General features: G+C 37.1%; 4 protein-coding genes across 4 annotated transcripts; all 4 read left to right on the top strand.

Moving 5' to 3' along the window:
* The first annotated feature begins 13,123 nt into the window (after positions 1–13,123).
* Positions 13,124–13,767, top strand: LOC141667183 (uncharacterized). Its single transcript, XM_074473577.1, is given in 1 exon segment — positions 13,124–13,767. A coding segment is annotated over 1 exon segment (204 nt). The 5' UTR covers positions 13,124–13,366; the 3' UTR covers positions 13,571–13,767.
* Positions 13,768–37,573: 23,806 nt separating this feature from the next.
* LOC141665631 (putative mitochondrial protein AtMg00860) lies at positions 37,574–38,131 on the top strand. The gene has a single exon (XM_074471615.1). The coding sequence runs from the start codon at positions 37,574–37,576 to the stop codon at positions 38,129–38,131; it is 558 nt and encodes a 185-aa protein (XP_074327716.1).
* A 413-nt stretch (positions 38,132–38,544) lies between these two features.
* LOC141665630 (uncharacterized) lies at positions 38,545–47,623 on the top strand. The gene is made up of 2 exons (XM_074471614.1): positions 38,545–38,658; positions 47,216–47,623. The coding sequence occupies exons 1-2, from the start codon at positions 38,545–38,547 to the stop codon at positions 47,621–47,623; spliced, it is 522 nt and encodes a 173-aa protein (XP_074327715.1).
* A 5,650-nt stretch (positions 47,624–53,273) lies between these two features.
* On the top strand, positions 53,274–53,669 carry LOC141665628 (uncharacterized). The gene has a single exon (XM_074471613.1). It carries the CDS (start codon positions 53,274–53,276, stop codon positions 53,667–53,669), a length of 396 nt encoding a protein of 131 aa, XP_074327714.1.
* Positions 53,670–72,089: the final 18,420 nt, after the last annotated feature.

Genomic DNA, 72,089 nt, shown 5'->3' with positions numbered 1-72,089 from the left:
AGGAAATATAGGAATTATTTGAGATTCTAAATGATTGACGAATCACAAAAGACTATTTTTATCACTTACCCTCCTAAGAGAGAGACCACCCGCTGGTGAAAGACCAAGGAAGGCACGGAGCAAGAGATTATAATAAACTGATTTAAGTTCAGTCAATTGTTTTCAGGAAAGTACTTCCCAAGGTTATAGAGATAGAGTAAAAGCTTTAGAGCCAGAACAAAGGCAGACGAGTATGATGAATTGTGAATTTAAGTTGTAAAAGTTGTCAAGATTCGTTCTGAAGACACGAATCCAGAATGACGGAATGTTTGGAATCAATGCTTATGTTGTGTTGGTTCATGAAATAATGATAAGAGAAAGGAATATAACGGCAATAGAGTTTGAGGAATGATAAGGGAGTTGGGTATGAGGAAACCCTAAAGACTCGTAGAAATAGAAATAGAAGAGTATGTAATCGTCAGGATGAGGGTGATTCACCATGAGTTAAAATTGATGGTTGAGGGCATAAGAGATACATATATTTTATCCCCCGTAAGTTGGGAAGATTCGAGGAAACCTTGAGATAATTCGAAGGATAAATAAGGAGACGCGGATAGACTGAGGAGACAAGAAAGTAAGAAATTAAGAAAATTGGATGAAGGAAGTGACCTTCAAGAAGGTGAAGTGTAAGACCGGTGGCATGATACCCAGAAAGGGAGACGCCAGATATGAAAGATATCCCAACATTGAGGTGACTGTTGAGATAAACAACAAAAGTAAATAAGGAATTATTAAGAAGAAGTTCACGTTGAACACGACCAATATCTTCCAGAACATCCATGTTATCGTTACCAGATTAGGCAAGAAAAGCGGATAACCGTTGTTATCTTTTGGAGGCCATTTTGATTAACCTCATTTTGTATACAGATGTTATTGTGAAATTAGGTATCGACTATCGAGGTGGGAATGATGAATAAGATAATCTGTCAAGGATATATGACTTGATTTATCCATGGATGGATGCAGGTACCTTTTAAAGGTGGAATTAAGGCTATAACATCGGTAACTTAAAACGAATCCTAGGGGAATGCATAAAGGTTGGCATTTCACCCTTGATAGGGATAGTATGAGTTTTGACAGTATGAATTGGAAAGCATTAAGGTAATAACAACCTTTAAGAATCAGTGGAGAAATTTTTCAGAAGTATATAGACAATGGTTCTAGTATTAGTAAATGGTATTTTGATATGCCCTGTATCTAGGGAATACAGGAGGAACGATTGAAGGATAACCTTAGAGGTTTTACAAGGAGAAAGGTAATATTCAAAATTCTCAAGAATAGAAATGTTGATAAAGGAAATATGACGTAATTATAATGATGCCAAGTGGGGCACGTGTTAAACCACGAGAAAGTATGGATCGAACCAGTAAAGGTCGAAATTGTTCCAGGCAATTAGGACTTAAGATAAAATATGTTCTAAGTATAATTGAGAGTCAGCCGTGATAGTGATTAACCTCTAAAGACTGAGGCAATAACTTATGGAAAAATGGTGGTTTTTTTTTACTCATCAGATTTTAAGGAAAACATCTTCACATAAGCTGTGATTGAAATGAGGTAGAAAATTTATTTGGAGGTGGTTAAAAGACATTGATTATAAGGAACTATTACTATCAGGAAAGGCCAAAGAGGTGGCCGACACTTTAACGGTAAAAGGATAATGGTAGGCGCTTGTGCCAAAGGATACAGTGATGATGTAAAAGCTGAAGGTTGTATTATGGTTTGGAAGATTGACATTCCTTCTGATGACTGTGCAATACCCAACAGTAATAGTAGTTGGTAAAATTTAATTCGTGTAATCGCCATGAACGGGCTATCTATCTCAGAAGATACTATCTTGAGAATAAGCCAGGACCATATTCCAAAAAGGACCAAACAAACCTTTGAGTTAAGTCTTCTATTGAAGGCATATGATTAAGAATGGTATTAACCTGCTATCGTTGCTTTGAGCGAAACTCTTCTGCAATTTTATCTGCTTCATGTCATGTATGTATGTCAGAATCAGGAGTGTTCTTCATGAATCGTGAATGGTGATTATGTTACCTCCTTAGAAGGATTTGATACGACATGTATGGACTTCGTATGGTTAGATATTAAGATTTCATGGAACGTGAATGACGACAGTAGGTCAGTGGTGGACCATAGTAAGGCAGCAATGATTCTGCGAGTAGTGAGCTGATTACAACCGTGAGAGTTGTATTGGAATGGGTGTTGAGATTGAGTACCACTAATCGGGTCGTGGTAGTGTATAAGTTATCATTGATAGACTAATTAAGTAGAGTATCTACCTAGTGAATATTTATTCTTTCTTATCAATAGAGAGTCGTATTATTATACGAGGAAGGTTGCGGTGCAAGCATAGAATCCTAGTAACGATGATGTATAGAATGATATCCCAGATTCGATTTTCGATGTCGAGGGAGTTTCAAAGGTGATTGTGTATAAGCTCGAGGAAGAGCATGGGTCCATAGAATGATGAACGGAATAGAAATATTTAGGCATGGGAAATACGATGTTATAATACTTGATGCTGATATAAATATGTTTATGTTTTGTTCTCCTATGACAAACCTCTATAGTTCAGAGGTAGATTCCAAGCCAGATATTTTGTGGCAGTATATTTTTTTTATATATACAATTCTCTTCAGTTCGTTCTTTTCTCTTCTTTTCATTTCATGTAATCTGAGAAGAACAACCCTTCCAGAAGGGGAGGTATTGCCGAATGACTATCTATCTGTGTGATAGAAGCCGAGTAGGATACCAACTATTGTTTAATTGCTTGTCAAGTACTAAAGGCTGGCCACCTTCTGTACTAACTATGCAATAGGACAAGTGTTCGTGATCATAGTGATCTCTCAACAAATTCCTTTACTTCTATTTGATTGATCAAATTCCGGAAAATAGAGACAACTGAAAAAGGAGTAATAAAGTGGTGGTAGTATGCGGAATGGGAACACATTCGTGATACTAAGGTTGACGTGGTTATTAAAAGGTTATAGAACGCTAACGAGCAAAAGTATAACCAGTATAATATTAGGAACGGAAGGTGATAGCGATTACGAACTGGAAAAGAATGGGTATTGAGAAGCAAAAGCTTTAATGTTAAAAGCTATAATGAGAGTCTGTGCAATAGACTTGAAAGAAATTAGAATGATCACTTAACACGGATTGAGTTTTCTTACGACAATAGATCATATGTCAGTATTGAGATATCGCCTTATGAAATCCTTGAGGGAAGACAATGTCGATCTCCCTTATGTTAGGATGAAGTTGTAGAGCGCAAGATGCTCGGACCCGCAGTAGTCCAAAGGACCAAGGATATGATAGATCTAATCAGAGGACGGCTGGTAGTAGCCCAAGATGGACATGATAAGTATGTTGATTTCACACGAAAGGATAAAGAGTATGAAATAGGGGACCTAGTAATGTTATAGGTATCCCTTAGAAAGGATTGATGAGGTTCGGAAAGAAAGGAAAGCTAAGTCTACAATTTGTTGGACCCTTGGATATATTAAGATGTTTGGGAAGTTAGCATATGAGCTAGCCCTAACCCCGAACATGTAGCAGGTCGTAACGTGTTTCACGTATCAATGTTAAGGAAGTGTAATTCAGATGCCAGATAAATAGAGGCATATGAGCGCATAGATATGCAACCCGACGTAACCTATATGGAGCAACCAGGAAGGGTTATAGAGTGAAAAAGGAACAAGTGCTTAGGAGAAGGATTATCAAACTAGGCAGAGTTTGGTGGTAGAACCACAATGTGGGAAAATTGACTCGAGAGTTAGAAAGTGTAATGCTAAGCAAGTATTCCCATTTGTTTTCTATCTGATTCCGGGACGGAATCCTTTTAAGGAGGGGAGACTGTAATAACCCCAATTTTTGGAAATTTTTGAAACCCTTATGAATAGTGTTTTTGCTGAATGAGAAAACTTTTCATGCCACGCTATGTAGGGGTTCTGTTATTGATCTTATGGGATATTATTAGTACTCTATGTGGTATATAAGTGTATGTAAAGATCGTCAGAATCCAATTCCGAACACTTTGATTTTTCCCGGAAATCCACAATATACGGAGAGAATTGAGTATAAGGTAACAGGATAAAAAGGATTTAAATTAAAGGATTATAAGAGAGGATCATAAAAGGAATACAATGTATTGAGAAAGGTTAAGGGAACCTAAGTAATAAGATCCCGGGTATGATCCTTCAAACGATAAATGAAAGCGAAAGTTAAGCGAACCGTATAACAGATCAGCGGTCATTAGGCAACGATTAGGAAGTTAATCAAAGGGATTAATGGGAATGATGTCATCCAACCAATAGAAAGAAGACAAGGAAGGAAGGATGACATCATGAGGATGAGGTAAGCATGTCATGGGAAGGAAGGAGGTGTGGTTGAATAAGAACCACACAAATTCAAGGGCAAGGTAGTAATTCGCTAAATCAAATACAAATCAAGTCAACCAAGCCAAGTAAAAATCATTTCCATCAAAAAATCAAAACAACCAAGGCATGAGTTCATCTTGCTCACGGCTTTTTAGCATTTTCAAGGCATAGATTTTTCAAAATCAAAGATCAAAGCTTCCTAAATTGGTAAGAAAATTCCCTAATCATCTTCATGCTTAGTTATGGCTATATCATGAGTTTAAGCCATTAATTCTTTCTCTAACTTCTTCATTTAATCAATGAAGAAGACAATGAATAGTGTTTTCAAGATTTTTAACTTGAAGTTTGTCTTGTTTTCTTGAAGATCCAAGCTTTCTTAAAACTTCTCCAAGCTTCTTAAGGCTTCCTAGCTCCACCCACCACTTCAAGGAAGGTATACCATTTCCAAACCCTAGGTTCATATATATTATAAGGTGATTTTGATGAGTAGGATGTTATTGTAGCTTGTTGTTATGATTTAGAGTTTGAGATTTGGTATGGTAGTGAAATGGAATGGTAATTGTTGTGGTTTTGATTTAAAAGAACTTAAGCATGATTAAAGTTAAGTTTAAGCATAAGTATAAATGATTAAATTGGATTGGTTGGGGTTGTTATGATGTGATAAGGATGGATGTTGGTTGTATGTTGGATTTGAGGTTGATTTGGGTTAATTGTGGATGGTTTAAAAATTGGAAATCGCGTAAACATAGCCGTCGTAACGTCCGATTTTCTTTGGACTGTTTTTGTGCATAGCATTAGGACCCGAGAACCCCCTGCTATATTATGACCACTGCCATGTTTAGATAGCTCATGTTACGAGCTTCGTTTTGATATGTAGTTCGTTCGATTCCGATGCACGGTTTAGGAGAAACGACCGTTTCAAGTAACGGCGTTTCGCGAACGAAACTTTTCCCCCCGCCTTACTTTGAAATGTAGGTTAAAGACCAAAAAGGGTTAATTAATGCATGACACATTTATGGTAAGTGTTTTAGGCAGTTGGTAAGTCACTCGAGAAGGAATCACTTTAAAACTCGTAAAGGTTAAATTATTAAAAATGGTGGAGCCGAGGGTACCCGAGTGACTTAAGCGAATCAGTGAACGCAAAACAAGCGTTAGAGTCTAAGTTAGTTAAAGTATAGATTTACAAGTGACTTTGGTTTAATTCCAACTTACTTGTTGTTTATAGGTTACCAGACTCGTCCCGAGCCATTCGTAACCCCCAGTCGCTCAGGCAAGTTTTCTACCCGTTATACTGTTGTTGTGATATAAATATATGTATATGCATTATCTTGTGATATTGCATGATTGTTATTAGCAAATTTTGCAATATATTGGAGTATGCTAATATGGTATATATGCATGTCTGTTTCGTAATCTGGTTATCTATCTGTTGATTTCAATGCTTATAGTTGCATAATACCTATGCTAGAGGATAGCGGTATCTTGCATATACCCTTAGTATAGGGACCCAAAGGTGAAAATATTTTCTAAAACCGGGAGTCGAGGATCCCGAGTAGATTTTATATGGATATGGATATATATATATATATATATATATATATATATATTTATATATATATATGGTTATAGTTTTCCAAACTATTAATCGAATAAGGTTTATACGATTACTTCATCTTTATATTATTTATTGAATAATATTTGAATATTCATTCGAGGGCTTATGACTCCTTTTATATTATTTATTGAATATTATTTGAATATTCATTTGAGGATCTATGACTCCGATTATTTGCTGAGATATATTCTTTATTTTATTAAAGAATAATGTTCAATAATCAAACTTATTTTCGATTATTCAAATAAAGATAATACTTTCATATAAGTATATCTTTGGTTATTTAATGTTATTTCAAGTATAAGTTTTAATAATTCTACTTCAATTATTTTTATAAAGATTATTCTTTATGGGAATATTATATTAAATAATAATATTCAGTCATTTTCTAAATATTCTGGGGACTGATTTACTTCATTAAATCAGCCTTACTCCAAACACTCTTTAAAGTGTTTTCGAGTCTTCAAAATGATTTTTAAAAGTCAGAGCGGATCCCAAAACTTTTTTTTTATATTTAAGATCTTCCTTTTAAGGGGATTTAAATACTCGCTCAAAACCTGGGGAATCCGGCTCTGTGGTGTATTTTATATTCGCAACGAGGTTGCAGATTTGGTAAATGAATTGATTACTTGCCCAACGTTCGGGAAGTAAGCCCATCTCATTGAGTCGGCATAAGCGACAGGCCGGGGTACGGTCTATTATTGTGTAAGTGGCTGGGTGGCAGTCCATCAACGCGTGAGGGGCCGGGGTACGGTCTAGCGCAAGGTCCTAATGCGGCCAGGGTGATGACCGGTGAGGAATTCATCCATCTACAGTAGAAAAGGTTACTTATTGGTATCTTTGCCTGATCAGCGAGATATCGGGTTTATGCCAAAATTCTTTTCCTTTCCAAAATTCATTGGATGTTTCAAACTCTGTTCATACTTTGCATAACAGAGATTCCAGGAAATGTTTAAAGGGATATATATATGTGGATATATATATATCGGGACTAAATAAAGTATCTCATAACTTTTTCATTCAATAATATTTCAAAGATTGAATCTATTCAAGTCTTATCTTGTGGTCTCATCAGTGGGATGAACTTTTGAAATTGATTATGACTTGAACGGTGGTAGTTCAAGTAGTATTTGGGAATGATATAAGTGTAGTGAAGTATTTGGTAACTTCATCTTTTAAACTTATATCTAATTAATAATTGTCTTATGAATGACAAAGATTTTCAGAAAAACGTTGAAACAAGGTTAGATATATGAGATCACCTTGCAACGATATTTTTTTATACAGTTATACACTGGGACTTTGTGTATATTATGCATGGAAGAGGACTTCCAATATTTTGAAAAGTATATATGTATATATACTGAATATTTTGCGACTTCATCACATTAAGATATCAAACTTGGTTCATTTCTTTTGACCAAGATTTTCATGAGTATTATGAGTAGACTCATATACTATTAATCATTATACATATTATTTTGGTGGGCTTGCTGCTCACCCTTGCTTTCTTCTTTCATCACACAACAACAGATAGAAAAGATGAACAGAACCAAGCTCCCGATTCGCAAGCGATTAGGAGATGTTCCGCAGTTTTCTAGAAGCATTGATGCCGCCGTAGCTGAGGTAGGAACTACCAATAGGCTAGGCTTTCAACTTTTGATGGACCAGATTTATTTATATTTATGAATTGTAATAATGGCAAAGAAATGTAAATTTATTCAGAAAACCTTTTAAGGTGTATTGGCAGATAATTATGGAATAAAATGACTTGTGGTTATTTTTGGATGTTCATCTCTGAGACTATAACGTGTGGTGTGTGTGTTTATTGTGGGGTCACAGTACAGAGTAGTTGAGTAATTATTAAGATTGGGTGTTATTAAGGGAAATGGAACTCGTGACGACCCGGATCCCCGACCCCGGATCTGGGGGTGTTACATTGAATGTGTCATTTAAAGATTCATTTTCTTCAAAATGAAAATACTCATACTATTGAATGAGAAGCTGCATTTTGTTTTCTTTTACTTGTTCTGTACCTTCACACAGTAGCTGAACTGTGTCCCAAACCTCTTTGGCAGTTGTGCAATTTATCACATTATTAAACATATCCTTGTCAAGACCATTAAACAAAATGTTCATAGCTTTCTTATCCTTGTGGACTTTTTCTGTGCCTTCCATTGTCCATTCTGCTCTAGGTTTTGGAATGGATTGACCAACAGCAATTGTGGCCGTAGCAACTGTGGCTACGTTGTGGGGAATGTGAGGACCATTTTCAATGCAGTTTACATAACCTTCATCTTGGGAGAGTAGATGAAGGTGCATTTTCACCTTCCAATGGTGATAACTGTCTTTGTCAAGAACTGGGATTTTTACTCCAATATCCTTCTTACTCATCTTTGTTAGTTTCCAAGATCTTTAAACTCTTTGTGTGTCAAGAGCCTGCTCTGATATCAATTGTTATTCCTAATGAACTAACAATGAGATTTACAGAAGGGGGGTTGAATGTAAATCTCAAAACTTTTTCAAGTTTTGAGTAGTTTCAAAGGCTATGTGTTTAAGATAAACAAGTGTATGAATTGCTTTAAGCTAATACTGACAGATATATATTCAAACACTAATGTAAAGAACACAACAGACCTTAAAAACTTTTCTGGTGGATTGTTGTTCCACCAGAGATGGTATTTCAGAAAATCTGTGATTCAAGAAGTTGATCACAGCTGCGTCCTAGTACAAACTAGATAATTTTTCTCTCAAGATTTTTCTAAACAGCTCTGGAAAAATTCTCTTCTAATTACTAGCTGCTACTTGGTTTATATAACACCAAGTGTACAAGTGAAGACAAAGATAAAAAGTACAATAATAAAATAAGTTCTCCACTTGTTTCTTCTCCATTTTACTCCAGTGCATTGTTGACTATTGCCTCTTTATACTAGAGTAGAACGGCTGCTTTTTCTGATGTTCCTGAAATAGGCTACCACATCTCAGTTGTCTCTGTCAACCCATGTGCCTCTGTTTGTAGGTACAACTACCACTTGTCAACTGCTATTTAACAGAACATCCGTTGAAGCCTTCATACGTTGATGGCTTTATCCGTTGATGTGTTAGCAGTTGAAGCTCTATCCGTTGATGCACTCATCCGTTGAAGGATGTTATCCGTTGAAGCTTTAGAGACATCCGTTGAAGCTTTGTTTCTCATTCGTTGAAGGTCTTTAAGTTATCCGTTGACACCATTTCATTTATACAAAATTACAAGGCATGAAATACTTACAATTGACCTTCATATCTGCATATCCTCTAGTAGTCAACATGACTTATAATTTCCCTCAACATTTAAGAATTTATATCTCAAATTCAGAGACTGAAATGTGCTACAACACTAGACTTATTTCTAAGTAAAGCTACACCTTCAACGGATAGCCAAAATGGTCTTATCCGTTGAGGCTACAAACACTAGATTTCTACTTAAGTGTTTTGTTAAACATATCATCAAACTAATGCACATATATTCCTAACATAAACTATGGTATATCTTATTTAAACACTTAAATAGATAGAGCCCGTAATAAAAACAAAACAAGTCTTTTATTAATATCAATGAAATCAAAACGGATTACATAAAAGTTATTCTTAAATCCTAATAAATGATTGGACTTAGGATATATTCCTTTCAGCAAAGAAGACTAAACAAAAGAAAGAGCATATTGCTATCTTGGCTAAGCTACAGGCTGTGAATTCATCCCAACAAATTCCCTCTCAACCATCTGAAGCTACTGAATCAAGGAAGCAAGTTGAAGAACAGAAGAAATCTCCAAGGAAGAAAGAATTGGCTAAAAAAACTAAAAGGAAACTGGATATTGTTGACAAGGAATTGGAAGATCAATTTCCTAAGGAACCCACACCAGATACAACTCAAGCATCAAAGCCCTCTGTGGTATTTGAAGACATAAGGGTGGTGGATCCCTACAGGAATATTCATGGTGAACCTATAGTGCCCCAATAGAATGGGACAATATACCAATTCCTGACTTCAGTCTACCAATCCTTAGCAAGCCAAAAAGGACAAAGTCAAGGGCAGTCAAGAAAGTGAAGTTGTCACCTCTCAAATCCAAATCTGTAGTTAAAGCTCAGCCCAAAGCCAATAAGGGGGACTACTTGTACTTGTGTGACATCAAAGAATTTTCTGATCTAAACCTCTGTCTGGATGAACTAGATGAAGTGAGGGGAATTGATGCATACAGAAACCTACCTGAAAGGTTAGTGTTCAAGTACAAAGGAGGAAAGGAGATTCAGTGGCCACTTCACAGGATTCTTCAAGAGAGCCAAGCTGTACTGATTAAAGTTTATTCATCCTTCAAGAAGAACTTTGGGTTCAATATCACTGCAAGAAGACTAGTATTGAAGAAGATTGAAGAACTAAGGAGTGTTAGAGCTAAAGATGCACTCCCAAAGACTCTTATCATCCCATACACAGGGAGAAGAGTGCATCTAAGGCCCTACTGGCTGATGGAGTTCATAGATGACAAAGGGGTGAGACGATTCTTCAGATTAGAAGACCAATTGAGCATCTCCAGCAATGAGACTCTCTTGGAAATGCAGGGAAAGCTAAATCTCTCAGAATCTGATGTATTGGAATTCCACACGCAGCTCTAAAATCAGATTGATGAAAACAACAGAAAGCTTGGAAGAAGATCCAGACCTTCAAGAAACTAAAAAAAAAAATCAGCTAAGCCTAGAGGAGCATCTTGAAAATGACCGTGAGCTAAAATTTGCACATTTTGATTAATTGAAGCACTTTTCAGTATTATCTACTTTCTTTCAAAGATGTATGTTTAGGGTGTTTTGTTATCATCAAGTATCTCTTAATTTATGGCTACAATTCTAGTAGACATAAATTGGGGGAGATTGTTGTGCATATGTTGTGTACTTGATGATGACATAAACAAAAACACCTAAGTAGATTTTACTTAGTGAAATAATGTAGCACTCGACGGATAAGAATTAAAGTCCCGGCGGATAACTCATTATAGTCCCGACGGATGATGACTTATTATCCATCGAGTGAGTAGCTTATGTAATAATAAGTCTGTAGCACATTTCTGCATACACCTTTGAATAGATTCTGTAGTGGCATATAAGTCATGTTGACTATTAACTAGATATGCAGAATAGGTTGATTAATTGTACATAGATGATGTCTTGTAATTCTGCATAAATGAATTGAAGTCAAGTGCCAAAATAGCTACCGACGGATGATTAACAAAGCTATCGACGGATGATCAAATGGCTATCAACGGATGTTTAATATAGCAGTCGACGGATGATCAATGAAGCCATCAACGGATGATCATAAAGTCGACGGATGATCATGTACTCAACGGATAAATAATTTAAATATCAGTTGACAGTGACAACTGGTCACATGCGTCGAAGTGTATGCAAATGGAATGAGGAAGCCTATTAACTGGGTAATAGAGAATAAAGTAACAAAGCATTAGACCCGATAGTTTTTATAATGATCCTGTCTTTTGACTTTGTAATCTTGGTAATATATAAACCAAGAAGTAGCAAATAAAAACATAGATCTGAGATACAAAAAGGGAGAAACATTTGTAAGCAGAATCATTAGCATTACTCTGTATTCTCAGTAGTTCAAATTTGTAAGCAGCTGTGAGCATTCTTGCACACAGAGTTCTCTCGATATAATATATATCTCTGGTGGAATTGTTAAATCTACCAGAAAGTTTTTAAAGGCTTTTGTTTTTAATTACTTGTGTTTTGATTCACTTAAGTTTTTATTCCGCATTGAGCTAATCAACACAATTATATTTATATTCGAGTTCGAACATTTTATTTTAAGAAAAAGGTTCAAGAATTCCATTCAACCCCCCTTCTGTAATGCTTGCTATATTATTAATGGACTAACAGATACAATCCAGATACGGATAATATCCGGATCTGAATCCGATTTTCAATCAGATTTTTTATTTTATATTAAAAATTGAAAAAGAATTGAAAAAAATAGTAAAAAATAAAAATTCATTTTAAAAATTAAAATAAGAGATAAAGTGATTTAATCATATTTTATTTTTTTAAAAAAAATAATTTTTTTTCAATATTATCGTTATCTTTAAATTGTTGAATTCAAATGATTTCTTTCTATATGTCTATAAAATTTGTATAAACATAATATAACACGTATATATATAGACACACACATAAACAAACTATAAATTTAATATATTATATTTTAAAATTATTTGAATATTTAAATATAAAATATATTAATTCGGATTCGGATATTATCGAATACGAATATGCCTATATCTGTATCCGTATCCGCAATCGTCGGATTCGAATATGGATAATATCCGTTTTGTTCCAAATACGAATAATATCCGCTTTATTTCGGATACGAATACGGATTTTTCGGACGAATATCGGATTTTCGAATTTTTTGACAGCCCTACCCGAACATAAATCATGAACTTTTTGTTTAAAAATGCCTGCAATGGTACTAAATCTCATATGTAGACTGTAGTGTATAAATTTTTTGTTTTAATTTACCTTACATTTGTATAATTATTCATATTAGTGTTTGATTATCCCCTAATCAAACCATGGTACTTGTTTATTATATTACATAAAACAATTAATATTCTTAACATTATATAAAATAATATCTATAAAATCTTCTTTAAATTAAATTAAATAATTATTTTTTAAGAAAGATAAAAACCGAAAAAAAATGAAATCGATTAAAGGTTAATCAAATCGAAAATAACTGTTCTGGACGGTTCGATTATGGTTAATAGCCAGAAACCGAACTGAACCAACATAGACGGTTCGGTAACGATTTTCACTAAAAACCTAACTGAACCGAATCGGACCGAACCAAACCGTGCACACATGTCATATAATGATATCAGCATATAAGACTTAGCATATTAAAAATTCAAATTAACAGTCGAAAAAGTTAAAGAATTTTACATATAGTGATTGAAATATAAATTGTCAAATAAAAACCACGCTTTACACGCGGAACGCACAAAGTGAAATAAAAAATTGATGTAGAGAACAACGTAATACTACTTCATTCTTCCTATCTTATAGAATCTTGTAGACTTTGAACATGAAGAAGAAGATTACAATATTCTTTTCTAGAGACTGCTAGATATTTCAGACATTAATGCATTCCTCTCCTCCTTTATAAAATGGAAACCCCGTGAGTTGAACATCGTCAAATCCAAGTTTCAGATCAAATTTCAAGTTATAGCAGCAAAACTAAAACCTCGGAAAAAATTAAAATCCTACAGAAATACGGTGGAAGATGTGTTTGGTGTTTGTATGTGATAAGGATGAGAGGGTGGTAGGGAGGCAGGTTGCAGCAGGATCATGTGCATATTGCGGAGGTGTGAATTAAGCCATGGATGTTGAAAGCAGTTGGCGCCTCTGTTTCGTGCCTCTTTCTTTCACCACCAATCGCAAGTTCTACTGCTCTCTCTGTTCCAGGCGCCTGGTCGTTAAAAACTAACTCCGTTTCACCAACAACCCTTGCTTAAATTACCAACCCCACCACTTTTATTTTCCTGCCTTTTTTGTAAATCTCAATACGTTTCTGTATGTAAATTTCGACTAGAATTTAGTCATCTTGTTTGTCCTTTCTTTACGCAAGTACCAAGTAGTAATAACTGCAGTAGTTGATTTCAATTCATATGATGGTTTCGTGTGTCGGGGGATGTAATATCGTAGACTTTCGCTAATTTTGTGTTCGGATTTTAATCTAGACTAACTTACCGCCCGTGCATCGCACGAGTTTTGATTAATATTTATATATTTTCAAGTCTATTTTGTAAAATTTTATTAAAATTTTATATAAATAATTAAATACTAAGTAATTATTATATAATTTTAATTCCATGTTAGGTTCAAATAATGTATATAGTATATGATTGATGAGATATTATTCATAAATATTAATGTAAATGTTTGTTTTTGATGAGTGAGATTCGAATCTGAAAATTTATATATTTTTATAAATAAAATATATGTTTGTTGTTAACAGGATTCGAACCTTTTAATTATATGTATCTTTATAAATAATAATATAAATGTTTATTGTTGACGGGATTCGAACCTGAAAACTTATGGAGTGTACTTTTTTTAGTATTTGGATCTAACGGCTCTGATTATTTGATGAAGAAGTTCTGACGGTCGTGATATAAAGGCATAACTAAAATAAGGGGATAATCAAATTACAAATTTTACCTCATTCCGGCTATTATAGTATAGTATAGATTCCGGCTATTATAGTATAGTATAGTATAGATTCTATTATCCGCATTAGTAGCAATAAAATTAGTATGTGGAAGTAGGGGTCGCTTAGTGAATAAATAATAAAAAGGGTTGCTAGTTTTAAACCTCTTTAAAAGTTGAGATAAAAAATATTATTTTAACGAATTTATTATTTTATCAGGAATAAAAATATACTTTATCCATTATGTTGGGACCATAAAAAATATTAGTTTAGCGAAATTATTATTTGACCGATTATTACTTCATCCAGTTTTAATTGTAATATGTGTTGGAAATAAGGACTATTACAGCAACATCTAGGCAATTATATAACGTATTTAGCAAGTTAAGGTCAAGATAACAGTTAACAAAACAAAATATGTAGGTATACAACATGCAAATCAGAAACTGTAAGAATTAAAAAAAGAGCGTACCAGCAACCATAGCTTTAACACAGAAAGAAAAGACAGAAAGCAGTGGTGTGCAACTGGTACAATGCAACAAGAAACCAAATTGAAAACCAGCTGAGTCGTCAGGCTTTGCTCGAAGCCCTGACTGCTCTTGACGAGATAATTGCCCCCATCTGCTGCGTTGGGATACTTGCAATGCCTCCTCCAGGATAAAACAGCTCCGGACTTGAAGTTCACAGCAACAACAAATCCAACTTCGACTAACACCTCAGTCGCCGGAAAAAATAGCAGCTCAGAATTAATGTTTTGGGAGAGAAAAGAGAGCAGAGAAGAGAGGAAGAGAATGTAGGTGTGGTACATTTTTATCAACAACTTAGACCTTTATTTATAGTAGAGGCTAAGTGTAACTTACCACCTTGACATTAATAGACTTTAATAGACTTTAATATCAGAAATCAAAACTGCTCATTTAATACATGAATCAACATTCCTGATTTTGAATTTAAATAAACAGAAACAGCTTTTGTATTTAATCTACACATTAAATCAGTTTTAATGTTTTCAATTATGAATATATATTATCAGTTACATGTCCAGATTCATTCATTGAATCTGACTCAGGCCATTTATAAAGTGACCAAGCCCAACTGAAACAAATAACCCAGCTCAACTGATAAATTAATTCTAATTAAAAAATTAAATCACAAATAAATAAAATCCTCACTTTATTTATTTTCAATATGGACAAATGACACATTCTCCATTTCAAGCTTTTACAAGCTACTAGTTTCAACTCTATTTCTCTATGGATTTCACTAAGAAAATACTTAGATCCATATATAAAAGTTTAAGTTCACATATCATGGAACAACTTCCAATCATTAGATTTTAGGATTATCATCAAGAACATAATAAAATTATGATCTAAAATCCAATTTTCTAACAATCCCCCACAAATCCATACAGAATTGCGATCAGGTTTTTCATCATGACTTATTTTTCAGAGTAGGTACCCTTCCGGGTTTGAACCCTCCTAAGTCATCTACTTCAAAGGCTACCAGATTCAGATGGAATGTTTCACCTTGAATCTTAATCCGTTTAATATAACCATGTTCCATAGACGACGACAAGTCAACGGCTATGTTGCCAATCTACGGCTTTGAGACATTAATGGTCTTGTCTCGATCCTGTTCGTCGAATGCTTCAAGGAATAACCCTTTCCTCGAATTGAAACCACACAATTACATTCGCTTAGCTGGGCATCTCCAGAGATATACTGCTTCTATCTTGTCAAATGACTTGATCCCATTCAGAGTTTCAACACTCTTGCTTTTCTAGCAGTGTCAGGACCTTAGAGGTTTACAGGGGATAGACTCAGATATAATAGTATCATCTATGTAGCAAAGGTACTACCAATTCATCCTTACAGCTTGTTATTACCACATTGAATACAATTCGAGGGATCTCCTCTCATATATATTGGGTTCTCATTGTTGATGAATTATGATGGGTTGATAGTCTCATCCCCAACCTTGACTTGAGGACTACTGCAGGTTCCAGTCATTTAGTCAAAGAATCAGCTATATTATTCTGAGTTCCTATGAACTCTACATCTATAATCCTATCAGGCACTAAACCCCTTATAGACTTGAGTCTGACTTGGATGTGTCTCTTTGTTTTAGCATTATGCTTTTTACTGCTAATCTTGTCGATAGTTTTTTGACTATCACAATGAAGAGCAATAGCAGGAAGCGGTCTGCTTACTACAGGTATCGCAGACATAATCTGTGTAAGCATTCAGCCTCCGTCCCCGTGGCATTAAGTGCACACAACTCAGCCTCAAATGTAGACCGAGTCACTATAGTCTGTCTGCTTGACTTCCAGGATATTGATCCACCTGCCAAGGTGAACACATATCCAGTCACTCCATTGGAATCAGACTTCTTAGCTATCCAACTTGCATTATTGTACCCTTCAAGCACACCAAAAAATCTCCTGTAGTGTAAACTAAGGTACATCGTGCCATTTAGATATTTAAGTACTCTATCATGAGCATCCCAAAGAGTTCTATTTAGACAACTTGTATATCTAGCCAACTTAGACACAGAATATGAAATATCTGGTCTAGTACAGTTAGCAAGATACTGCAAGCTCCCAATAATCTGAGAATACCTTAACTGAGACACAGGCACTCCTGAAGTATTCTTGAGAAGGGCAACTTTAGAATCATAAGGTGTACTAGCGATTCTACACTGTGAATAACCATATTTCTCAAGTATAGATTTCTCTATATAATGAGATTGAGTCAAGGTTATTCCCTCAGCTGACTAAATCAGTTTGATTCCAAAAATCACACTGTTAGGTCCCAATTTATTTGTAGAAGGGGGGGTTGAATGCAAACAATACTGTTTAGTCGAATAAAATGCGGAATAAAATTGTGAAACAAAATTCAAGTTAAATAAAACTTTTATTAAACTTGAAAGGTGTTACAACTACGGTATCGGTTACAAGGGATTAATCTCAAATCAATTATTACAAATCTAGAATAAATTCGACATGAACTTTTTCTATTTTTGTAATTAAAAGATCAAATGCTAAATGCGATTTGAGATTAAGTTCTAGGGATTTTAATCCGCTAGATTGATACACAAGAACAAGATAAGTATTTCTAGTTGATTGGATTTAACTTTACAATCTAGAAATTGATCTTGAAGTTGCAGATGAGATGTAATATTTTTCTGCTCCTTTTTCTTTTTGTTCTTGAGTATGTTCTCTTTTATTTATTTTTCTTTGAACTGGTCTTCTGCTTCTTTTAAACAACACAGCCGAGTAGATTGAATTGGAATGACAATCCTTTAAGCTTGTGAGACTTTCGGTAGGACAATGTTTACAACTAGCAAGACAATTAAAAATGAGCTAGCAAGACTTTCGGTATGACTATAGATTGTCATACCGATTGTCATATTAGTTCAAATAAATTGTCTTGCTGAATTAATAACAGATTTTAATCTAAACAGAAATTCTAATAAGACAATTAAATGTATTGGCATGACTTTCGGTATGACTATCAATTGTCATACCGATTGTCATACTAGTTCAAATGAATTGTCTTGCTGAATTTAAGCAGATTTTAAACCAATTAAAATCTTGTAAATCCTTAGTATTAATTCTAAATTAATTAATCAATTTAATTCAATTAATCAATAAATTAATCTTTGCAGATATAATTTATTTTCTTAATTAAATTATATGACTTAATTAATTAATAGAGAATTAATACTAACCCTTAGCAGCAACCATTCTTCTGACAATCTTCTGGAAGTCACTGAGACTTATGAATCAATTCCGCCACTTCAATGCTGACACTCGATGTACTGTCTAGTTCATGAGTGACTAACTTTGGTGACGTTTCTTCACGTCTTGACTTTGATATTCTGATTGAATCCTTGTAATAAAATGATACCCTGACGAGATCTCTGTCACTTGATTAAATCCACGATCTTGATTTATATCACTGAGGCATGATCAAATTCTTGAACTTCTTCCAGTGAATCTTCAAGTCTGCAGATGAACAATGTTTCTTTATTCTTTGACAGATGTTACATTGTGAGATCTCTCTGATGATTGATCCACTATTTACTTATTACATTCTTATTTGAGTTGAGTTAAATACTCGAATAAACGAGTAGGCTATGACATATGCCTTTCACACACTAGCTTCACCCATATCCTTCATTTCAAAATACCTTTTCAAGAATTCTTTTGTCTCATTAATAATCTCAATATTAGTTCCAAACAATAAGAGGTCATCCACATATAGGCACAGGATAACACACTCACTACCTTTAACTTTAGTGTAGACACACTTGTCACTTTCATTAATCTTATAACTGAATGGCAATATAGTTTCATCAAACTTTTTATGTCAATCTCTTGGAGCTTGTTTCAAGTCATAGATGGACTTGATCAACTTACATACTTTTCTTTCATTTCCAGATGCAATAAATCCCTCAGGATGGTCCATATAAATCTCTTCTTCAAGTTCACCATGAAGAAAAGCGGTCTTTACATCCATCTGATGGATGATAAGACCATGTACTGAAGCCAATGCTATAAGCATACGGATTGTACCATCATAGCAACCGGAGAGTATGTATCAAAGTAATCAATTCCTTCCCTCTACTTAAAACCCTTAGCTACCAGTCTAGCTTTGTACTTATCTATTGAGCCGTCAAGGTTTAACTTCCTCTTAAAGACCCACTTGCACCCAATAGTAGAACACCTAGGAGGGAGATCAATCAACTCCCATGTTCCATTAGAAACAATAGAGTCAATTTCACTCTTCACAGCGCCTTTCCAATGCCTAGACTCCGAAGAATCCATAGCTTGTCGGAAAGTTAAAGGTTCATCCTCGACATTGTAAGTGATAAAATCACCTCCAAAGTCCTTAACTACCTTTGCACGCTTACTTCTCCTTGGTTCCTCTACTTCCCTAGGAATAGAGCCGCCCCCACATTTGTCATCTTTTTCATATGATCAGGAATAGAACTCGATGTGTGAGTAGGATCTTCCTCAAAATTCGTTTCAGGTATTCCAGTCTTCATAGGGTAGACATCCTCAAAGAATGTAGCATCTCGAAATTCAACTATCGTGTTAGCCACTATACCATATATGTCAGATTTTAATACCAAAAATCTCATAGCTATAGTGGTTTTAAGATAACCCAGAAAGATACAGTCAACAGTTTTTGGACCTAGTTTCTTTCTCTTGTGTTCAGGAACAAGCACCTTAGCAAGGCACCCCCACACACGAAGATACTTAAAACTAGTCATCCTACCTTTCCATAACTTCAAGGGTGTCTTTTCCACGTGTTTCAGAGGGACTCTATTCAAAATATGGCACACCGTATTTAAAGCATCTCCCAACATGTATTTGGGCAACCCATAGTTAATCAACATACTATTAATCATATCTTTAAATATTCAGTTCTTTCACTCAGCAACCCTATTAGACTCAGGTGTGTATGGTGGAGTAAATTCATGAACTATACCATTGTTTGTACAAAATTCATAAAAAGCGTTACTCGTATACTCACCACCTCTATCAGATCTCAATCGTTTAAGTAACTTACTAAGTTTATTTGTCTACTTTAGTTTTATATATTAATGAATTTACTAAGTGCTTCATCCTTATGTCTAGGTAAATAACATAACAATATCTATAAAAGTAATGAAGTATCTAAACTGGTCCTTGGTCAACACACCACCAAATTCACAAATATCAGTGTGTACTAAATCTAACAAGTCTGAATCCCTAATAATTTTATCAAAAGGTTTCCTTATTCGTTTAGCAGACACACATACTTGACATTTAGAATTCTTTTATATGGTATGTTTTGGAATTAACTCTAAGTTCATCATATTCTTAAGAGCACCAAAGTTTAAGTGACCTAGTATAGCATGCCATATATCCGAGGATTCAACACAGTTAACAGAAGGAATAATATTATTATTCAAATTCCCCAAAACGGGTTCAACATTAATAACAAATAAACCATTTGACAAGTAACCCTTGCCAAAAAATGTAACAGTATGAATAAGAACTACTTTATTACACTTGAAAGAAATTGCAAAACCACTAGAAACTAAACAACTTCCACTTATTCTATTTTTACGCATGTCGGGAACATGATGCACTCTAGTCAGAGATAGTATACATCCTGAAGGGATCGGATCCACATTTTCTATTCCAAGTACTTGAGCGGCAATAGCATTCCCCATCTTCACAGTTAAGATATGACTCTGTCGACAAGATACAAATAAACTAATATCAGCACAAATATGCACATTAGCTCCAGTATCTATCAACCATTCATTTGAAAGATAGGTAGAAAATATTACAGGGTTGTAGGATACATACCGGTCAACGTCGGTTTTAGAAGCCGTAGCCTCACCAACAACCATGTTCACTACGGGCCCACTTGCGGTTCCAAGCACAGCATTCGCTTACGCTACCGCCTCGGTTTTCTTCGCTTTCTTTATAGGAAAGTCCTTACTCTAGTGCCCAACCTGCCCACAAGACCAACATGGTTTATTTTCCTTGGATTTCTTGGCCTTGTCCTTGTCACTCTTAGGTTTATTACTATTAACTTTCTTAGCAACAGCCTTCCTTTTATGTCCTACAGTTGCTACGTTTACCTTCGTGGTACCGTGCTCAGTTGGCATCACATATCCCAGTTTGGACTTGTGTTGTTCTTGGACCGAGATGTCCAGCATAAGGTTGGTCCAGGTGATCTCTCCTTTCTGTCTTTTCAGGGAGAGAGAGAACTTTTCCCAAGACTTCGGGAGCTTTTCAATCACGCTCATAACCTTGAACTTCTCAAGGAGGTCCATTCCAGACTCCTTCAAAGCATGCACTATCATCTCGAACTCATGTTCTTGCTCAGTCATGGACTTATTGTCCACCAGCTTGAATTCAAGGAACTTTGCCACAGAATACTTTTCCAGACCTTGTGAGTCAGTATTATGTGTTTAGTTCAGCTTCTCCCATAAGAGTTTTGCGGAGTAGGCATTAGAAGAATAGACATCAAACAAAGTGTTTGTTAGAGCGGCCCAAATGTCCGCCCTAGCCACCCCATCCTTCTCAGCCCACTTCGCAAAAGTCTTAACCATGTCAGCCTTCTCTTGATCTACAACCGGTTTCTCATATTCCACAACCGGCTACAAACCCTTTATAGTCAACCATAATTTTATCCTTTTCTGCCAGCGAGAAAAGCCGATGCCACCGTTGAATTTCTCCGGTAAACCGGTTAATTCAACGGCTTGTGGAAAACTATAAGTGGTCCAATCTATGGCCCCAACAGTTGCACCAGAACTACCACCACCAACAACGGGAACCTCAGCTTCGCTAACCATTATGCTAAATACTATATAACAAATTATCTCTTCAAGAATGTTGGAAATAAGGACTATTACAGCAACATCCAGGCAATTATATAACGTATTTAGCAAGTCAAGGCCAAGATAACAGTTAACAAAACAAAACATGTCGGTAAACAACATGCAAATCAGAAACTGTAAGAACAAAAAAAAGTAAGAGAGCGTACCAATAACCATAGCTTTAACACAGAAAGAAAAGACAGAAAGCAGTGGTGTGCAACTGGTACAATGCAACAAGAAACCAAAATGAAAACCAGCTGAGTCATCAGGCCTTGCTCGAAGCCCTGACTGCTCTTGAAGAGATAATTGCCCCCACCTATTGCGTTGGGATGCTTGCAATGCCTCCTCCAGGATAAAACAGTTTCGGACTTGATGTTCAAAACAATAACTGATAAGTGGCATTTTATACCACTTAGAATGTCTTGTAATGGCTTGAATTGGTGTCTTGAAATCAAGTATTTTGTGTATTTGATGTGTTTTTCTAGTGTTTTTGCATTTCAGGGTATAACTTGCGTAATTAGGGGGATTTCATCATAATAAGCCTAGGGAAGTACTTGGAACCAGTTGCGGGGAGTTGTGCGAAGAAATCAGCAAAATTAGAAGCAAGAAGTGGATTTTTCCAGAAGGTGTGCAGGCGCCCGCCTGGAGACTGCAGGCGACCGCCTGGAGAGCAGGTGCCCGCGTGGGATTATAGGCGGCTGCCTGGGGTCGGATTTTCAGATTCTGGATTTTCTAATCTGAGTTCTATTGGGCTTCTACAACTGTTGTTTCTTGTTGACTCTTATATAAGTAATCTTGGGAAACGTTTTCAAAAACAACAAGTAACAAGCATGGAGCAAGTAACAAGGAGAGAAGATTAAGAAGACCGTTTAGCACGCAACAACAAAGAAGAGGAAGCATACGTTTATCTTATGATTCTTTTAATTCGTTGTAACAGTGGATGCTAGTTTTCTTTACTTTTTGAACCTTAATACTCTTGTGATGTACTCTGTTTTTATTAAGTATTTTTATTAGTTTATATTGTTGTGTTATTATCATGTTTTCATATGAACCCATGGTGACGATGAGTTCTATCATGGCCTAATCGTGATCATGGGGTCGTAGCGGATTTAGTATAGATTTCTGTAGTTAATTGTTTAATAACTTGGTATGATTGTATGATATCTAGCATAGGTTCTGCTTATTCGTCTTATGTGCGTTGCGAACATATAAGATAGCGTGTTAATCTCTTGTGAAGCGACAGTGAATCTTGAGATTTAGAACTTGCCATGCTAGCATAGGTTCATGTATTGTATGCATGATTAGTGGGTAACTCTAACCGTTTTACTTGCCCTGTGTAATCATAATGAATAACTTGCGCTTAAATCGTTATGTTGTCAAATTCTGTAGACATATAGGGTCTCAACATAATTGATGCCTATTCAACTTCTATCTTAATTGTGGATGCTTGGTAGAATGGTACTTGTGCAACGAAAGTTGGCTTTTATCAGTTTCGTATTGTTCGATTAATATCATCACCGTTACATGCTAAGGGTAATAACAATGACTATTGAATGAAGTAGTAATGAAGTTATGATCTCATGTGTGTTTAATATTATTAATTGAAGTATTAATTTAAGTGTTTAATTCTCGTAGTTAATAATTAGTTAATCAACCTTAATTGTTATTGTCTAGACATTGAAGAGTAATCATACATTGGTGAGTAAGTGTTAATTAAATATAATTAATCAGAGTCTATGTGGGAACGAACTAGAAATCATTCTATATTACTTACGAACGCGTATACTTCTGTGAATTATTATCGCATGCTTTGTGCCTAACAATAACAAATCCAACTTCGACTAACACCTCAGTCGCCGGAATAAACAGAAGCTCATAACTTGTATTTTGGGAGAGAAAAGAGAGCAGAGAGGAGAGGAAGAGAATGTAGGTGTGGTATATTTTCATCAACAACTTAGACCTCTATTTATAGTAGAGGCTAAGTGTAACTTACCACCCTGACATTAATAGACTTTAATAGACTTTAATATCAAAAATTCAAACTGCTCATTTAATACATGAATCAAAACTCATGATTTTGAATTTAAATAAAATGTAACAGTTTTTGTATTTAATCCACACATTAAATCAGTTTTAATGTTTTCAATTATGAATATATATTATCAGTTACATGTCCAGATTCATTGAATCTGACTCAGCCCACTTATAAAGTGACCAAGCCCAACAAAAACAAATAACCTAGCCCAACTTATAAATTAATTTTAATTAAAAAATTAAATCACAAATAAATAAAATTCTCACTTTATTTATTTTTAATGTGGGACAAATGACACATTCTTCATTTCAAGTTCTTACAATCTACTAGTTTCAACTCTATTTCTCTATGAATTTCACTAAGAAAATACTTAGATCCATATATATAAAAGTTTAAGTTCACATATCATGGAACAACTTTTAATCATTAGATTTTAAAATTATCATCAAGAACATAATAAAATTATGATCTAAAATCCAATTTTCAAACAATATGTTGTTGGTTTAATTTTATTTAAACACCACATTTACATATTTACCTACGTATATTTTCTAGTTTTTTGCCTCTACAATTTGCATTCCTAAATTCGAAGCCACTACTACTAAGATAAAACTAACCATTGTACAAAACTACTCTGATGGATTTTTATACATAAATACAGCATATACATATACAAACAAATAAATATCCAACAACATATTTGCTCCTTTCCTCCTGTCCATGTAATCTCCTTGAACTTTTGGGGTGGTTCATAATCTTGGCGCAAACATTGTTCTATTTGTTACACTTGATTTAGCTTCCGGGAATGAGTCTGAACTTGCTTGTATCTCATGTTGTTGATGTGAATACAATCTTCAATTAATACATATAAATCAAATAAGTATGTGCGTGAGTAAACGAAATCAAACAGATAAAGGAAGAATATAACCAAATGGAAATCCTCGAGTCCAGTTGAAACTGTCTCCTTAAAGCTATTTCGCCTCTCACCGTATGTGCGAGTCAATAGCCTCCCAGGATAAAACGAGATACCAGTATAATCGATAGATCGAATATACTCTCAGCGAACTTGAACTAAGCCCGAGAACTATCACCGGAGTATTGGAAAATTTAAGACTAAAGAGACCGAGAATGAAAGAGAGGACTCTTATTCCCTTGACTTAATAAAACTGATGCCCTAAGACTCTATTTATAAAGAGAGGCTTGAAAGGACTTATTTTTCTTTTCGATGTGGTACATGGTATTTATAAGAAAAACTAAGGAATAGGTTTGTGCTACTCTCGATGTGGTACAAAACCACTTTTCATATTAAAAGGTAAAACTTTGGAACATCAGTTCTCATTCACCTTTTACTCATTTTGAGCGTGTAAATATGCGTTGAAATCCCCTCGAAGAGGAGAATATATTCCAATAAATACACACCACTAAAACATAATGTGTCTCACTCATATAGAGTCTCAAAATGATTCACAACTTAGTCTAAAATACTAAGTTTGTCCAACAATCCCCCACAAATGAGATTGATGGTCCAATAGCACGCACCACATAGACAGACAGACGCGGAGCTTGACTTGGTGATAGTTCCGGCGGTCAGATATAGCATACGATAGGTAGAGAATGCTCCTTGAACCTTCGCTCGAATAAGTATATCGACTTTACTGGTAGACAGTATGACGCGATGTCCTTGAACTGTTCGACCATTTGTGTAAACGATGACATACTCATCACTATATCTTTCCTGACTCATTCAGTTCTCATTATTATGTCCATTTTGGCCATGAAACATCGTCCTGGTTCTGCAGGAGTTTTTAAAGAATTGTGCCTCGCAATTCTCCTTTGAAGCAGCCCCACTTCTCTCCCACATAGGTGATCTTTATCTTATAGAGTAACCCGCGTTTACTCAACTGAATTCCATGCGTTCACTCCTGAACTCCATGTATTCATCAAAGATCATTAAAAGCTCAAAGCTTAACCTCGTACCTTACGGGTCTTACTGTTTCCTCATCATAGGAACAGGCCAGGGGTTACCCCCACAGTGATTTGGTCATCATAATTTAGTTGTCCCATTGAACCAAGTTCTTGGGATCTCCATTCAGCAATGGTTGGGTATCCACCATGATGCCGTTAAGCAATAGGCTTAAGGCCCATCCCTCTCGATGATTTCTCAACCACTTCTTTTGATAACCCTTTGGTTAGTGGATCCGCGATATTATCTTTTGATGGTATATAGTCAATAGTGATAATTCCGGTTGAGATCAATTGTCTAATGGAACTGTGTCGTCATCGTATATGACGAGACTTTCCATTATACATCGTGCTCTGCACTCTGCCAATAGCGGATTGACTATCACAATGAATCCCTATTGCAGTTACAGGCTTTGGCTATCTTGGAATATCCTCCAGAAACTGACGTAGATATTCAGCCTCTTCGGCGCATTTATCTAGTGCCACAAACTCAACTTCCATCGTGGAATGAGTTATCACCATTTGTTTTGAGGATTTCCATGATATTGCCGCTCCAGCTAATGTAAACACATAGCCGCTCGTAGACTTAAGTGCTTTCTTGCTAGATATCCAATTTGCGTCAGTATATCCTTCTAATACTGCTGGGTATCTGCCATAGTGCAGTCCATACTCTCGAGTTCCCCTCAAGTACCTTAGTACCCTTATGATCGCTTTCCAGTGATCAGCTCCCGGATTACTCGTAAACCTACTCAACTTGCTAATTGAGTATGCAATGTCTGGTCTTGTACAGCTCATGAGGTACATCAGACTACCAATTATCCTCGAGTATTCCAATTGGGAAACAGCTACACCTTTGTTCTTGGATAGGTGCAAAGTCATATCCACAGGTGTCCTAGCTTTCTCAAAGTCATCCTTAAGAAACTTCTCAAGGATCTTGTCAATATAATGTGGTTGACTTAATGCGAGACCCTCTGATGTTCAAGAAATTTGAATTCCCAGAATTACATTTGCTAGTCCCATGTCTTTCACGTCGAATCTTGATTTCAACATGTCCTTGGTAGATTTGATCACTTTATCATTGCTTTCGGCAATAAGTAGATCATCTACATATAGCGTCATCATGATATAGCCACTCTCGTTATCCTTGTAATAGGCACAGTTATCACATTCATTGATTTTGAAGCCATTAGCCAGCACGACCTCGTCAAATTTTTCATGCCATTTCATAGGCGCTTGCTTCAAACCATACAATGATTTCACCAATCTACAAACTTTCCTTTCTTGTCCTGGGATAACAAACCCTTCGGGTTGTTCCATATAGATTTCCTCATCTATGTCCCCATTTAGGAAGGCTGTTTTCACATCCATTTGATGTACAGTTAGATTACGTATTGCAGCAATAGCAAACATCATCCTTATGGACGTTATTCTCGTTACAGGAGAATATGTATCAAATAATCAAGGCCTTTTTGTTACTTGTATCCTTTAATCACAAGTCTGGCCTTATACTTATCAATAGTGCCATCAATTTTCAACTTCTTCTTGAAAACCCACTTGTTACCTAATGGTTTGCAACCAATTGGCAAGTCCACTAGTTCCCAAGTATGATTTTTCATAATTGAATCAACTTCATTCTTGATGGCCTCTTTCCACATAGGTCCATCAGGTGAGGTAACCGCCTCCTTATAGGTTTTTGGGTCACCTTCTTCGAGCAAATAGGTCATAAAATCAGACCCATAGGATTTCTCCGTTCGTTGTCTTTTGCTCCTTCTCACTACCCCCACATTTTCGTCTTCACTTTCGTCACTCTCATTATCGTCATCTACAGACTCATGAGATCGTTTAGACGTCGTAGGTTGTTGGTTTCCTGGATTACAGGGAAACATCGTCTCAAAGAATGAGGCATTCCTTGATTCCATAATGGTGTTCTTTTGAATATCAGGAATCTTGGATTCATGAACAAGAAACCGATATGCAGTACTATGTGGAGGATATCCGATGAAAATACAATCCACAGTCTTAGGACCTATCTTCACCTTCTTCGGTGTAGGGATCAGTACCTTTGCAAGGCACCCCCACACTTTCAGGTGTTGATAACTTGGTTTCTTTTTCTTCCACATTTCATAAGGACTTATATCCTTATTCTTGCGCATCGTAATATTTAAAATATTATTTGCGCTTAAGATGGCTTCTCCCCACATCGATTGTGGAAGCCCAGAGCTTAACAACATCGCATTCATCATTTCTTTCAGAGTGCGATTCTTCCTTTCAGCCACACCATTTGACTGAGGGGAGTATGGTGCAGTGACCTCATGGATTATACCATGTTGTGAACAGAATTCCCCAAATGGTTCAACATATTCACCTCCACGATCACTTCGTATCGCTTTGATTTTCTCAGTCTGTTGTGTCTCAACTTCTTCCTTATAGATTTTAAATTTATCTATAGCTTCGTCTTTGCTTTTCAACAAATATACATAGCAGTATTTTGTACAATCATCAATGAATGTAATAAAATACTTGTTTCCTCCTCTTGTTGGAGCGAATTTTAAATCACATATGTCGCTATGTATTAGGTCTAGCACTTTGGTGTTCCTTTCCACACGTTTAAATGATGATCTCGTTAATTTTGCCTCAACACAAGTCTCACACTTATGTTTTGAATCGATAGTAAGTTTAGGTATGTATTCTTTTGCACTTAAACGTCGTAAAGTGTCATAATTTACATGTCCTAATCTAGCATGCCATAAATTAGGAGACTCAAGCAAGTAAGCAGAAGAATTCTTCATTTCATTATCGTCCTTAACGGACATTACATTGAGCTTAAAAAGCCCATCGGTTAAATAACCCTTGCCTACAAACATACCACTCTTAGACAAAATTACTTTATCTGACTCTATTACAATGCGAAAGCCATGCTTACTCAACAGAGAATAAGACACAAGGTTCTTGCGAATATCAGGCACATAAAGTACATTCTTCAAAGTCAGATTCTTCCCAGAGGTCATCTTCAGGATCACCGTGCCTTCACCCTCAATAGTAGAAGTTGCTGAATTCCCCATGTAGAGCTTCTCACCAGCATCAGAAGCTTTGAGGCTAGAGAAAATCGCCTTGTCTGAGCAAACATGCCTAGTAGCACCAGTATCAATCCACCATTCACGTGGATTAGAACCGACCAGGTTCACTTCAGAAACCGTAGCACAGAGGTCTATATCACCCATATCCTTAGAGATATTCTCTACCATGTTTGCTTTTTTCTTCTTGTTGGGCTTCTTGGGCTTCTTGCAGTCAGAAGACCTATGACCAACTGTATCACAGTTGTAGCACTTCCCCTGAAATTTCGACTTCGAAATCCCTCATTTAGGTGCCAGCTTTGCCCCTTTACTAGAATTAGTCTTCTTGGGCTTGGAGCTTTGAGCGTGCTCCACCATGTTTGCCTTCTCAGTGGCAATATTAACTTTCTTCTCGGACTCTCTGTTGTCTTCTTCAATACGAAGTCTAACAATAAGATCCTCCATAGACATCTCCTTTCGCTTGTGCTTAAGGTAGTTCTTAAAATCTTTCCATCCAGGTGGAAGCTTTTCAATTACAGCAGCAACTTGGAAAGACTCACTTATGACCATTCCCTCAGCATGAATGTCATGAATGATCACCTGCAGTTCCTGCACCTGACTGACCACAGTCTTAGAGTCTACCATCTTATAATCAAGAAAGCGGCCAACAATCCACTTATTTGCCCCAGCGTCCTCGGTTTTATACTTATGGTCAAGTGACTCCCATAAAACCTTAGCTGTTGGCTTTGCGCTGTATACGTTATACAACGAGTCAGACAAACAATTTAACACATAGTTCCGACAGATGTAGTCGGAGTGCTTCCAAGCATCAACAGCATACACAGTCTGCATGTTACTCTCAGCAGTAAGCAACGGTGGTTCTTCCTTAAGGAAGCGATCCATATGCAACGTGGTCAGATAAAAGTGCATCTTTTATTGCCAACGTTTGAAGTTTGTTCCGTTGAACTTCAAACGTTTTTCAGCATGTGCAGCAGGCACAGTTGGCATAACAGGTGCAGCAGGCACCACAGGTGGAACAGATGGTACGTGCGTCTGGACTACAGGTGTATGCACACCAGTAGGCACCGCAGGTATGATCGGAGGAGTGAATCCTGCCGATATCCGTCCAAGAGGAACACTAAACTGTCCAATGACAGTGTGTCCCACAGGCACATGTCCCGAAGGCACATGTCCAACAGGCGTTTGACCCCCATCAGATCGTACGATCCGTGCGTTAGGGTTAATCGGCTGCTGGTGAACCCCATCAGATCCAGTGATCTGTGCGTTGGGATCAGCCGTCATGTTCATCGAATCGTTCACAGTTTGGTTCTCCATCGATCTGTTACTCAACAAAACAAGCAGATACAGATGTATCAGTCACAGATGTATATAAAATAAATTGCTTTAAGATTGTGAATACAATCTGCGATTAATACATATAAATCAAATAAGTGTGTGCGTGAGTAAACGAAATCAAACAGAGAAAGGAAGAATATAACCAAATGGAAATCCTCGAGTCCAGTTGAAAGTGTCTCCTTAAAGCTATTTCGCCTCTCACCGTATGTGCGAGTCGATAGCCTCCCAGGATAAAACGAGATACCAGTATAATCGATAGATCGAATATACTCTCAGCGAACTTGAACTAAGCCCGAGAACTATCACCGGAGTATTGGAAAATTTAAGACTAAAGAGACCGAGAATGAAAGAGAGGACTCTTATTCCCTTGACTTAATAAAACTAATGCCCTAAGACTCTATTTATAAAGAGAGGCTTGAAATGACTTGTTTTTCTTTTCGATGTGGTACATGGTATTTATAAGAAAAACTAAGGAATAGGTTTGTGCTACTCTCGATGTGGTACAAAACCACTTTTCATATTAAAAGGTAAAACTTTGGAACATCAGTTCTCATTCACCTTTTACTCATTTTGAGCGTGTAAATATGCGTTGGAATCCCCTCGAAGAGGAGAATATGTTCCAATAAATACACACCACTAACACATAATGTGTCTCACTCATATAGAGTTTCAAAATGATTCACAACTTAGTCTAAAATACTAAGTTTGTCCAACAGTTAAATATGATCTTGTTAAATGGGGTTAAAGGGGAGGCTTCATAGTGTCATGAGATCCAAGGCTAAAACTTTTACAAGATGTAATTTGAAACTGACATCAACTCTGGCTAACCAACATGATCCTAGTAATTATAATCTTATCATTGAATTTGGCTTGACTCCAGCTCAAATGAAATTTTAGTGGCTCACTAAAATTTTATATATAATTTTAGTTACATATTAGTCCAGTTAAATATTTGAGAAGCGCCGCTTACATAACCACGTAAATGTTCAGCCATTACATAATAATATAAAAACTAAATAGGCCATTATCTTGAAAAAGTAAGGCATCCTATTACCATATTTAATGTTATAAGTAAAGTAGACACTACTGCATATAAAAAAATAGGTCTTTTATCCTTTATCATATTTTTCATGAATCTGACTTTTATTGTTTAACAATGTAAGTTATTTATTTATTTATTTGATCAGTTGGGTTTATTGAATTATTTTGTTCATTTAGTTTTTTTATTTATAATTGAATCTAATGCAAGTGATTGAATGTGAGTACTAATATACTATTAAATTAAATATGTATATCTTTTAATTTAATGTACTTAATGAGTGTTAAGTCAAATATTTATTTTTGTTCTGAGTAAATCTTACTTTATTTTTTCACCGTAAAGGAGTACTTCATTACTTATTATTTTTTTTGAACTCCTTTTACATGTATAAATTTGCTCCCTTTATCTTTGTATAGGATTTATGAAAAAATAATAATTACCCCACCCCCCACCCCAGTAGGTTTAAAATTCTGGATTAGCGAATAAAGGGATTCACTATAGAGGAAAGAGGATAAGTATGAAGCCGATGTTTTTTTTTACGAAATGAAGCCGATGTTAATGCAATAGGGCGCGTTAAGAGATGCTTCTACAAAGCATTAAGAATATCAAAGGCATAATCCATCAGGCAGGCAGGCATGCATGACGCAATTGTGATATCCAATTTATCAAATACTAACATATACTCGTCCCGTTAAATTTTTTCTATTTTAACTTATGATAATATTTATGGTAAATGATTAATTATTAATTTATATCTAATTAATAATATAAATATAATCATGACTCACGAGTGATTTTGTTAAATTCGTATTTACGAGTATTTTAATTTAATGAAATTTTTATATTTAATACTAATATGAAATTAAAAATATTAATAATTGAAAATATGCATTAACAAACGTGTCCAACAGAAATAGAAAACGTTTTTAGGAAATATTTTTAAAGACGCATGGAGTAATAATTAAGCACGGCCAGATTCCTAGCATTAATGTGAAATATGTGGGTTCCATGCCAAATACATGCTGTTTTTATTAATGAAAATGCAAACATCAGATATCCTATTATTAACCTATATAATTTTATTATTATAAGAATTTCATATTTTTATATTACTGTTTAATTTTTAACTATATAAAGTTGTAATGATGAAGTTATAATAAACTTTTCTCTCGTTCCCTGTATGTTATATCAATAACAAAATTAGCTTTTTTTATTTTTAAACAAAGTCCCAAGCTAGAGCTTTATTACATTGCGGAGATGTTAATAAAAATTGCTATTCGATTATTCGTAGAAACCTGGAGGATGTGGCTTGAATCTTTTTTTTTTTTTTTTGCCAAGGCTTGAATCTTTTTGATTTTTAGATAAGGTAATTTTAATTTGTCTAATTACTTTAATTAATAAATTGATGCAGTTTAAAATAAATTCATAGAAACTGTCGTCAATTGGGTATATTTACATTTCAAGTTTTAAGAACTGTATCTAAACACTAACAAATTTTCTAGAAAATAAGCAAATATTTAGTTCATTTATTTCCATTAATTTAATTGAAACTATAAAATATTTGATGTTATAATTATTAAAAAAAAACTATATGCTAACAAGGTGTCTACTCGCAATATAAATTCCTTAAATTAAAGTGCATTTACACGACTAAAATATATTTGTCTTAATAAATCTCTTATTCAATATATAAAAATTTATGTTAATACTAAATCAATAAGTATAGACCAAAAAAATCATGATGATGGACGATACACCTCAATTATATGATGTTTCTTCTCGTCTCATTTTTTTTTGTGTAACGGTATGAAATTTTCGGCAAGAGATTCGTTTTCAAGCTAGCAAACAAATGTTGCACCAAGCACATAAATTATATGGACGGTCGAAACGAAGGCATCGTTTTCATTTTCTTTTTTTTTTTTTTAAAGAAAGGCATCGGTTTTCGTACTTATTAAACTGCAGATGTATTGTAAATGTTTGGGCCTGTGGAAACCCTTCAGGGGCTTATTGACAAGTCCGCAAGCATTTAACAAATTTTTATATAAACAGTACCTTTTTAATTTATGTGATATTTATAATTTAATTTAGGGATCACATATGTAACTTTTAGGTTGCTAATTATGGGAGTACAACGTTGTTAGGTTGATATAAAATTCAGTGAAAATAAAATATTAATTAATATAATAATTTGACAAAATTGACAATTATTTTCTCAACCCATTATTGGAAATAAATAAACTAAGAATATTTTTTGACCCAACTTATAAGTACAACTTATAACTTGTAAGTTAATACGTTTAAAGTTAATAACTATGTACTCTTTTCAACTCTTTTTTTTGTCTTTTTTGCTTTTATATTATTTTTAATTTCTAACATATATGTTTCAAGTATTTTTTTTAATTTAAAATTAATGAATTAAGATAATCATATTTACTAAGTACTTTTATTATTTATTTTATTAAAATTTTTGCTGAATTATAAGTAAATTTATCCAAATAATTGTTTGGGTTTCTAAAAAAATATAATTTATGACTTAAGTTGAAAAATATCATATAAGTGATAAGTAAATTATTACTTATATATTATTTAGGTGTTTCAATAATTGTACTTATAAATCGATAAAGTGTTTGGTAAAATCATAAGTTATAAGTTATACTTTTTAAAGCAAAATTAAAATATAAATTATAAATACAAGAATTAATAATTTTAATAAACGAGTATTAAATAAAACTGAGAAAATATAAAAACTTGAACAATGACATCGAGATATAATATATGATATACTATTTATCCCCCGATAAATATAAAGTTATATTATTGATACGGGATAAAAAAACACAACTAAATGTAATTAGTTGGATTTTGTTTTGATATAGATAGAAAATACATCCTAAAAATATATTAAATGTTATATTAATTATACTTGGGGTTCTTGTCTGGCTTCTGAAGTCCAGTACAGACTTGTCTGGTCTAAACTCGTAGCAGAGTCAAGATAACCCATGTAGTCAAGGCCCACCCAACAGAGGTCGTCAAGTTCCACGAATACAAGCTGTTCACGGACCAGGACCAATACGGCTGTAAGAGCAGAGACATGTGTCCTAAACGGACTCAAAGTACTACGTAGAAGGTTCTGGAGTTCCTTCCCTTATTGGACTCCTAATTACCATCTAAGTTGGAGACTTGTCCACCAAGTCTCCCAACTCAAATCTAACCTTATACTCACCTCTATATAAAGGGCTCTACCCCTCATCTTAAAACTACGTTTTTGGCTTGATTCTCTACTACATAGAAATTAAAGCTCGAAACTCACAAACCCTAATATTAATTACCAACACACTCTAATTTTTATTCCATAATATTTGGGCCCGTCTGTGGTAAAACTACAACAATCATGGTGAATACACGGAGCAGAAACAATAGTGGAACATACACTCCTGTCCCATCACGAACAATCGCATCAGTGGTAGAGGTACCACCGCACTCAACCTATGCCTCCATCCAAGGGGAAACCCTGGTAGGGGCGACCGAATCTCAGCCATAAGGGACAAATCCCCCAGCTCCTCAAGGGACGAATCCCCAATTTCAGCAGCTACATGCACCTGTGAACCCTTAAACCGTTGGGTACGAATACTCAACGATCGTGACCACTAACCCCCTTACGGAATGCCTCTATACCCCGAGCTTGGAGGAAGTGGACACTCTAATCGGAGTGAAGCACAAGGGCGGACGCCCCAATACATACGTGGCTTGGCTCCTATTCCATAGGATCGAAAATTCTCTAGACCCTATTCTGATAGAGACTCCAAATCATCGGACGACGAGGTCGCTCCATGGAGGAGGCGTGCTGGTAAGGAGCTGATGCCTAATACCAACCAACGACCTAGGAGCACTCAAGAGACAATTTCCCAAAATGTCCAGGAGAGGATCAGGGCTCATGAAGCTGAGATTCAAAGGTTGAAGCGTGACTTGGAGACGCACCTGACCTCAAGACCTCCGTTTGCTGCGAGGCAGAGAGATCTTCACATAATCATAGACCTGGATGGTCCAACACCAAGAAGGGTAGCTGCCTCAAGGGATGATCCAAGTGATCTTATGCCCCTAGGAGATCCTGATGATCCAACCCAACCATTCACTGAAGAGATAATGAATGCCCGCATCTCAAGGAAGTTCAAGAAGCCCACCATCAAAATATACGATGGTACTGGCGACCCTGCTAATCATGTCAGGACATTCTCTAACGCCCTGTTGCTACATCCCGTAAACGACGCTATTAAGTATCGGGCCTTTCTTTAAACCCTATCGGGTATGGTTCAAAGGTGGTACAACCGTTTAATCCTAAACTCTATTGGATCTTTCAAAGACTTGAGCCAAGATTTCATCAAGCAATTTAGCAGTGGTAGAATACATGATAAAAGTTTGGCTTCTCTCATGGGCATAGTCCAAGGAGCAAAGGAGTTCCTGAGAGACTATCTGAATCGATTCACAAAGGAGGCTTTGAAGGTCCCTGATCTTGATGATAAGGTTGTTATGATAGCCCTACAACAAGGGACTAGAGACGAGTTTTTTAAGATGTCCCTGGCTAAACGCCCTCCTAAAAGCATGCTACAACTCCAAGATAGGGCCGAAAAGTATATAAAGGTGGAGGAAAGTATGAAGAAGAAAGTTGTGAGTAATGAACCCGCTGGAAACAAGAACCGGAAGACGGATCAGGAGTACGACGCCAAGGACAAGTATTCTCGAATTGGAAAAAGCTCTGACTCCTCCTCTTCTAAGAAGAATCAGCAACCAAGGTTCACTGAATATGAAAGGTTGAACGCTCCAAAGAGCCAAATCCAGATGGAAATTGAGAAGGACAATGAGTTCAAATGGCCGAAGCCACTAAGGGGAGACCCCGAGAAGAGAAACAAGAGTCGATACAGCTGGTACCACAAAGATGTTGCTCATGATACCGATGATTGTAGGCAACTCAAGGATGAGATTGAGTATTTAATCTGAAGGGAGAAATTCGGACATTTCACCAAGGGTGAGGAGACTAGAGGCCAAAAAAGAGACAACTACCGAAGAGACGATGACTGAAGAGGTGATAAAGATCGCAACTCACAGCCCCGAGGTCCAGTAATCAGTATGATCCAAGGAGGTCCTACAGTAGCTGGGACTACAAGGAATTCTCGAAAAGCTTATGTGAGAGAGGTGATGAGCATAGTTAGAGAACCATCTAAGCGTTCTAAGTCAGAGATGACGCTTGAATTTGGTAACTCAGACCTTGAAGGTTTGAAATTTCCTCAGGATGATCATCTGGTTATCACTCCGATAATTGAAAATTGTCATGTTATGAGGTTCCTAGTGGACACTGGAGATTTCATGGATATTCTTTTCCATGACACATTGATTAAAATGAGATACAATGATTCTCAATTCACTCCATCCGACGCACCCATCTACGGGTTCAACCACGTGGAATGCAAAGTCGAAGGAGCAATACAACTTCCCGTAACTATCGGGGAAGAGCCTAGGGAGGCCACACAGATGTTGAACTTTCAGGTTGATAAGGCAGCCTCTACTTATAATGCCATTATGGGTAGAACAGGGATCCAAGCGTTTAAGGTCGTGCCCTCAACCTACCACATGGTACTGAAGTTCCCGACTAGGAACAGTGTTGGAGAGGCGAAAGGAGATCAGAAAATGGCCAACAGTTGCAATGTTGCAGCACTTAGGCCCGAAGGAACCGAGGGGCATGTCCTCCCCATAGAAGACATTGATGTCCGTGAGAATGACGAACTTTGAGGGAAGCCAACAGAGGATTTGGTCCCGATTCCCTTAGACTCCTTAGACCCAGAGAAGGTCACATATATTGGAGCATCTTTGGAAAAGCCACTCAAGGGCCAATTGAAAACTTTCAACAAAAGAATAGTGATATGTTTGTCTGGAAAACAGCTGATATGCCCAGGATTGACCCGAACCTTATAACTCATAGGCTGAACATCGACCCAACTCGAAAGGTTGTGAAGCAGAAGAAGAGAACTTATGACCCTGATAGGCTAGGAGACATTAAACAGAAGGTCGAGAAGCTCCTAGAAGCTGGATTCATTGAGGAAGTGCAATTCCATGAGTGGTTGGCCAACCCCGTAATGGTTAAGAAGGCCAATAGGAAATGGAGGATGTGCATCGACGTTACTGACTTGAATGATGCTTATCCTAAGGACTGCTACCCCCTACTAAGGATTGATACCCTGATCGATGGCACCGCTGGATACGAGATGCTAAGTTTCATGGATGGCTTCAACGGTTATAATTAGATTAAAATACACGAGGATGGCACCTCCAAGGTATCTTTCATAACTGACTTTGGTGTGTTTTGTTATCTTGTTATGGCGTTTGGACTTAAGAATGCAGGAGCTACTTATCAAAGGTTGGTAAATAAGATATTTGCCCATCTAATTGGGAAGACCATGGAGGTCTATGTTGATGACATATTGGTCAAAATTCTAAGCAAGGTCGATCATATTAGTCACCTCGAAGAGGCATTTAAAGTGCCGAGGCACCAGAAGATGATGTTAAACCACACTAAGTGTGCTTTTGGTGCTGGGTCTGGAAATTTTTTGGGGCACATGGTCTCTAAGAGGGGAATAGAGGCCAACCCAGACAAGATCAAAGCCATCCTGGATATGGAGCCACCATGCTCCATCAAGGACGTTCAGAAGCTGTCAGGGAGAATCACAGCTCTAGGGAGGTTCATCTCCAAGTCTGGAGACAAATGCCTGCCCTTATTCAAAACCCTTAGAAAGGTGAAGAATTTTAAATGGATAGATGAGAGCCAAGAGGCCTTTGAACAACTAAATAAGTACATGACTGAAGCCCCGTTATTGGCCAAACCATGTCCGGAGGACACCCTTCATCTGTACCTAGCGGTATCTGAACAATCCGTGAGTGCAGTCTTCATAAAGGAAGAAAATAAACTCCAGAAGCCTGTATACTATGTACGCAAGGTGATCCACGGAGCAGAATAGAACTAATCCACCACAGAGAAGTTTGCATTTGCCATCATCACAGCCTCGAGGTAGTTGAGACCATACTTTCAGGCTCACAAGAACGAAGTCCTCACGGACCAACCTTTGAGGAACATTCTTTAAAGCTCGAAGGCTAGTGTGAGGCTCATCAAGTGGTAATTGAGTTAGGAGAATTTGACATCAAGTACAAGCCTCGAAAGGCCATCAAGGCTCAGGCCTTAGCAGACTTCGTGGTCGAATGCACCATTGAAGACCAAGAAGTCATGGGGCAAGAGATAGTAACCCCGGAAGGAGGAGAGAAAAAGAAGGATAAAGAAACGATCCTGAAAAAGTATTGGGTTCTCCATTTTGACGGAGCGTCCAAAATAAAATCTAGTGGTGCAGGCCTAGTCTTGCAAAGCCACGATGGTTTCATGATTGAGTATGCTTTAAAGTTGGACTTCCCAACTACAAACAACGAAGTAGAATACAAAACATTGATAGCCGGCTTAGGCTTGGCTAGAGCCATGAGGGCCAAAAACCTGAAGGTATGTGGAGACTCAGACTTATAGGTGCTCAAGTCAATGGAAAGTTTGACGCCAAAGATGATACTATGGTCAAGTAATTTAGAATCATGAAGGGAATACTGACTCAGTTTGATGAATGGTACGCAAAGCATGTTCCAAGAGAGGAGAACACTACGACTGATGCCCTATCCCAGTTTTCCTGGTCTGAAATCGAGAACTATCTAAGAAGTATCTACTTCTGGGTCCTGAAGACCCCAACTATACATGTCATAAATTTGATAGCACCGGTTGGTATGGCAAGTTGTTGGATAGACCTAATCAAAACCCACCTAGAGACTGGGCGGCTCCCCGATGATGCCCAGGAGGCACACAAGCTGTCAGTGATAGCATTGAGATATTCATTTATTAAAGGCCTTCTCTACTAAATGTCCTTTGTTATTCCATACCTGAAGTGCTTGAGACCTCTTAAAGCAAAAGAGGCACTTAAAGAATCCCATAAAAGGATTTGTGGGCAACACTTGGGGGGCAGGACCCTCGCTCACAAAATAACTGGATTGGGATTCTACTGGCCTACTTTGCTAGCCGATTCAAAGGATTATGTGAATAAATGCGACAGATGCCAAAGGCACGCTCCAATAGTATGACAACCCCAAAGAGGCTTACATTTATCAGCACACCCATCCATTTGGCAATGTGGGGAATGGATATACTTGGACCATTTCCTATAGCATCGGGACAGAGAAAGTTCATTGTGGTAGCCATGGGCTACTTTACAAATTATATTGAGGCTAAGGCACTAGCCAAGATAACTACCAAGCAAATTTCCTAATTCTTCTTGGAGAATATGATGTGCCGATTTGGGATCCCGCACATCCTTGTCATAGATAATGGGCGACAAATTGATAATGCAGTTGTCAAAGACTACTACAATAATAACAGCATAGAGCTTCGCTTGACCTCGGTTGCACGCCCATAAGCAAACGAGAAGGCAGAAGTTTCTAACATGATTGTTAGGTCCCAATGAGTTTGTAGAAGGGGGGGTTGAATACAAACAGTACCGAATAATCGAATAAATGCAGAATAAAAAAATGTGAAACAAAATTCAAGTTAAATAAAAATATTATTAAACTTGAAAGGTGTTACAACAACTGTATCGATTACAAGGTATTAATCTCAAATCAATTATCACAAATCTAGAATAAATTCGACATGAACTTTTTCTATTTTTGCAATAATTAGAATCAAATGCTAAACGCGATTTGAGATTAAGTTCTAGGGATTTTGATCCGCTAGATTGTTACACAAGAACAAGAGAATGATTTCTAGTTGATTGGATTTAACTTTACAAACTAGAAATTTAATCTTGTAGTAAGCAGATGAAAAATGAAATATTTGCTGCGGCTGCTGTGTTCTTGTTTTTGACTTGTGTATTGGATGGATAATTGAACTGCTGCTTGTCTGCTTCTTTTTAATCAACAGAATAGAATTGAACTGGCAAGACAATCCTGAGCTCAGCAAGACAATCGGTAGGACAATGGATTGAACTAGCAAGACAATCTGAATGAACTAGCATGACAATCAGAATGAACTAGCATGACAATCCTCCTCCTAGTGTAACTTTCGGTGAGACTATTGAAAATGGCCTAGCATGACAATTGGTATGACAATCCTGATTGTCATGCTAGTTCATTTTCAATTGTCTTGCTGATTTAATGCAGATTTTAATCCAATTAAAATTCTGAAAATCATTAATATTAATTCAGAATTAATTAATCAATTAATTCAATTAATCAATAAATTAATCTTTGCAGATATAATTTATTTTCTTAATTAAATTATATGTCTTAATTAATTAATAGAGAATTAATACTAATCTTGAGCAGCAACCATTCTTCTGAAAATCTTCTAAAAATTACTGTCAAGTATGAATCAATTCCACCACTTCAATGTTGACACTCGATGTACTGTCCGGTTCATGAGTGACTAACTTCCGTGACGTTTCTTCAAGTCTTGACCTTGATACTCTTGATTTTCTTCAGACTAAATCCTTGTAATTAATTGATACTCTGACGAGATCTCTGTCACTTGATTAAATCCACGATCTTGATTTATATCACTGAGGCATGATCAACTTCTTGAACTTCTTCCAGTGAATTAACTCCTCAAGTCTGTAGATGAACCTTGTTTCTGAATCCGTTGACAGATATTACTTTGCGAGATCTCTCTTACGGTCGATCCACTATTTACTTATTACATTCTTATTTGAGTTGAGTTGAATCCTCGAATATACAAATAGGCTATGACATATGACTTACAATCTCCCCCTATTTGTTTGTTAGACAATAACACACAAATACCTAGAGGATAACTCAACTAACAAATAAGAAAAAGATATAAACATACATGCAAAGTAAATAGCAGAAAAGTTCTGGATGAGATTTAACATTTTCCAGATTCCAAGTAGATGTTCCTCTAGACTGAACATATCTTCAAGTAGTTCCATCTTCATTTGTACAACCACATTTCCTGTTGAGAAGCCCATATCTCTTGCTTCTCCCCCTATGAGAATCAACTGATTAAAGAAGATCACCTTCGTTTTACCACCTCTCCCGTACAATAGGATCCGCAGATAAAAACCAATGGTACTCCCCTAACTGCTTCTTCCCTTACTAGGAAATCACCTTGTGTTTACCACCTCTCCCGTACAATAGGATCCGTAGTTACAAACAACAATGGTGTGGTGTAGTGTACATTTTTAGGATCTTTTTCTTCCTCCCTGCTATTTCTCCCCCTTAGTTGAGGAATCCTCCAAACTATTTCTTAAGCTTTTATCTCCCCCTTAAAGAAGGAATGTATGCCGTCGTCTGAAGGAGTTCTCATATTTCACTTGGTTGGAAAAGAAATAACAAGTAGTTTCTCTTTCTACCTCACTGTGAGTGTGTGATTCTGTTTAGTGTACCTCATATGTGTTTCACTCTTCTCTCCACTCGTGTTTACACTCATTCTCACAAGTGTATCACTCTTCTCTCATAGCTCCATAATCCAGCTGTACCTGCAAGGAAAATCACCTTAGCCATCCTTAAGGAGGTCACAGGTGGTGCAATGGGAGTTCACAAATCCCCATCCTTGTTAAACTCGTCAGATAAATCTGAGTCATAATCTACAAGTTGCTAGTTTCCCTTTTAGGGTTCCAGATTTGAATTCTGGGAAGGTAAACAATGATCCAACGATTTTAGCATAAAGATCAAAGTTCCCTTCTAATGTCTGTGAAGACACTTCCTTGTGACTTATCAGGTAATATCTGAATCATTGTCAACAAGTTGCCAATCTGCGCCTATGTCAGATCCACTATCCGCAGATGCATCCAGGGGATTTAAGCCTGGGGAGGTAGACACTGACCACTGACATATGGCTTTTGGATCAGTATCCTCTCCTAACACCTGTAAAGGCAATTGGTCCACTAACGAACCTTGAACAATCGAATCTGACCTTAAAATGGTCGAAACTCTTGTTTCCGTCAACTCATCCTTTGTGTGTGTAACCTCTCCTTGTGCATCAAGAATTGATTATGTTTGAAGTGGTGACACTACATCGGATACCTTGGCCGACAGGCAAAATTCAATAGACTCACCCTGTTGAGAGAATGAATCTAGTAACTGTTTTTGTGCCTTTTCAGCCATTACATCTTTTTGAGAAGATGTATGGGGGCTAGCAGTTGTCTCGGTTTAAATACTACTCATCTATGTAGGAGACAGAGCTACTGGGTTGACTACAGAACCTTCCTTATGTGGTGCACTAGGCACTATCTCCCTCACGCTCATTCATACTACTTTTAGTGGTAAAAGAGTGTTGGTTGGTTCTGTTTTTGTGTTTGTCTTTACAGTCTGGGATAGACGTTGTGGGTTTTCAACCTCATGACTGTCAATGAAAGAAAGTCATTGGAGACTGAACCTGTAACACAGAATATATGGTAATAGAGAGAAAATGATTTACAATAGTGATTTCAAAAGATTTTACATGAAATAAGAAATCACTAATGTAGAAAGAAGTTTGATTTTGTTTTTCAATATGAATGAGTTTTTGATAAAACATTGATCACTTAGGGTAAAGTCTAAGTAATTCTCATTCATGTCAACAGCTTACAAATATCTGCAACATAATGTTAACAACATATCATTGACCGATACTTGTCAAGTACTTTAGATACTAATTGTTATGTTGCATTATCAATATACCACTGCACATATAAAACAATATGATTGTGCTTAGTGATAAAAAAAAGTTAAAAATATGACGACTCTACTAGTTCATATTAAACAATAACTTCAGTTAGAGTGCCATACCATGTTCTTGACGATTGCTTGAGTAGTACACTAGTTCATACCAACCTGAAGTGATATTGTGAAGAAGAGATTGCATAGTCCAATAGATCTGCAGCTGCAAAGTCCATGAACCGTGGTGCATTGACTTCCTCTTTTGACTCACCAACCAGGAGTACACTTGTACACATCTTACTAGAGTCCAATTCCAAGTGTAATGTGCAGCAGGTGCCTGATATGTCGTAATATTCTCAAGTCTCGTCACTGGTGCTATATGTTAGATGATGCTTCCTGATAATAACCTAGCACACTATACAAAATTTTCAATGATAACATTCCCAGTTCGCAAACAGCCATATCCCTCGGATAAACCTTTGCTGTTATCTCCAAAGGTAATCAGGGGGCCAGCTTTCTCAATCCTCATTTGATAGCAGGGCTCTATCTCCGATCATATGTCTTGATGATCCACTGTCAAGAATCCACACTACCGGTTACACTTGTATACTGCCCTGCACTTCAAATGGATTAGACCTTCTTCGGAACCCAAACTTGGTTGGGCCCGGCATACTTGTAGAATTGTCCTTTGTCATGCAAAACAACATTTTTAATTTTAACGATCTCAACATTCTCAATGACTGAACATTTGACCTTGTAAACAGCCTTAACAAATTTCTGTTTAAGCTTAGGCACAAATGTCTCCTTTCTAGCCTTAGAAGGACTAGCAGTCTTAGACCTATCATGCTTCTTGTTATTCACATGCTGACGAGGAGTAGTCTTATCATTAGACACATGCTTACCATTAAAATAAGCATACATCATATTAAAAGCACAAGACATACAATTAGCAACACCACATGCTTTATGAGAGTGATTAACAGCAGGCAATTTATGCATGGTAGACATGGCATTATTGTTATCCAACTCATGTGTGTCTGAGTTAGTCTCAGTTGCTTTCACAACTTTGACTGGAGCTTTCGACTCACTTGACTTGGAAACAATCTTCTCATTAGCATGATCCTCAGCACGTATTTCTTCTTGAATAACAGAAGAGGTCGCATCAAATGGTTCAGCAATTGATGCTTTATAGAGGGGTTCATCAACACCCTTAAGCACATGTGGTACTTCCCTCCCTTTAGCACAGACATGAGGAGGGGAGTTTATGCCTAATTCTCCAATAGCAGCATTGTAATCATATCCTATTCCAGATGTTTGATTAACAGCTTGCTTACTGTAGAACTCTTTAGCCTTCGAACAAGAATTGAAGTAGGCTCTAACCTTAGTCTCAAGACCGGTGATCTTTTCTTTGAGAATGGTTTCGAGTTTTCTATAACAGTCAACTCTATTCTCTAGAAAAGATACATGTTCTTTTAATTTGTCTTGATAAATATGCACAAGTCTTAATTCATTGACCTCTTTTTCAAGGTCTGTGATCTTTAAACTTAACAGTTCATTATCACGACGTGCACAATCTAAGTTACCTCTTAGATGATAAACCATTTCAGCATCAGAAAGTTTTACCTCTATTCTTGACGATGAAGCTTTTCCATCAATAGCCATAAGAGCAAGATTTCCTTCATCTTCATCTTCACTGTCAGTATCATCCCAGCTTCTTCCCTTTGCCAGATAAGCCCTTTCAGAGTTCTTTCTTACTTGCTTTGGCTTCCTACATTCTGTGGCAAAGTGTCCCAACTCATTGCAGTTATAGCATCTAATGGTGCTTCGATCAACCATCCCTGTTTTGTACCCACCACTGCTGGTGTTAGAGGATGAAGATCCACCTTTCTGGAATTTGTTGTAGTTGGACGTGTACTTAAGCTTGGGATTCCTCCTGAATCTGACATGGGAGAATCTCTTGACAATTTGGGCCATTGATTCATCTTCCAATTGCTCCAGCTCTTCCAAGGAATAAAAATCATCACTTGATTGATTTGTAGTAGGAGGATCATATTCTGCTACTAACTCATTTTCCTCACCCTTGGAAAACTGTACCATTCTTTCTAACTGTTGAGATTGTTGTTGTTGTTGACCTTCAGCTACAAGTGCAGTAGATGTGCTGACCATTCTATCCTTCCCGTAGACTTCCTTCTGTTGAATCTGCTCCAACTCATAGGTTTTTAACACTCCATAGAGCCTGTCCAAAGAAATCTCACTCAGATCTCTAGCTTCTCTAATGGCAGTGATTCTATGTTCAAGATGAGCTGGCAGTGTTAAAAGGAACTTTTTGTTGACCTCCCTGATTGAATAATACTTTCCATTGATGTTCTGGTTGTTGATCAACGCATTGTACCTCTCAAACACTTCAGTAATTCCTTCTCCTGGATTTGATTTGAAATGTTCATATTCAGAGGTTAGGATTTCCAACTTGTTCTCCCTAACTTCCTCTGTGCCTTCATTAATCACCTCAATAGTTTCCCACATGTGTTTGGAATTTTTACAGTTCATCACATGTCTGTTCATCAAGGGATCAAGGGAATCAATTAATATTAATTGAAGGCTGGCATCCAAGGAGGCTTCTTCCTTCTCAGCAGGAGTAAAATCTTCAGGCTCTTTTGGATAGGTTCTAGCTTCAGTAGTCACCACACCATCTATTATTACCTCCGGTTCAATAACCATCGGAGTTTTTATACCCTTCTTTAACAAGTTTGAATATTTGGGATTTGCAACTTGTAAAAATAATAGCATCTTCTTTTTCCACATGATATAATTCTCTTTATCAAATTGTGGAATTTTAACGGTTCCAACTTTATGTGAAGTCATTATGAATTTTTGAATAAATAAAATTCAAGGAGTTGAAAAATCACAAAAGTCTAGGATCTTGATTTGTTCGTTAATCAGAAGGCTCTGATACCAATTGTTAGGTCCCAATGAGTTTGTAGAAGGGGGGGTTGAATACAAACAGTACCGAATAATCGAATAAATGCGGAATAAAAAAATGTGAAACAAAATTCAAGTTAAATAAAAATATTATTAAACTTGAAAGGTGTTACAACAACTGTATCGATTACAAGGTATTAATCTCAAATCAATTATCACAAATCTAGAATAAATTCGACATGAACTTTTTCTATTTTTGCAATAATTAGAATCAAATGCTAAACGTGATTTGAGATTAAGTTCTAGGGATTTTGATCCGCTAGATTGTTACACAAGAACAAGAGAATGATTTCTAGTTGATTGGATTTAACTTTACAAACTAGAAATTTAATCTTGAAGTAAGCAGATGAAAAATGAAATATTTGCTGCGGCTGCTGTGTTCTTATTTTTGACTTGTGTATTGGATGGATAATTGAACTGCTGCTTGTCTACTTCTTTTTAATCAACAGAATAGAATTGAACTGGCAAGACAATCCTGAGCTCAGCAAGACAATCGGTAGGACAATGGATTAAACTAGCAAGACAATCTGAATGAACTAGCATGACAATCAGAATGAACTAGCATGACAATCCTCCTCCTAGTGTAACTTTCGGTGAGACTATTGAAAATGGCCTAGCATGACAATAGGTATGACAATCCTGATTGTCATGCTAGTTCATTTTCAATTGTCTTGCTGATTTAATGCAGATTTTAATCCAATTAAAATTCTGAAAATCATTAATATTAATTCAGAATTAATTAATCAATTAATTCAATTAATCAATAAATTAATCTTTGCAGATATAATTTATTTTCTTAATTAAATTATATGTCTTAATTAATTAATAGAGAATTAATACTAATCTTGAGCAGCAACCATTCTTCTGAAAATCTTCTAAAAATTACTGTCAAGTATGAATCAATTCCACCACTTCAATGTTGACACTCGATGTACTGTCTGGTTTATAAGTGACTAACTTCCGTGACGTTCTTCAAGTCTTGACCTTGATACTCTTGATTTTCTTTAGACTAAATCCTTGTAATTAATTGATACTCTGACGAGATCTCTGTCGCTTGATTAAATCCACGATCTTGATTTATATCACTGAGGCATGATCAACTTCTTGAACTTCTTCCAGTGAATTAACTCCTCAAGTCTGTAGATGAACCTTGTTTCTGAATCCGTTGACAGATATTACTTTGCGAGATCTCTCTGACGGTCGATCCACTATTTACTTATTACATTCTTATTTGAGTTGAGTTGAATCCTCGAATATACAAATAGGCTATGACATATGACTTACAATGATCATGTGATGGTCTCAAGAAAAGGGTTGAACGCTTCAGGAACACTTAGGCAGATTAGTTGCTGTCTATACCATGAGCATATTGCACCACCTGCAAGGTGAGTACTAAAGCTACCCCATTTATGCTGGATTACGGAGCCGAGGCCGTGGTGCCCCTCGAGATCACCCATGGATCACCTAGGATCGAAGCTTACGAACCAGGGACAAACGAAGAAGGTATGAGGCTCGTTCTTGATCTCATTGATGAGGTCAGAGATGAGGCCAACGCCCGCAATGCAGAGCATCAACGGAGAACCTCCATCTATTATAATAGAAGGGTTAAAGAAAGGTTCTTTCAGCAAGGAGACTTGGTTCTAAGGAAGATTGAGGCACCAAGAGTCAGGGAGAGAGGAAAACTAGTCCCTAACTGGGAAGGGCCTTATAAGGTCAGGAAAACATTAGAACGAGGATCCAACAAGTTGGAGACACTGAACGGTAACAAAGTGCCTCGCACTGGCATGCTTTAAACTTGAAGGTTTATTATGTTTAGGAAGTTTGTGATATGTTCCTAGTACTTAGTATTAAGTTTATAAATAAGGTCGACAAAATCATTTCATGTAAGGGTTGAACCCATTTCTCAGAGATATTATCTATTTATACAAGTTTATTTCTATCATCTTGTCTACCAATTTATTTAAGCATGAGCATCTAAAGAATGCAACTCCCGAAGGACTAAATATCGAAAATAAAAGACAAGTATGAAACAAAATCAAACAGAATGCATAGATAAAGATCCCGAAAGATCATAAGTTAAGTCTCGAACGACCAATAGGATACAAGCCACTATAATCCGAATAAACAAGGTCTGAAAATACAGCCACGTGTGGAAACCAAAGCCATGCAAGGCCATAACAGTCATTCGTCAGAAGAGCCCTCCTCTTCCTCACCATTCCCCGCTCCCTGGACTTCTTCATCCTCCTCCTCCTCCTCCTCCTCCTCCTCCTCCTCCTCCTCTTCCTCATCTGAACTAACCTCGAAGGAGGAGCCGCTACTCCCTGAAACTAGCTCCTTGATATTCCCATAAAGGGCTGCTTTGGAGCTGGGACTACTCGAAAGGGCCTTACCCTTAGAACCGGAAACCCCACGGCTAGAACTGGACTGAGACCGCATACGGGGAGTCTCGTGCACAGACCCGGAGGCCTACCCAGAGGGGTCCATAAGATGTAACTCCCAGGGGCAATAGAGGAGATTCGGGTCGACCACATCTGAATACATGCCATGAACATCTTTGACTCCCCTCTTCTAACCTTAAGCCAGGTTGACAGGGCACATCTCATCATCGTGCTCATCCATCAGCTTAGTAAACGATGAGGATCTATGGTATGAGTCCACGAGGTTTTTTCATCCTTCTTCCATTTCTCCTCCACTTTAGCGCACTTCCTCTCTAAGGCATCAACCTTGCCCTCTGCTTCATGAGCTTTGAACTCCCACTCGTTCGAAGAGATCTACATCTTGTTTATTGAGGTCTGCAGCGCAACATAGTCGCTTCTCATCTTTATGCTCTGAGTGGAGGACACAACGAAGTATGTATTGGCCTGACAAGGAGAACATAAAGAGGAGTTATAAAAGTTTAAGTCAGAAGGACTGAGTCCCCAAACATAAGGCCTAGGCCGACCAGCCTTGGCCGACCAGCATGAAACAAGGCCCTTTAGATGAGCAGACCCCCCCTTAAGGGTGATTCCTATGAAATTTCTTCAAGTTCTAAAAGAAGTGCACTTAAATGAAAGTTTTATGCAAGTTGAAGTGTACCTGATATAAGGCGTGAGCCCCCATCATCTCAGCCTCAAGTAGTTCCTCACCAAAGGAGACAAGCAGAAGGTCGGGAGGAATAACACAGTTCCTCGACCACTCGAGAGCTAATCCCAAACTGTCGAACACCGAGTAATTGGTGGAGATACCCCAAGAAGGATCCCTCCCTATACTTCGGAACATTGTTACGCTCAATGGGATGCCCAAGTCATGGCACCTCACTATAAAGAGAATGATAAAAGCCCACCCGTTGGGGTAAAGCTGACACAGGTGAATCTTGAGCTCGGCCAGAAGCCTCGGAATAAAGGGGTGCATGGGAAACCTTAGCCCGGATTTCAGGGCTGTCTTGTACACAAATAGTCTCTGGAGACTGAGATTACAAGACCTCTCACTAGGCTTAGCCTTACGAATATCTAAACATTCGGGCCAAGAATAACTCGACCGAATCTCTTCAATAGCCCCCTCACGGAACATACATCTGTGGTGGAACACATTAAAATGGATAATACTTGGATAATCGTCTGCCCTTTCATCCAGCATGCTTTTCAGACTGTTAGAACAATGGTTAAAAGAGAAAGGAGAATCAAAAGCTATAACTTACAGAGAGCGAATAATATCCCTGTTTTGCATGGCTTCCTTCGTGGAGATAGAGGTTTTTCTAGGACCATGTTTTTCTAGGACCATGACCTTGAGACATCTCTTAAAAGCTTGAGAAGATTTGAGAGCTTGTGAATGGCTTGAGAGAATTTGAGAAGTTGACAAATGAAACTGTGAATGAAAATTAACACTTCTCATCTTCTTTTATAGGAAAAGAGCTACCTGTACAACAGTTTGTAACTCTGCCTGGTTCGCGTTAGCTGGTACCTCTCAAAAGAACACCGGAAAATGGTGGAGAAAAATGATCGAAAAATTGGAAGGAATGATATAATAAACGAAGAAAGCGATACAGGACACCTGTTATCATATTAGTCCTACGAGAAAAGCCTGGATGGGGTTAAACATAAGTCATTTGTCTTAGCTAAGGGCTGATTACACTAATCACTATGGTTCGCAAAGCTTATAAACATCAGAACAAGATTAGCTTTTCAGATGAACAAGTTTCGTGAAGGCCAGAGTTCTCATGAGTACGAGAACAGATCGTTCTCCTCGAGACGGATTAGACTACCCTGCAGGAGACCCCCAAGGTCTATTAAGAGCAGACCTGGACAACCAGGTAACAAATGAGGCCTTACGACCGACCAAGAGTCTCTATAGGATAGCCCGGAGGGCCTTAAGGTTTTCTAAGAGAAGATCTGGCCAACCAGGTAACAAATGAGGCCTTAAGACCGACCAGGAGTCTCTGTAGGATAGCTCAGAGGACCTCAAGGTCTGCTAAGAGCAGAAATGGCCGACCAGGCAACAAATTATGCTTTACGACCTATCAGGAGTCTCGGTAGAATAGCCCGGAGGGCCCCAAGGCCTGCTAAGAGCAGACATGGCCGACCATGCTACAAACAAGGCCTTAAGGACGACCAGGAGACTCTGTAGGGGAGCTCTGAGGCCTTCCGAAGTTGTTCTGGTGGCCCTCCTGTGAAATTTTATGCGAAATCATAAAAAAAGGTTGACCTCCAACGGAAACAAGTTTCATAAAGACTAGGACATCGACGACAATGAGTTCCAAACAAATCAGAGTGTCAACGAGAACAAATTCCGTGAAGACCAGAGGGTTCACAGAAATAAGTTTCATGAAGAGTAAAGCATTCATCGAAGCAAGTTCGGAGAGCTTTTTCACCCGGCCGACCAGACCACCCTGAGAATGTCCCCAGGGCCTACTAAGAGCAGGCTTGGCCACCAGGCTACAAATGGAGCCTTGAGGATGACTAGGAACCTCTGTTGGAGGGTCCCGAGGCCTTCTGAAATTGTTCTGGAGACCCTCCTGTGAAGTCTCTTGGAAGTTTCTTGAAAATGATAGCTCTCAGTGGAAATATGTTTCGTGAAGACCAGAACGTCTACGAGAACGAGTTCGTTGGAGTACATAACATCCGATAAAGTTAGTTCGAACAAGTTTAATGGAGTAGAAGACATCGTATAAAAAAAGTACAGAACGTTCACTGAAATAAGGGTAGAATAACCACAAGGGACTTTAGGACCACCATGAGATTAATTCCATGGATGGTCAAGAGCAAGAAAAGCCTAACAGAGTACACGAAGGGCTTGAGTCCAGATAAAAGGTTATGCCAAAAAAAATTTGGAGCAAACACCCCTAGTCAGCAGGGGACGAGAGATCCTGCCCCAGGTCGACCAGACCAGCCTGTAGAAGGGTCTTTTGGCCGAGCAGGGCTACCTGCAGGTTGCCGTGCAGGAGGTCCTGCAGAGTCCCGGCGATCCCCTACATATTTTTTTGATTTTTTTTTGTGAAAATATGGAAAAATAGAAAAAAATGATTTTTTCTTTAATTTTCAGAATTTTAAGATTAAGCCCTGATTAGGGCCGATTAGATTATTAACCCGAATTATGGGAATTAGTGACTCGTGTGATGAAGTAAGCACCGATTAGGGCCGTTTAACCTGTTCACTCACGTGATTAGTATGAATTAGGGATACTTAGTGTCTTATAAATGCTAATTAGTCCTAATTAAGATAAATTAGCCCTGATTAGGGCAGATTAGCCTCGATTAAGGTCAATTAGTACATTCTAGCTTAAACTTAGGCTCTTTTAAGCCTAGTAAGTAGCTTCTTCATGGAAATTAGCCCTGATTAGGGCCTATTAGCAGCTTTCACCCTGTAAATAACCTTGATGAAGGTTAAGGGGTGAGAAACGCTCGCTTTTTAGTCTCGATTATGACCATTTAGTGATAAACACTATTCAATAGCATGTGCAAAGGCCTTAAGTGTGCATACTCACACTATATAAGTCATTGTATACTTATAGGTCGCTCGACACTTTACAATAAAATGACGATACCCATGAAGGCCCGACACCCATGAAGGGACGATACCCGAGAAGGGCCAAAAGTACCCCAAGTCATGAAAAGACCATTATAACTTCCATGAAAACTCGATCAGTATTCACGGAAGTTGGGGGGCAAATGATATGGATAAAAAATACATCCTAAAGACACATAAAATGTTACATTAATTACACTTGGGCTTCTTGTCTAAAGTCCAGTACAAACCTGTCTGGTCTAAGCTCGTAGCAGACTCAAGACGACCCATATAGTCAAGGCCCACCAACAGAGGACGTCAAGGTCCAAGAACACAAGTTTTTCACGGACTAGGCCCAATACGGCTGGAAGAGCAGAGACATGTGTCCTAAATGGACTCAAAGTCCTTCGTAAAAGGTTCTGGAGTTTTTTCCCTTATAGGACTCCTAATTACCATCTAAGTTGGAGACTTGTCCACCAAGTCCTCAACCTCAAGTCTAACCCTATACTCACCTCTATATAAAGGGCTCTACCCTTCATCCTAGAACTATGTTTTTGGCTTGATTCTCTACTACACAGAGATACGTAGACATCTTGTAAGGATCGATAATCCCGAAAATGAGAGCATCCACTAAAGCTCGAAGCTCACAAACCCTAGCATTAATTACCAACGCACTCTAGTTTTTATTCCACAACAAGTTTGATCGGTATAATGATCTCCGACTAAAATAAAATAATATATGTTATTTACCCGGGTCAATGTTGGAAATTGTGTATGTCAGGAATCAGGATCTGTCAAGAGTCATTAAGATTTATAGCCAGTCAGGATCTGTCTAACAGTCGGGATTTGTCAATCCGTCAGGATCTGATGCAGTTAGGATATGCATCAGGATTTGCAGACTGTCAGGATATGATTGGATAAGTCAAAGCTACAGGATAAATCAGAATCTGCTGATTTATAGGATCGTAGTTGTTGATTTAGATATGTATAGAAACTAGATAAATTATACTGTAACATATCTTGTAATTCATAGGAATTGATTATAGTTGTGTGATATATAAACACAGATTAGGTTATCACTTTATGTGTGCACAACTCGAGTATTTTATAACCTAGCAACTCTTAGGAATATTGTTCTTGAGAGAGTTTTGTAACAGTTTATTAAAGATCAATATAAATTGTTATTTGATTAAACTGTTAATTGTTATTCTTACTTTACTTCTTTAATCAATCGATTTTTTTGATAATTGTATCCAACCCCCTTAAACAATTATCATTATTGGGCAACAAGTGGTATCAGAGCGGTCAAATTAACAGTTAATTTGAAAAGATCAAATATATCTTGAAGTAAGTATGAAAGCATGAAAATTCCTATCATGAAGAAAGATGATTACTCTACATGGAGTGTAAAGATATTGATGTTCCTTGAGGCTATTGATGATACATATATTGACATCATCAATACATGACCTCCTTACCCTCAAAGGTTGTGTCCGTGACAGCAACTGTTCCTGAAGACTACATCACGAAAGAGAAATCAGAATGGTCAGAACCTGAGAAGGCTGCTATACTTAAAAATGCAAAAATCAGGAATATTCAGCACAACAGTTTGGATAATGTGATGTCCAACAAGGTAATTTCCTACAAGAATGCAAAAGAGATATGGAATACTTTGAAGACACAGTGCCAAGGTATAATGGCAATAAAGAAAAATAGAAGCGTTGTTCTTGTGCAAGAGTATGAACAGTTTGATGCCAAGGATGATGAGTCAATTACTGACATCTTTGATAGATTCCTGACACTGCTGAATGATTTATCATTGGTTGGAAAAGAGTATGATAGGGAAGACTCCAACACCTAGTTTTTGAGAGCTCTTCTTGAAGAATGGAATACTCAAGCCTCAATAATCAGGCATCGATATGATCTTTATTTACTGACACTATATGAAGTCTATGGAATGCTGAAAACCCATGACTTGGAGATTCAACAAAGGAAGAACATGAAAGGTCAGAAGATGAAGGCTGTGGCTCTAAATACTAAAACTCATAAATACAAGGAAAAGATGAGTGAAAGGACTAAAAGAAGGAATATTTTGGAAGAGTCAGATACTGATGAATCATCAGATCCTGACACAGATATTGATGAGGATCCTGAGATTGAACTAGATGATTCTCAAGTTGTTCAAATGGTTGTCATGCTGGTGAAAGGCTTTAGAAGGATGAGGTTTGCTAAACCATAAAAAAGGTGATTTTAACAAGAAGTACTCTGGTGATGGCAAAGGCAAATTCAGAATGAATGAGGGATAGTACTCAAAGGAAAGGAAGTTGGATAAAGCTAAAGTGACTTTTATAACTGCAATGAAAGGGGACATCTGGCTACTAAGTGCCCCAAGTCAACTGGAAAGGCTTTGTTCACATACAACTCCAATAAAGACTGGATGGACTCATCAGGATCTGATAATGATGAAGAATGCTATGCTCTCATGATAAATTATTGAGAGGATATGTCAGGAACTGATAAGGTACCTTCAGTTTTTTCCCTATCGATGCTGATAACATGCCTGAATTAAAAACTTTCTTATATTCGCTGCATGTTAATTTCAAGAATAACTCAGTTGAAAATGACAGTCTAATTGCATGTTAATTGGTTGTTCTGCATAATGACTGGAAATAAATCACTGTTGTCAGAATATGATGAGAATGCTGGCCCAATGGTTTCCTATGGTGATGTCAACATAGGAAAAATATTAGGATATGGCAATATAATCATTGGAAATGCCATCATCTCAAATGTAGCTCTAGTCGAAGGACCGAAGCACAATCTGTTGAGCATCGGTCAAATTACTGACAGAGGATTCTATGTTGTGTTTCATGATACTCAATGTGAAGTAGTTCATAAAGTAACAAAAAAAGTTGTTTTGAAAGGATACAAACATGGGAACGTCTATGAAGCCAAACTTTATGTAAATAATGATGGACATGAAACCTGTTTGATAAGTAAAACATCATTATATGAAAGTTGGAACTTGCACAAGAAGCTTTCTCATCTCAACTTCAATGATCTTAATGAACTGGTGAAGAAAGATTTGGTGAGAGGTCTACCAAATATGTTGTACTCCCCTGATGGTTTGTGTGATGCATGTCAACAAGACAAAAAAAGAGGGACCTCATTCAAAATTCAGAATCATCCATCAAAAAACCATATCAATTTCTACATCTAGATCTATTTGGCCCTGTAAATGTCATGTCAATCAACAAGAAAAGGTACACTCTAGTTGCTGTTGATGAATATACTAGATTTACTTGAGTATTTTCTTGCACAGTAAGGACGAAACTGCAAATGTTCTTTTGGATCATCAGAGACTGATTGAAAATGGTTCAAAATGTAAAGTGAAAATTATGAGAAGTGACAATGGGACTGAGTTGAAAAATATAAAGATGGATGAGTTATGAAAATTCAAGTGACAATGGCCAGCTGTTCCGTAGGATGTTTGATGATGTACCACAGGTAGACCGAATAAGCTGGATTAGTTTTCACTTGTTTTTAGTCCGGCTTATTTACAAGTATGACTTATGTAAGATAATGAATAAGAAACAAATATTTTGCCAACAGACTAGCCTTACTTAAAGGTTGTTCCCTAGTAAGACTTAATTACTTTTGGGTTGTAATAATTATCACTTTGGGGATTGATTTACTCTAGTAATGAATGGTTCATTTTCAAGACAATAACCTATAAGTGTGTGTGTGTGTGTGTGTGATAAGTGTGGGGTCGTAAAGGGTGAGTATTTATATATTATGATATGAGGTATATGTTATATAGTATTCAAGATGGTGTGGCCTCATAGATCCTTGACCCCGGATTTTGGGGCGCCACAAAAATGGTATTAGAGCCTTAGGTTATCAAATCTTGGAAATGATAGGATATAAAATATGTAGACATAAGAATAATAAATAATCAATTAGAGCTCAAGTTGAGTTCGTCGTCAGGCTACATGGGTAGTCTTGACAGTTTTACCCTCAAGGGAATTACGACTCTAAGTTAGTAACACCTTTCCTATTGTGTCAGGTACCAGTGGAGCCTATGGGGGAGTTTGACCCTGTTAATGATATTATGGCCTCTGAGTGTGACCCTACTCCCAAGCCAGAGGACCCACATATTGATGACTCAGATGAGGACCCTACTGAGGATGCCCTGGAGGAGGAGACTGACCTTCCTGTCCCCATGACTGATGATGTTAAGGTGCCCCAGGGAAATGGCATAGGCTGGAGGGATATAGAGATGTACCATCTCTCGACTGTTCGCTCTCCTACACCACACCCAGAGATGCAGAGCCCTTTGCCCTATACTAATGATGATGAGGAGGATGGGATGGATGCACAGACCTATGAGGCTTATGACATATCCTCTAGCGACCCAGACTCACCTCTACCACCCCCGGCGACCATACATGTAGTTGTACACGACTGGATAGTGGCTCAGCTTAACACTGAGCTCATCACGACATCTGCCCATATTGTAGAGCTATGACAGGTGTTGACAGCTGAGAGAGCCATCAAGCTAGGATATCCAGGGGACTTCAGAGCTGCTTCCCCGGCCATAGCCCACAGGGAGATCGATGGGATCGAGCTCCGTACCCAGGTTCAGATAAGGATAACGGTGGTGGGGGGATACATCCCGGTAGTTGACGCAGAGCTGATGTTGTCAGGAGCAATGAGGAGGGTGTGAGACCTCACGTGCAGTGACAGTGACTGAGGGACGAGTGACTATTTATGGACCTTGTAAAGGGTTACATGACTTGTCACCAATTTTGTTAGGATAGCTAGTAGTAGATAGCGTTCCTAGCCCTTCAGGGTACCCGGTTCTGTATTTGCATTTTAGTATTCAGGACAAGTGATGATGTATTATAATCAGGTCATGTATGAACTCAGGACAATTATTTTGTCCCCAAGATATAATTGGGAGAACCTACGGTATATATCTAGCAGTTATTGAGAAATTGATTTCCATATTATTGTACTTGATAAAAACATGCTAGATAATAAATGACATGCTTAGCTATGAAAAAATTAATCCACTGGTAATTTTTTTTTCAACTATATTGACAAATTTTCATTATCAGAACGATGCCACCCCATAGAAGAGGAAACATGGCACAGCCTGCAGAGTCTGTTAACCAACAACGGAATGGACCTGACCCCGTAGTGAATGAAGAAAGTGAAGAAGACCTAGACTATAATGAGTATGATGAGGAAGAATATGTAGAAGAAGAGGTTGAGGATACCCATCAGGGAGGGAACCCCATGAATGAGTTTATGGAACTTTTAAGGGTAAATCTGAACCAACATCCCATTCCACCACAGCCGCATATTGCCCAAGAGACTGCGGCCACTGCCTTCAGAGCATTCAAATCCCTAAAACCCCCAGAGTTTCTAGGATCTGCCGGCCCCGTTGAAGCATGGGCCTGGCTCAAGGAAATAGAAAAGTCCTTCGAGATGCTAGGCATGGAAGAACGATAGAAGACCATTTTGGCTTCTTACATGCTGAAAGGGGAAGCTAATTACTGGTGGGAGTGCAAACGAAACCTCGAGACAGATGTTGTGATTTTATGGGATAGATTTACCCGATTGTTCTTAGACAAGTATTTCCCTAGGTTTATGGAAACTCAGATGTATATTAAGTTTCTAGAGTTGAAACAAGATAAGATGACTGTGGCAGAGTATGAGGCCAAGTTTACTGAGTTGTCACGATTTGTGCCTGAGTTTGTGAATACCGAAGAGAAGAAAGCGCGAAGGTTTTAGCTTGGTCTGAAACAGTGGATCCAGAACCGAGTGGCAGTACTAGAGCTGACAGATTACGCCACCTTAGTGCAGAAAGCCTCAATTGTTGAAGCTGGCAGTGAGCAAAGTTTGAATGAAAAGGAAAATAGGAAGAGGAAGATAGGAAGCCAAGGCGGAGGAGGAGGAGTAGGAACCGAGAACATGTGCCTTCCAAGCAGGTTCGTCAGGGGAGTGGTGTCCCAACCTGCGAGAGGCCCCAGATTTAGAAAGGCCCCAAGTAAGAGTGTTGGCCAGGGCAGTGGACAATCCAGCGCAACATTTCATAGCCAACCCCGCGCCCCAATATCGGAGTGTCAAATATGTAGAAGAAGACACCTTGGAGTGTGCAACCAGGCGAGAGCCCCTCTGAAATGCTACAGGTGCGACCAACCCAGACACCTTGCCAACAACTACAACCAATCCAACGTGATATATTTCCAATATGGGAAGGTAGGGAAGATGAAGAAGGATTACCCGACATTGAAGCCCCCCCCTCATGGATGAGCAGAGCTGCATCCAACCGGCCTCCAGCTGCTAAGACCTTCAACATGACCGTTCAGGACGCTGTCTGAAACACTGACGTGATAGCAGGTACCCTTTTGTTAAATTCCGAACATGCAAATGTCCTATTTGATTTTGGAGCGACCAAGTTATTTATATCTCAAGATTTTGCTAAAATGTTAAAACTTAATGACGTACCCTTACGTGAGGTATTACAAGTGGAAATAGCAAACAAAGAAATAATTCATGTGAATCAAGTACACCCCAAATACAAGTTGAAATTAGAAGGAAAAGTCTTAAAAGTTGACCTAATCCCATTTATGTTAGGAGAATTTGATATAATCTTAGGAATGGATTGGTTATCCAGTAATGGAGCGCAAATAGATTGTGAGCGGAAGAGGGTGAAGATAAGAGTGCAAAATGGAAAAGAAGTAGTGTTTAGAGGTCAATGACAGACCCATAAATTTCTGACCATGCTACAGGCAAAAAGATGGTTAAAGAATGGTAACGAGGCCTATTTGGCTTATATGATGGACACTAAGAAGGAAGTATTTAACATACAGGACATACCCATAGTAAATGAATTCCAGGATATGTTTTTAGAGAACTTACTAGGATTGCCACCCGACAGAGAAATAGAATTCGCTATAGAATTAGCACCAGGGACGATAGCAGTGTCCAAGGTCCCTTATGGGTTAGCCCTAGTTGAGATGAAGGAACTAGCTTCTCAAATGCAAGAATTATTAGATAATGGGATGATAAGACCCAGTGTGTCGCCATGGGGAGCTCCAGTACTGTTCGTAAAGAAAAAGGACGGCAGTATAAGATTATGCATAGACTACCGAGAATTGAATAAGCTGAATATTTAGAATTGGTACCCTCTCCCTAGGATTGATGACCTATTCGACCAACTCAAGGGTGCTGTGCACTTTTCCAAAATAGATTTGAGAACATGATATCTCCAGTTAAAAATCAAACCTGAGGATATACCAAAGACTGCTTTTCGCACTAGGTATGGACACTATAATTTCTTAGTCATGTCGTTTGGACTAACCAATGCACCCGCAACCTTTATGGATTTGATGAACAGAGTGTTCAAAACGTACCTAGATATATGTGTGATAATTTTTATAGATGATATTCTAATCTACTCAAAGATAGAGCAACAACATGCAGAACATTTGAGGATAGTCTTAGAAATCTTGAGAAACGAGAAATTATATGCCAAGTTCTCGAAATGCAAGTTTTGGTTAAGGGAAGTTCAGTTCTTAGGGAATGTAGTGAGTAGCAAAGGAGTTTTAGTTGACCCCGCCAAGATAGAGGCGGTATCCAACTGGGAAAGACCGACTACCCCAACAGAGGTTAGGGGTTTTGTGGGTTTAGCAGGATATTACCGGAGATTCGTGCAAGACTTTGCTAAGATAGCCGACCCACTGACTAGACTTACCCGGAAAACGGAAAAGTTTGTATGGACAGAGAAATGTGAGGAAAGCTTTCAGGAACTGAAAAGGAGACTGGTGTCAGCACCAGTGCTCGCTCTTCCCGATGGAAAGGGAGAGTTTGTGATATACAGTGACGTATCACATAAGGGACTAGGATGTGTGCTTATGTAGCACGGGAAGGTTATCGCGTATGTCTCTCGGCAATTGAAGGAGTATGAGGTCAGATACCCAACACACGATCTAGAATTAGAAGCCATAGTGTTTGCCCCGAAAATTTGGAGGCACTACTTGTACGGTGAGAAATGCGAGATTTACACAGACCATAAGAGCCTTAATTATATTTTTACTCAGAATGAACTAAACATGAGACGGAGGAGGTGGTTAGAGTTTATTTAAGGACTACAACTGTGAAATTTTATATCACCCAGGTAAAGCCAATGTGGTGGCCGATGCCTTTAGTAGGAAGGAAAAACTCAAAATGATAATGACATCGGAGGAGTTAATTAAAGAATTTGAGAAGATGGAAATTGACATGAGAATGACCGGTAGAGGAACAGAAGGATTATTTGAGATTAAGCTAGTGTCGGAACTGACTGAAAAGATACGAATATGTCAGGAAAAAGAAGATGATTGAAGAAAGAGGAACATTGACCGGTGAGGAAGTGAGATGTGAGAAGGACGAGAAAGGGATCATGAGGTATGCGTCCCGAATTTGGATTCCATATGTGCAAGAGTTAAAGGATGAGCTGCTACACGAATGGCACAGCTCCAGATATTCAATCCACCCAGGAAGTACAAAAATGTACCGTGACCTTAAAGAATATTATTGGTGGCCGAACATGAAAAGAGACGTAGCGGAATGGGTCAGCAAGAGCTTGACATACCAGAGAGTGAAGGTTGAACATCAGCGATCGAGTGGACTATTACGGCCCCTGGAAATTCCGAAATGGAAATGGGAGCATATAGCCATGGATTTTGTGACAGGCCTACCAAGAGTGAAAACCAATCACGACGCCATATGGGTTATCATAGATAGACTGACCAAGTCCGTGCACTTTCTACCAATCAACGAGAGGTACACCCTAGACAAGCTGGTGGATATCTACTTGAAGGAAATTGTAGTGAGACACGGCATTCCTGTTGCCATAGTATCGGATCGAGACCCAAGGTTTAATTCCCAATTTTGGAGAAGCTTCCAGGAGTGTGTAGGTACCAGACTGAATATGAGTACCGCTTACCACCCCCAAACTGATGGGCAAAGCGGAAGGACTATTCGGACCCTAGAAGATATGTTGTGAGTGTGTGTCATCGACTTTAAAGGGAATTGGAATGACCACTTACCCCTGATCGAATTTGCCTACAACAATAGCTATCACGCTAGCATAGGAATGCCTCCATATGAAGCTCTTTATGGAAGGAGAGGCCGCTCTCCCTTATATTGGGATAAAGTTGGAGAACACAAGATAATAGGACCCGAGTTAGTCCAGCAAACCCGAGAGATGGTGGGACTCATTAGGAAGAGACTAGTAGAAGCTCAAGACAGACAAAAGAAGTATGCTGACCGAACCAGGAAAGATAGAGAATATGAAGTAGGGAATTCAGGGCTATTGAAGGTATCTCCATGGAAAGGAGTGATGAGACTTGGGAAGAAAGGGAAGCTGAGTCCCAGATTTATAGGGCCCTTTGAGATTTTGAGGAGAATAGGACCTCTAGCTTACGAGCTCGCCTTACCTTCTAATCTACAACAGGTGCACAACGTGTTCCACGTGTCAATGTTAAGAAAATACCATGCGGATGCGCGACATGTGATAGAATATGAGCAGTTAGATTTACAACCAGACCTGACCTACGTTGAGCAACCAGTAAGGATAATGGACCAAAAAGAACAAGTGATGAGGAACAAGACTGTAAAGCTGGTTAGAATCTTGTGGAGAAATCAAAATGTTGAAGAGTCAACATGGGAACTAGAAGACGCAATGAGGAATAGATATCCCCACCTATTTTCTAAATAATTCCGGGACGGAATCCTTGTTAGAGGGGAAGACTGTAATAACTCGAATTTTTGAGACTTTGTAAAAACGTTTAATGAATAGTAACCCTGACTGACGGGGAAAACTTTTTAGCTCACACTATGTTGTGCATGAGAAAATGAGTTTTGAAATTGATATTATGATTATACGTACCAAATGAGTGTATGTAAACACTATTAATTTTCGAAGAAAACAAACTTTAAAAAATGACCATATTTATGAATCATCGAGGATTACGGGAATCACAATATAATTACGAATTTAAAACCCTACGGATTTATATCCAAGGACGATACTTCAAAACATAAAGAATAAGTACGAAAGGATTTACGCCACAAACTATTTGTGAGAAATTATTACGAAAATGTTTAAGCGACCGAACAAACGCGTAAACGATTAAATAAACGTATCGCACTAATTAAACATGGTAGAAAAGTAACCATGGTTACTTTATCAAATAGTAAGCTAAGGTTATAGGAATGATCATCTAAGGCTAAGAATGGTGAGCTAAAGACTAAAGCCAACTAGGTTATCTTGTAACCTAGGAATGCTAGGAAGATTTTTCCAAGGATTTGCCAACATAAATCTAATATAGGTTATATACTAGAGAATATACAAACATATCACAATAATTATTCAAAGAAGTACCCAAGAAGCAACACAAAAACTCTCTCTCCCAAGAACCTCTCCATTCAGCCCTAACAAGAAACAAAGGGAAATCAAATTCAAAACTTCAAGCTCTAGCCATGGAAAAATTCCCCCATTAATTCTCAAGCTTCATACATCCTAAAATAAGGTAAGATAAATTTTTAAGCTCATTTTATCAAGGTTTGATGGGTGAAATAAATTCAAGAAAGATGATAGTGAATAGTGTGAATAGTAACTCTTCTTTGGTTTCTTGATTTTAATGGTTATTTTAGGTTCCAAAAACCCTACCAAACACTCCCAAGACTTCACCATAATCAAGAACACAACTCAAATCTCAAGAAAGGTATAAATCTTAGACCCATCCTTACTTAAGATTTAATTTCAAGAATCTTTTAGAACATAGTTGTAAACCTAGTTTTTGGTGAATGTATAATTGTAATCTTGATGTTTACTTAAGTAGATTTAAGGTTGATGGTTGTTGCCTCAAGAACATGATGTTATTGAGAGGATTTAGTGTGGTGATTGTTATATGATGATTGTTGGTGATAGTATAAAGATTTAAGGCGTAAACGAAACTCGGATCGTAACCGTAATCTCGCTAAAATAAACAAAACGTAACATTAAGTTTCTGCAGAAAGTCCTGAAGGTATAAACTGTAGTTTCTTGAAAACTAACACTCGATTAGGATAGAAAATTTATAAGGATCATTTAGGTGCTTGAATCGCTTGATTCCGATTTACGGATCAAAATTTATGGCCGTTTTACTAAAAGTGGTTTACGCGATAAAAACTACTACGAATTACGAACTTTGGAAATAAAAAGGATCGACTTAAAAATGTTCATAAATCATGAAATTTTTACAGAGAGTATTAAATAGAGTATCTTAACTTATATAAAAATATTAAGTGAAAATAATGATTTTTCAATTTTATAAAAATTCGGAGCCAAGACCGCGCGATTAGAAAACCGTAGAATCCATAAACGGAGCCGACGAGGAAAATGAAAACGGACATAAGGTACTTCGAAAAAGGAACCGACCATAATGTGAATAAGGACTTAAAGAAATAATAAGGGTAATATAAGTTGAGAGGGTGCATAATAAGTAGCATATGAGTGCGAGTCGCCGTAAATTAGAACGGGACCTAATAATATGATTTGTGTTTATGGTTATAGATTTCCGACCGGAACCTAGAACATCCTCCACCTCGAGAGAACCAGGCAAGTTTACGAACCCAACTTCATTTACTGTTGTATTGTGAAAAGGTTGTTTTATTATCATTGCATAAATACCATGCTTGCCATGATACTTAGTAATTGAGTTTTCGCATGATGTAGCAATGTTGTACGATACATATATGTCGTAAAATGTTTAAACTCCGCCACAAGCGTGACGTATAATTATAAGACCGAGAGTCGGTCGGGATTTTAAAATAAAAGCCCGAAAATTATTCCGGTGATATTTATAGAACGATTGAAGTCTATAGTAGTTACTTTTCAAGGGACTCAACGTCCACTTACGAAACATTAAATACCTCGAACTTTTATTAAAACGATTTCCAAAGATCGTATTCCCTCAACTATATTTTATTATTCGAATAATAAATATTAATTAACTATTCATTTATTATGGGTGAAGTATTCTCCAACGATTATTTATTTCCAACCCGATTAACTATTAATGATTATTAAATTACTTAAATATAAATAAGTTGAGGAATATTATTTCAATATTCTTTTATAGTAAAACTATTCGAGGTTTAATTATTTAATGATTAATATTTAATTATTATTATTTATTAAATGATTTATTTATGATTTAAAAATCATAAAACCTGATTTAAAATACTTTCTGATTTTCGGAAAATCATTCGAAAAATTTGAGATAGTCGAAGAATATTATCTCGACTTATATTAAATATTTTGAATATAGTTTCAAAAGAAACTCCCCCTTATTTACTTATTTGTTTTGAATAATTTCAGATAGTCGGAGAATATTACCTCGACTTATTTTAAATATTTTAAATATAGTTTCAAAAGAAACTCCCTCTTATTTACTTATCTGTTGACAACGGTCAACTCACATCTTTAGTACTTCTTCGGAAAACTTTTGGAAGTATATATATATATGAGGTAAAGTTGTGCCTATCAACAAGCAAAATGCTTGGGGAACTTCGATATAGTTCGATGATTCCATGTATATGATAGGATTCTTAAAAGTACAAGGAGGGATAGAGATCCAGTACTTCTTAGACTGGGGAGACTGCCCTATTTATTTTCCGTATGAGAAGGTACCATGTGTACTGAAGGACATATGAAGTATGCAAAATATACCCGGGTGGAATGAGGATGCATATAAAGCCCGAATGCGGCTTGGGTGACAACCAGGATGTTAGGAAGTCGTCTCTCTGCATGTAGAAAAGGTTACTGTTACCATTATACGACTGATCATTGTGTCTCGGGGGCTCCAGTGAATGTCCTATTCTTCCAATTGGAATTGTGATGCAATACCGTAACCCAAGCCTAGGTGTTGGGTTTACCATTAAGGTATTCGCAGGATAATAAATCCATTAAAGAATTATTTCAAAAGAAGGTGTGTATCACCAAGGAAAATTATTTTTGAATAAAACGTAATTATCATATATGACGTTTTTACTTGAGTTTATCATACAATCATTTCATACTGTACATTATTATGTTGGGCATTATAGCTCACACTTTTTTTCTTAAATTAACACAATAAAATAGTGAATCAAGATGCCTATCATGAGACTTACATCCAGGAAACGGGTAGGAAATGGCCGGCTGTTCTGTAGGATGTTTGGTGATGTACCACAGGTAGACCGAATAAGCTGGATTAGTTTTCAGTTGTTTTTAGTCAGGCTTATTTACAAGTATGAGTTATGTAAGATAATGAATAAGAAATAAATATTTAGCTGACGGACTAGCCTTACTTAAAGGTTATTTCCCCGATAAGACTTAATTACTATTGGGTTGTAATAATTATCATTTTGTGGATTGATTTACTCTAGTAATGAATGGTTCATTTTCAAGATAATAACCTATAAGTGTGTGTGTGTGTGTGATAAGTGTGGGGTCGTAAAAGGGTGAGTATTTATAGTATTTAAGATGGCGTGGCAACCTAGATCCTTGACCTCGGATTTTGGGGCGCCACAATACACATGGGTAGAATTTATGCATTATAAGAATGAAACTCCACACATCATAATTAAACACATCAAGAACATTGAGAAGCAGGCTGAAGATCAGAATTGTGTGAAGAGATTGAGGAGTGACAATGGCACATAATTCAGAAATGCAACTTTAACTGAATTCTACAAAGACAAGGGCATTGTTCAAGAATTCTCAGCTGCTAGAACACCTCAGTAAAATTGGGTAGTTGAGAGAAAGAATAGAACACTAGTAGAGGCTGCTAGAACAATGCTGCAGGATGCCAAACTGCCAACAAGTTTTTGGGAAAAAGCTATCAACACTGCATGCTATACTTAAAATATATATCTCAATCATAAGAACATTGGAAAATCACCTTACTCAATATTATCTAAAAGGAAGCCTATTGCGAAGCATCTTCATGTGTTTGGACGCAAGTGCTATGTCTTAGAAGACAACTCTGGATATATGAGAAAATTTGACTCTAAGGTTTTTGAAGCAATTTTTCTGAGATATTCATTGGAGAGAAATGCCTACAAAGTCTATGTTCTTGAACAAAAGAAATTTATGGAAAGCACATATGTGACTTTTGATAATGAAAAGTGTCCAGGCTTGGAATGCCTTGATGATAATGAAGCTGAGGCCCTTAAATTTGAAAATCTCAACATTAACACTGATTCTGAAGATGAAGCTGAAGTCAACACAAGTAAGAGAATGGATGAAGAGTCAACTGAATAAGTGAATTATGAGAATAGAATCCCATCTCAAACACCTGAATTTGATAGCACAAACTCAGGGGGAGAAAGAGGAGAAAGTTATGCAACTCATGCCAATGATGAAGAAGACGCAGAAAATTCAAGTCAACAAACTCACACCAGGAAATGGGATAGGAATCACACAAGAGAAGCAATTATTGGTGATCCAAATTATGGAGTGAAGACTAGAAGTGCAACTGCTAATGAATGTCTACATACATACTTTCTTTCACAAGTTGAGCCTAAGAAACCTGAGGAAGCTCTACTTGATCCTAATTGGATATCTGCTATGCAAAAGGAGCTAAATCAATTTGAAAGAAATAAAGTTTGGAAGTTGGTTCCTGCACCAAAGAACAGAATTATAATTGTAACAAAGTGGGTGTTCAGGAACAAAATGGATGAAATTGGTATTGTAACAAGAAATAAAGTAAGGTTGGTTACAAAGGCTACTCACAGGAAGAAGAAATTGATTATGATGAAATTTTTGCTCCGGTTACAAGACTTGAAGCAATAAGAATCTTTCTTGCATTTGTTGCACACTCAAACTTTAATGTGTATCAAAAGAGTGCATTCCTAAATGTTGGAAGAAGAGGTTTATGTGCAACAGTCACTTGGCTTTGAAGATCCTGAATTTCCAGATTTTGTCTACCAACTTCTAAAGGCTCTCTATAGACTAAAGGAAGCACCTAGAGCATAGTTTGGCACACTCTCAGAATTTTTGATTGATCATGAATTCACTACAAGAACTATTGATAAGACTCTATTCTACAAAAAACATGGTGGTGATATGATCCTAGTTCAAATCTATGTGGATGATATCATTTTTGGTTCTACTAATAAAAAGCTATGTCAAAGATTCTCAAAACTCATGTAGAGTGAATATGAAATGAGTATGATGGGAGAATTAAGTTACTTACTTGGACTTCAAGTCAGTCAAGAAGTGATGGAATTTTCATCAACCAAACCAAGTATGTTAAGGATTTATTGAAGTAGTTTGGTATGGTTGATTGTTCACCTGCATCAACACCTATGTCTACTGCTACAAAGTTGGATGAAGATAAGAAAGGAAAAAGTGTAGACATTTTAGGTTATAGAGGAATGATTGGATTTTTGTTGTATTTGACTGCTAGTAGACCAGACATTATATTTGAAACATGTATGTGTTGCAAGATTTCAAGCCAATCCAAAAGAATCATATTTGATGGTTGTGAAGAGAATTTTCAGATACTTAAAGGGGACTCCAAACTTGGGATTATGGTATCTTAAGGGAATAGGATTTAAAGCTGTTGGTTACACAGATGTAGATTTTGCTAGATGCAGGGTTGACAGAAAGAGCATTAGTGGAAGTTGTCAATTTCTTGGAAAAAGACGTGTATCCTGGTATAGCAAGAAACAACAGTCTGTATTAACTTCCACAGCTGAGGCTGAATACATAACTGATGTAAGTTGTTGTGCTCAAGTGTATGGATTAGGAATCAGCTAATGGTTTATGGTCTAGTATCACACAAAATTCCAATTATGTGTGATAATACTAGTGCTATATCTATTGTGGCTAATCCAGTTAATCATTCTAGAACAAAGCACATTGATGTAAGGTACCATTTTATTAGAGAACATGCTGCAAATGATACCATTGAGCTCATTTTTGTTCCAACATAAATAATTAGTTGACATTTTTACTAAACATTTAGATGAAACAACTTTCACTAGACTTGTCGGTGAAATTGGGATGTTAAATTCTTCATCCTAAAGGCAAGAACTCAGCTAATGTGTTGCAGCAGATTAATTTTTCATAAATCAAAATTAATTTGATTTAATTGGAAATTAACTGGAATATGAGTTATAAATATTTCAGAAATCTCTGTATATTTATTTTTCAAAATTCAAAATTTAGCCTGGAGTTTTTCAATTCTGAGAAAACTGTCAAAATGTTAATTTACATTTTTAATATGTGAAATTAGCATAAGACAAAATCTAAAAGAAGAAAAGTATATAGAGAACTGAGTTCTCGATAAGTCTAACTGACTTCTCGACAAGTCATTTTAAGACTTTTCGAGCGAGTTCTCGATAAGTCATTTTTCTGACTTCTCGATGGACTTCTCGGCAAGCATTATTATGACTTCTCGATAAGTCATTGTAGAGATCTCGATTAGTGATAATTCACAGAGTTCTCTACAAGTATGAATTTTAGACTTATCAACAACTTATAACTGAGATAATTTATTTTAATAAATTATTTTGGTAAAATACTTTTAATAAAATCATTCTGATTTTTTTTTATTTATTCAAATAGAGATTGGAAAAATTCAGTCCATTCAGGACAAACTGCGTATTTTTTTGACATCTCGATAGGTTGTTTTCTAGTTCTCGATAAAAATCAGGAAAGTGTCAAATCGATATATATAATTTCTCAATAAGACTTTTTGATAAGCAAATTCCAAACGTTTATTTTGAGTTCTCGATAAGTCATTTTGTTAGGTCCCAATGTGTTTGTAGAAGGGGGTTGAATACAAACAATACCAAATAATCGAATAAATGCGGAATAAAAAATGTGAAATAAAATTCAAGTTAAATAAGAATATTATTAAACTTGAAAGGTGTTACAACAACTGTATCGATTACAAGGAATTAATCTCAAATTAATTATCACAAATCTAGAATAAATTCGACATGAACTTTTTCTATTTTTGTAATAAAAAGATTCAAATGCTAAACGCAATTTCAGATTAAGTTCTAGGGATTTTGATCCGCTAGATAGTTACACAAGAACAAGATAAAGATTTCTAGTGGTTTGGATTTAACTTTACAAACTAGAAATTATGTCTTGAAATTAGCAGAGAAGATGAAATATTTGTTCTGCTTCTTTTTCTTCTTGTTCTCGGGTTCTGTTGTGTTGTGTCTATTTTTTGAATGGCTGCTTCTGTCTTTTTAATCAATCAACAGAATGGAATGAAATGTAATGACAATCCTGAGCTCAGGAAGACAATCCCAACAGCTAGCAAGACTTTCGGTAGGACTATCAAATAAACTAGCAAGACTATCAGAATGAACTAGCAAGACTATCCTCCTCCCAGTGTAACTTTCGGCAAGACAATTATTTGTACTAGCATGACTTTCGGTATGACTATCAATTGTTATACCGATTGTCATATTAGTACAATCAGATTATCTTGTTGAATTTAAATTGATTTTAATCCAATTTAAATTCTGAAAATCCTTAATATTAATTCTGAATTAATTAATCAATTAATTCAATTAATCAATAAATTAATCTTTGCAGATATAATTTATTTTCTTAATTAAATTATATGACTTAATTAATTAATAGAGAATTAATACTAATCTTGAGCATCAACCATTCTTCTGAAAATCACTGTCAATTATGAATCAATTCAATCACTTCAATGTTGACACTCGATGTACTGTATGGTTCATGAGTGACTAACTTCCGTGACGTTTCTTCAAGCCTTGACCTTGATACTCTTGATTTTCTTCAGACTAAATCCTTGTAATTAATTGATACCTTGACGAGATCTCTGTCACTTGATTAAATCCACAATCTTGATTTATATCACTGAGGCATGATCAATTTCTTGAACTTCTTCCAGTGAATTAATTCCTCAAGTCTGTAGATGAACCTTGTCTCTGAATCCTTTGACAGATATTACTTTGCGAGATCTCTTTGATGGTAGATCCACTATTTACTTATTACATTCTTATTTGAGTTGAGTTAAATCCTCGAATGTACAAATAGGCTATGACATGTGCCTTACAATCTCCCCCTATTTGTTTGTTATACAATAACACACAAATACCTAGAGGATAACTCATCTAACAAATAAGAAAAAGATATAAATAGAAATGCAAAGTAAATAGCAGAAAAGTTCTGGATAACATTTAACCTTTTCCAGATTCCAAATAGATGTTCCTCTAGACTGAACATATCTTCAAGTAGTTTCATCTTCTTTTGTACAACCACATTTCCTGTTGAGAAGCACATTTCTCTCTTACTTCTCCCCCTATGAGAATCAACTAATTAAAGAAGATCACCTTCGTTTACCACCTCTCCCGTACAATAGGATCCGCAGATAAAAACCAATGGTACTCTCCTTTTGAAAACAGCTTCTTCCCTTACTAGAAAATCACCTTATGTTTACCACCTCTCCCGTACAATAGGATCCGTAGTAACAAACAACAATGATGTGGTGTAGTGTACATATGTAGGATCTTTTTCTTCCTCCCTGCTATTTCTCCCCTTTAGTTGAGGAATCCTCCAAACTATTACTAAAGCTTTTATCTCCCCCTTAAAGAAGGAATGTATGCCGTCGTCTGAAGAAGTTCTCATATTTCACTTGGTTGGAAAAGAAATAACAAGTAGTTTCTCTTTCTTCCTCACTGTGAGTGTGTGATTCTGTTTAGTGTACCTCACATGTGTTTCACTCTTCTCTCCACTCGTGTTTACACTCATTCTCACAAGTGTACCACTCCACTCATAGCTCCAAAAATCAGCTGTACCTGCAAGGAAAATCACCTTAGCCATCCTTAAGGAGGTCACAGGTGGTGCAATGGGAGTTCGCAAATCCCCATCCTTGTTAAACTCATCAGATAAATCTGAGTCATAATCTACAAGTTGCTAGTTTCCCTTTTAGGGTTCCAGATTTGAATTCTGGGAAGGTAAACAATGATCCAACGAATTTAGCATAAAGATCAAAGTTCCCTTCTAATGTCTGTGAAGACATTTCCTTGTGACTCATCAGGTAATATCTGAATCATTGTCAACAAGTTGCCGATCTGTACCTATGTCAGATCCACTATTCGCAGATGCATCCAGGGGATTTAAGCCTGGGGAGGTAGACACTGACGACTGACATAAGGCTTCTGGATCAGTATCCTCTCCTGACACCTGTAAAGGCAATTGGTCCATTAACGAACCTTGAACAATCGAATCTGACCTAAAATGGTCGAAACTTTTGTTTCCGTCAACCCATCCTTTGTGTGTGTAACATTTCCTTGTGCATCAAGAATTGTTTATGTTTGAAGTGGTGACACTACAACGGATACCCTAGCCGACAGGAAAATTTCAATAGACACACCCTTTTGAGAGAATGAATCTAGTAACTATTTTTGAGCCTTTTCAGCCATTACATCTTTTTAAGAAGATGTATAGGGGCTAGCAGTTGTCTCGGTTTAAATACTACATATCTTTGTAGGAGACAGAGCTACTGGGTTGACTACAGAACCTTCCTTATGTGGTGCACTAAGGCACTATCTCCCTCACGCTCATTCATACTACATTTAGTGGTAAGAGAGTGTTGGTTGGTTCTGTTTCTGTGTTTGTCTTTACAGTCTGGGATAGATGTTGTGGGTTTTCAACCTCATGACTGTCACTGAAAGAAAGCCATTAGAGACTAAACCTGTATCACAGAACATATGGCAATATAGAGATAAAATGTACTTAAGATCTTTAAGGAATGAAAATTATACATTTAATCTTTTGAGAGAAATGATGTACACTAGTGATTTCAAAAGATTTTAATGAAATAAGAAATCACTAATATAGAAAGAAGTTTGATTTACTCCTAAAACTCACTGCACATATAAAACAATATGTTTGTGCCTAGTGATAAGAGAGTTAATAATATGACGACTCTACTAGTTTATATTAAACTATAACTTCAGTTAGAGTGCCATACCATGTTCTTGACGATTGCTTGAGTAGTACACCAGTTCATACCAACCTGAAGTGAGATTGTGAAGAAGAGATTGCATAGTCCAATAGATCTGCAGCTGCAAAGTCCATGTGGTGCACTGACTTCCTCATTTGACTCACCAACCAGGAGTACACTTGTACACATCTTACTAGAGTCCAATTCCAAGTGTAATGTGCATCAGGTGCGTGATATGTCGTAATATTCTCAAG

Source organism: Apium graveolens, chromosome 6 (genome assembly GCF_009905375.1).
Source record: "Apium graveolens cultivar Ventura chromosome 6, ASM990537v1, whole genome shotgun sequence".
NCBI lineage: Eukaryota > Viridiplantae > Streptophyta > Magnoliopsida > Apiales > Apiaceae > Apium > Apium graveolens.
The sequence above is the reverse complement of the archived record's forward strand: the minus strand, read 5'-3'. Positions and strand labels throughout refer to the sequence as shown.

What these genes read in the sequence shown, in the direction of transcription:
- LOC141665631 (XM_074471615.1), top strand. Translation starts at nt 37,574, where the DNA reads ATGGAGGTCTATGTTGATGACATATTGGTCAAAATTCTAAGCAAGGTC.
- LOC141665630 (XM_074471614.1), top strand. Translation starts at nt 38,545, where the DNA reads ATGATTGAGTATGCTTTAAAGTTGGACTTCCCAACTACAAACAACGAA. An exon ending in TGAGGGCCAAAAACCTGAAG is followed by an intron (nt 38,659 to 47,215) that starts GTATGTGGAGAC and finishes ACCACCTGCAAG; the next exon opens with GTGAGTACTAAAGCTACCCC.
- LOC141665628 (XM_074471613.1), top strand. Translation starts at nt 53,274, where the DNA reads ATGACCTCCTTACCCTCAAAGGTTGTGTCCGTGACAGCAACTGTTCCT.